Here is a 72,089-nt window from a genome sequence, read left to right on the forward strand (position 1 = left end):
GTATGCTCAAGGTTATTCACTATTTCTCTTAAAGCTGGTTTTGTCCTACAACTTGAATTTGTCCAAAGGTAGTCTGTGTGCATATTTTTCATAAATAAAGCGAATTATCATCTAGTTAAATATAGTAGTACAGGTTCCTTTAGACAACTAAAATTTTAAAATATTGAAGATCTTGAATGAATATACATATATATGGTTTGTTACCCTAAATCTACTGTTTTTTAGAGTAGAACTCCTAATAACATTTATCTATTGTAGGAATGATATATTCAAGAAAAAAAAATCAAAGATTAAATAGCTCTGTCTCAATAATTGTTTGAGATGATAAATTTATAGATATAATTGGATGGATAATTTTCTGAGCCTCAAGAAATATTTTGTTGTCTTGACGTGCATTAGATACCATCCTGAATATCAATGGTGTTTAGAAGCTGTTTAAGTTGCTGTTAAGCTTAAAATGTAAATTTATGCAGCAATTAGAGAATTATTTGTGTAGAAATGCAGCAAATTTGAGATAATATAAAACCGCTACAAGCTTTTAGACAGGGTGAGAACCTTACAGACTCATTATAAGCTGTCAGATAAAGTGTTGTGTTGTTATGGACACTCTCTTTTAATGCTGATGGGATGAGAAGCTATTTATTATCCTTGCTGAGTATATCAAGATCATCCTTTCTTAATCAGATTCCCTTCTGGTTATAATTAAAATTCGGTCTTTCCAAACTGTAAGCCACAATGTACTATCATATAAATTAGTTCATAAATTTAAGCTATAAAAGAAGGTATTTAATTCTCTTCTGTCACATAACACAGTTACCTAAATAACATTACATGCCCCAAAATGTCAGCTCCGTACTATTTGGATATGCCAACAAAGTGATGAGAAACACACACCTTAATATAAAATCTGGATAATTACGTGCTATAAGATGTTAGAAGTTTTTCTCTAAAATTAACTCTGTAATTATACAAGTAAATCTCCAACACAGGAAAAACCTTATCCCCACAAATATATTCTTCAAAGCGATGCTTCTTAAAGTCTGGTCTGCCGGGCACTGGAAGACTACAAACTAACATAGTCCATGACGAGATCAATACGTTATTTGAGAGTATGTGTTTAGGAACATAATTGCAATATGGCATTGCCATGACATCCAAGAATGTCATTTCTTTCCTGTGGATTCATTTTTATTTTATTTTTTTTTAAAGCCTTGGTCCCTTGGTGGGGGGAGGCAGGGACAGATCATTTGAGAACTGCAAGGATGCTGCTGCTGCTTCTCTTTTTCTTTTTCTCTTTCTTCTCCTTTCTTTTCTTTCTTCTTTTCTTTTTGTTTTTCTGAACAACCTAAAAGTAACTATCAAGTGGGCTCTGGCCACTTGGCTTCCGATGGATATCTATAGTTCACATTTATTAGTGATTTTATTCAACATTGAAATAAATTCTTTTTATGTAATGAGTCTAATAACATGCTTAATATTTCAGCTTGATTCCACACTGACTGCAACTCGTTCATAGTTCTAAAGTCACTTCTTCAAGCAGTTAGTGGTGCCTGGGATTGCTTCACATAAAACAGTGTAACTGATATTTTTTTTAAAGATTTTATCTATTTATTTGCGAGAGAGAGTAGGAGCGAGGGGGAAGAGCAGAGGGAGAGGGAGGAGCAGACTCCCCGCTTAGCAAGGAGCCTGATGCAGAACTCCATCCCAGGACCCTGGGATCATGACCTGAGCTGAAGGCAGACCCTTAATCAACTGAGCCACCCAGGCATCCCTTAACTGACATTTATAGATGAACTTGCCAAGGCTTAACTAAGGAAAAACATTCCTTATATACCGATGCTTCTCCAAACTCCTCTATAGCACAGAAGGTCATATGGTTGTTGCTTTGCTCAGAAAATGTCCATATTCGAGCACAACAAAATCGAACACCTTCACCTAGGCCACTGGTCCCCTTACCATCTTTCAGAAATTCAGCCTCTTACCAAAGCATTGGTATTACTGTTGAACGGTCCTATTAATTTTGACTTTAGACAGATTTGCTTCATCAGGAATCAGTTTTCCCTTTTTTCAGAAAAACTGATCATTGAAAAGTATATCTTGAGGAATTTGGTAATCCCAAAATTTATGAGAACCACTAAAACATATTTTTCTCACCACAGATGTAGAAAAATCTATCATGTACATAGTCTTAACCTGAAGATTTGTAAAGCAAGATGCTTTTTCCCGTTCCACCATGAAAATGTTATGAAATAAAGAAAGGAGTTGTACCACAATAAAATTTATTTTCATTAGACTATATATACATGCAAAAGAGGGTTTTCTCCTTAATTTTTAATATAATGGGATTGGAAGAGCCAAAAGTAACCAAATGCCTGCTGTATTTCCACAAAAATAAATCTTGGTTGTTTTTAACCTTGCCTTCTGCTTCTCCTTGAATAGACATCTTTTCCAAGGCATTTTCTTCTAGTATAGACCAGATTCCTCTGCTTTGAACACTTGCCCTGACCTATAATATTTCACCTGTAACATTTTTGTTTTAAATTCTCAAAAGAAACTGCTTCTGCAATAACATGGTTATCAAACGCGGACTCTTCTGTTAAGTTCACATTGTGTAAAAAAAAAAAAAAAAAAGACGAAGAACTACTTTTTAAAATTCTTGAACCTAGCATTGTAATGGTAAAGGTCAGTTCTATTGACATAATGGCGTCTTCACTGCTTCCTACTTCACGGGAATATTTATGCAGGCATCTTTCCCTCAAAATCTCACTTCCTTGCAGTGTGATTTATACCTTCATACCAGGTCAACCACCTTTCAATTTTTTACTGAAGTTGTATCTCTCACTTGGTAAGCAATTTCTTTCATTAGCTGGAGGAGTTATTGAAATGGTTTTATTAATTGCTTTTCCTTTGTGCTTCAAGTGGAAGCTGAAATTGTTCTCATATTTTAGCTCCAGGTAGTTTTGACATCCCCTATTTAATTTTTGCACCACTATTGGGTTACGCTAGCTTTATTTTAGTTTAGTTTTTAGATGTTATCATCTAAACACCCATATTCCATGACGGGAAGACTTGAGTCTACCTTAAATTTCCCCCCAGATTCTTGTCAGACACACATGAGGTATGTTCGTTTCTAAATGCCAACTTGATATAAAGTTAAAGTTTGAATAGGCTACTTCCACTTCTTCGGGTCATCCTGACATTTAGAAAATGTAGCTTGACCTTCACAGTCTTGTTTCTCAGAGAGGATATTCTTGCTGGTTCAAGGGTCAGCACAGGCTTCAGAGAATCATGAAAATTGAGTTTCAAAGTCACAACAGTAATGTTCAGGCATTGTTTCCCAAAGCACAGCACTGACACAAGTTCCCTCTTTCTTAAAGGTGGATTTCTCTTGGTAGATGATAGATAGATAGATAGATAGATAGATAGATAATAGATAGATAATAGAACATATATATAATATATGTTATTACTTTTATATTATATATTATAAAATATATCTGATATAAGATACATGTGTCTTTTTCTTATATACTACATACAATATTTTATATGTATAATATGTATATTTCTTTCTCTCTTCTTTCTTTTGCTTTTCAAACTTAGCTCTTCTCTCTTCCAGAAAAAGCCCTACCTCTGTGAACTCTTATGCTCATGTTCTGAGCTCTGATTTTAGCCCATATAACCCTCTTCCTAGATAAAAGGTAATTTTCTATTTCAGTGAATTCCATGCTTGACTCTGCCAGCAAACCCTCAGTGGGCCCATCCTGGTCCACTTTGACAGCTCTATATAACTTCAGATGTCAGGAAGCAAGGCTTGGGGAAAGATTTTTACCTCTAAGATTTTGCTGATATCCCTTCTGTGACCAGCTCTGCAAAGAAGAGCACTCAGAAATGTGGGGCAAATAAAAAGGATAGCAAGAGATGGTCTGGGGAGTGGGGGTCAGGGGGCCAGATTAAGAAAGTCCAAATAAGGGACACCTGGGCGGCTCAGTCATTAAGTGTCTGCCTTCAGCTCAGGTCATGATCCCAGAGTCCTGGGATAGAGCCCCACATTGGGCTCCCTGCTAGGCGGGAAGCCTGCTTCTCCCTCTCTCACTCCCCCTGCTTGTGTTCCCTCTTTCACTGTGTCTCTCTCTGTCAAATAAATAAATAAAATCTTTAAAAAAAAAAGAAAGACCAAATAATATATTTGGAATATATTTGGAAGATAATGATAACATAGGTTTGCCTGTAATAGGGATATATGCAGAGAGAATTTCAAAGAATAAGATAGACACCAGAGTGTGATGATTCTGAAATGTGGTAGAATAAATTGAACCTACTGTTACCATAGCCCTTGGTCAGAGGAGAGTCTTTGGGGTTAGAGAGAGCTGATTTGTCCATTGCTTCAATCATTGTGTGTTCACATGATGGAGCCTTAATGAAGATACAGTGGAGATGGATGTGTCCTTCATGAAAAATGTTTAGAGTTATTATTTTGCAGGATATAGGGTGAAAGCAATGCGTGTGTGTGTGTGTGTGTGCGCATGCACACATATGTAATTTGATGGAGTTACTAGAAAAAATATTCTTGTGGGGTTGTTTTTAAAGTTTTCATCAAATCTATAAAAATGCAAAACCACCTATATAGTCCCTAGCCATACCCTCCTTTCTTATCAACACCCATTCCACTCATAACCTCCCTGACCAACTCCATGTAAGCAGAGGCAAGAGAAACCGAGATCAGATATGCCTCCCCCAATTTATGGAATCTCTCCCCCAATTTATGGAATCACTCTAAGAAGTTGAGGAAACCATTGACATTTCAAGGGATCCTCAGGTTTTAGCATTTGTAAGATCCCAGAATCAATTAGGAGAAGGAAGAATGAGTTTGGGTGGTGGTGATGGTTAAGCAAGTGATTTTCATCCACTTACCTGCCCGATGGATGTGCAGCTTTGGGACAATTACAACTTTTCAACAAGTGTTGAATAAAATTTTATCAGGGTCCAGAGAGTGTTAGGATGAGACATACCTACATATGTCTATTCCAAAAACAGTCATTGGTAGAGGGAATAGGATTACAATTAAACATACCTATGAGGTCAGGTCAGCTTTCCTTGAGATACATGACTATGTGGATGAGGGGTGGATATCGGAATAACATCAGAATTTTAGAAAAAAAAGAGTTGGGGAGGGATATTAAATAAGAAAACATCAGGGCATGCTCCTGAGCCAATATGCTTATCCCTATTTTATAAATGAGAAAGCCAGGGTTGGATGGGTTGATTAAATTGGCAAAAGTCTCATAGGGTCCCATATAGAGTCAGAATACAAACTAGTTTTGTCAGACTGAAAAACCTCAACTAGCTTCATTGCCACTGAAAAGGATACTTTTATTTTTTTAAGATTTTATTTATTTACTTAAGAGAGAGAGAAAGAGCATGAGTTGGGGGAGGAGTAGAGGGAGAGGGACAAGCAGACCGTGCTGAGCACAGAGCCCAACACGGACTCAATCCCATGACCCCGAGATCATGACCTGAGCCAAAACCAAGAGGTGGACACTTAACTGACTGAGCCACCCAGGTGCCCCAGAATGCTTTTAAAGAGAATAGAGTATCTGACTAAAAAAAATTGTATTCCAATCCTGCATGTTGCCTTTGAAGAATGGAACTTTGTACCTGAAATTTGGAAGAAGGTAAAAAGACCTGGCATTTGCTATTTTCTTCATTGGAGAGACAGAGTAATAAAACTGATGGAATTATAATCTCAGAAACTACAGGTGATTTTAAAACAACTAGAGATGTATTAACTAAAAATCTAGTACCCAAATTCTAGGCAATAAGAGAAAATCTCTGGAAACTGGTTTGAAATTACCATCTTGCTCTTTCCTAAGTAAGAACACCTTTTATACAGTTTTTTAAATGGTCATGGTTCTTGGCCTACAGAAACGTATGGCAGTGTATAGCAAAAGGCAAAGTTTCTATAAAACCTTTCATTGGATGATTGTTTATTCTCCAAACTTGTGTTGTGTGGCTCTTCCCAGAGTACACAAGCTGAAACCATCTCTTCATTCACATATAGGGTCTTTATCTTAGCATCATTTTTCAAATTTGTTGTGTTAGAAGGAATGCTGTCTTAGTCCATTTGGGCTGCTATAGCAAAATCTTATAGACTGAATAGCGTATAAGCAACAAAAATTTATTTCTCACAGTTCTGGAGGCTGCAAAGTTCAAGACCAAGGCACTGGTGACTTGGAGTCTGGGGACAGCCCACTTCCTCATACACTGTCATTTTTCCACTGAAACTGCACATGGCTGAAGGGGCAGGGGAGCTTTCTTCAGACCCTTTCTTAAGAGCATTAATCCCATTCATGAGAACTGGCTCTCATGACCCCATCACCTGCCGAAGGCCCCATTTTCTAGCACCATCACTATGAGGGTTAAGATTTCAACTTATGAACTGGGGTTGGGGGAATACACAAATGTACAGACCATAGCTGATGACTTTTCCCATTAAAGCAACAAATGTTTGGGATTCAGTTTGTTTTCAACATCCCCATGAAGATAATCATGAACCAATAAGGCCTGGAGGGGAGCTAGATAACTTCAACTCCGAAGTTCTTGCAGTGTTGCAAGTGGCAGGGAAGAGGTCTGAGCACAATTTCCTCCAGGAGCCATAAATGGGAATTGCAAGGCACTGTATTGGTTTCTAGGAATATAGAAATAATTAGAGTGGACCTATTCATTTCTGAAGTTGTATAGAGACCTCGCATGGGTGAAACAATTGAATGATTGTAATGTGGTATGATATGAATGGTATAAGAGAATATAGGAGGAATACATAACTCAAGATTCAAAAGGAAATGTCTATGTGAAAACTTTTCGGGAAGAAAGGTTTGGATGGAGTTTAAAAGAAATCCGGATGATATAAAGGGAATGAGTATTCCAGCCAGTGTTAGAACTTGAGCATGAGTAAAGGGAATATCTGTGAGACATGGCAGGTAGCTTGGCATTTTGACATTTATTTTTTGGAACACAGATTGAGTTTGGAGGATCAGAGTTTGGAGAGATTGGCTGGGTCCACATTCCAAAGACTCCTCAGTGCCAAGTTAAGGAATTTGATACTATCTTTTTATAACTGGAGAACATGATCAAATTTACATTCTTGAAGACAATTTTAGTAACACTGCTAAGAATGATTTGTAGGGAGATTATGATCTAAGGCAGTGGGAAGCAAGTCTGAATTTATGCAGCTTTTTAAGTGAGAGATGATGAAGATCTGAATGAAATCAGCAAAGAGAGGAAATAAAGAGGAGAGTGTGATTAATTGGATATTGGATGTAAGGGAAGAGTCAAAGATATATTCAGTTTCCTGTTTTGGGAATGCCAGGTACCAATAATGAAAATATAGGAGGAAGATCGAGATAGGGTGGGGAGGGGGAAAATGATGAGTTTGGTTTGGTACATGTTGAATTTGAAGAATAAATTCATGTTTACCTGGAAAGACTCAGTAAGCTGTTGAAAGTATATAACTGGAGTTTCAAAGAGAGGTACCATTTGATGGAAGTTGAGAATTTTGAAAGGGTTTGATGAGTCAGGTAACATTGTAGTTTAAAACGGAATACAGTTTCAGCCGAACCAGACAGAACTTAAGAGTCAGGTAGATGAAGGGTCTGGAGAGTGCAAGATCACACAAAATCTACACAAAGTAGAAGGAAACAAATTGGGAGAGATTATTCTAAGACACTGTCAAAGACAGAGAGCACACAAATAAGGAAATTGATTTTATTCAGGTTATTGCAATAGGATGAGAACTCCAGATCTGAAGATCAGGGAGGCTTTGCACTGATCTTTATGTTTAAGGTTATGTATAATCTTAAAGGAGATTAGGGAGTGGTAGAATTAAAATTACAAAGTGCAATAACTCCAAGATCAAGGTAAAAAAGAAATTTTAAGAAAGAGTAGGTGTTTTTAAGTTAGATCAATTTAATGAAGACTGAGAAAAATCTTTTCTCCAATTAGAGAATCAATAGTGAGGTTGGAATGAGTAATTTGAGAAGAACAGTGAATATACAAGTTAGATTGCATATGATGTGTAATACTAGTGAATGTGAAAAATCAGACTCTTGTTTTCTCATAAATGTCTTCAATAAATTGTTGGTAGGGAATACATTAAGTAAGAAATGTACCAGAATCAAGAGAAGATGTTGCCATGTTTTGTAGGCAGAAGGGAAATAGTAGGTGGAAAAGAATAGATTCAAAATTTAAATTTTGCAATTATGTAACCCAGATTTTGATATGGATTAGAAAGATATATATGTGTATAGTATACACATATATATGTATAATATATACATACAGAAAGATATATATGTATAACATATCCATATATACATATGATATTATGTGTATAATATATACATATATATAATTATCTACAGATATGTTAAAATGCCAAAGGTATGATTGAGATAATGGAAAGATTTGGGGAAACAATCAGATTAATAGGCTATGCACCTAAAACACTAATAACCTCTTTTAAGGAGATTAATTGATGCATTTTCTTTATGGATCACAAACTAGGTTAGGATTTTGGTAAATGGAACCAACGTGGGAGCGTAATCTAAGTGATAAACCTTGAAAAGGCTGATCTCTGTGAGTCAGGGAGGACGTTTAATAGCTTAGGTAAAATGTTACAATGCACACGTTGTGCCTCAATCACAGAGGTCTTGCTCCCATCTAAAGTAATAACATTTAATTGTCCCTTCAATGCAGCCTGTGCAATACAATGTGCTCAGAAAAAAAAAAGGCCCCAAGTAATGGCCATGTAAATAGTGAAAGATCCCCCAGGGTTATAAATGATTAGTGGGAAAACCTTTGGCAAACACATTGAAATTGTGAGTGTCCCCAGAAGACTCAGTTTTCAAAGTGAACTTGGAGAAATTGCACATCTGTGGACACTCTTCTATGAGTAGAAAGCTATGACAGAAAAGAGTGCTATCTCGGCCCAGACATGGATATTTACATTAGCACCATATCATGCAATATACGCAGACATATAAATACACACCACAGATATTGTATAAATAAAGCTCTCAATTTTCAATTCCCTTCACACTTAATGACTGTGGAATTCTTAGCCAAAAATGGCCATTATAATCCCCACCTGATTTCCTTTGGATTCTTTTAATCTTATGTTGTCCAAATTCTATTATCCATCATGTTGTGTGTGTTTCACTTTGCTTTGTTTGCTTATTTGCTTTGCTTTGTTTTGCCACAGGTTTGTCTGGGCCAGGCTATCCCCTGATTGCATCAGGGTCTTATTAATATTGATAGAAAATCTAAGAATCTTGAAGAAAATATATAAGGCAAATTATTTTTTTCATGTTTGATGGAAAATATGCTCATGTCCACTTATTCATTGCTGTTAGGACTACAAATGGATCTTAAAGCTCTCAGAAAGGAATTTGGTGATAAAAACATTATTTATTTATTTATTTGAAAGAGACAGACAGACAGCGAGAGAGGGAACACAAGCAGGGGGAGTGGGAGAGGGAGAAGCAGGCTTCCCGCTGAGCAGGGAGCCCGATGCAGGGCTCAATCCCAGGACCCTAGGATCATGACCTGAGCTGAAGGCAGATGCTTAATGCCTGAGCCACCCAGGTGGCCCTAAAAACATAAAACCTTTAAGAAAGTCATCCTTTTTGACAATGGATTCTGAATCCATGTGTTTATCTTAAAGAAATTATTAGAAATTATGCAAGAAAAATGGTTTGTGTTTAAAGATATTTACTAAAGACATACAAATTAAAAAATATGCCTAATTTGTCACCATAGGGAAAGGAAGTCTATGTACTTGATTGAATGTACAGACATTCAAATAATGTGTACTATGAATTGAATAGCAAAATAAACTGTTAGTGTTAGGTGAAAAAAGAAGGAAAAATATTATACACACACATGACCATAAATATATTAAAAACAACAAAGTGACAGAAAAGAAATATAAGCAAATGTAAACTATAGATGTCTTCTTTGTAAGATTATGAACATTCTGCCCTTTCTCCTACATTTATGAATTTTCCATATTTTCCACAATATACATGTATTATTATATAAACAGTGTAATAAATAACAATAGCAATAAAAAGAGCCTCCCTCACTGAGCCCAGATGAGAGCACATGGAGAAAACTGAGAATTGCTGTTATTGACAAGCCATTGTTGGTCTAAGCATGCAAGGATCATTGTCCTTGAGGTAACTATCATTAGAATCATACTCTTGGGCTTCTGGGTTCCAAAAATCATTGATAAAATGCAGATATATTATGTTGGTCTATTAGTACATGAAGTCATTACTTCCTGTGAAGCTATCAGGGCTGCTATCAATGTCTAATTTGACTAATCTACATACAGGAATGCCCAGGAGAAATAGAGTCTAGGAAAGAGTGTTCTCAACAGATATGGGAGGAAAGAAATTTCTGAAGCATGAGACTTGATTTAGGAAATCCACTTAGGAAATCCATGCATCACATAAAGTCCTAGATACTGTCAGTTGTTAGATGCACTATTATTTAATATACCACCACAGAATTTAAAAAGTTGCCAATTAAACACAATGTTACCTGCAACTTGAGACTTGTATTTTTTACTCATTTTAAAAATTGGGACTTCATCAAGATAAAAAGCTTTTGCACAGCAAAAGAAACAGTCAACAAAACCAAAAGACAACCAACAGAATGGGAGAAGATATTTGCAAATGGCATATCAGATAAAGGGCTAGTATCCAAAATCTATAAAGAACTTATCAAACTCAACACCCAAAGAACAAATGATCCAATCAAGAAATGGGCAGAAGACATGAACAGACATTTTTCCAAAGAAGACATTCAAACGGCCAACAGACACATGAAAAAGTGTTCAACATTGCTCGGCATCAGGGAAACCCAAATCAAAACCTCAATGAGATACCACCTCACACCAGTCAGAATGGCTAAAATTAACAAGTCAGGAAATGACAGATGTTGGCGGGGATGTGGAGAAAGGGGAACCCTCCTACACTGTTGGTGGGAATGCAATCTGGTGCAACCACTCTGGAAAACAGTATGGAGGTTCCTCAAAAAGTTGAAAATAGAGCTACCATACAACCCAGCAATTGCACTACTGGGTATTTACCCCAAAGATACAAATGTAGGGATCCTAAGGGGTACGTGCACCCTTATGTTTATAGCAGCAATGTCCACAATAGCCAAACTGTGGAAAGAGCCAAGATGTCCATTGACAGATGAGTGGATAAAGATGTGGTGTATATATATATATATATATATATATATATATATATATATATACCTACCATACACACACAGACACACACACACACAGACACACGCACACACAATGGAATATTATGCAGCCATCAAAAGGAATGAAATCTTGCCATTTGCAACGACATGGATGGAACTGGAGGGTATTATGCTGAGTGAAATAAGTCAATCAGAGAAAGATGTGTATCATGTGATCTCAATGATATGAGGAATTCTTAATCTCAGGAAACAAACTGAGGGTTGCTGGAGTGGTGGGGGGTGGGAGGGATGGGGTGGCTGGGTGATAGACATTGGGGAGGGTATGTGCTATGGTGAGCACTATGAATTGTGTAAGACTGTTGAATCACAGACCTGTACCTCTGAAACAAATAATACATTATATGTTAAAAAAAAAAAGAAGAAGAAGAAGATAGCAGAAAAGGAAAAATGATGGGGGGGGGAATCGGAGGGGGAGACGAACCATGAGAGACTATGGACTCTGAGAAACAAACTGAGGGTTCTAGAGGGGAGGGGGTAGGGGGATGGGTTAGCCTGGTGATGGGTATTAAAGAGGGCACGTACTGAATGGAGCACTGGGTGTAATATGCAAACAATGAATCATGGAACACTACATTAAAAACTAATGATGTAATGTGTGGTGATTAACATAACATAATAAAAAAAAAAAGAATCCATGGCCAATCCAGCATCATCAAGATTTATACTTATTCTTTCTTCTAAGAGTTTAATAGTTTTAGCTCTTGTATTTGGGTCATTGATTCATTTTTAGTGAATTTTTATAGATGGTGTGAGGTTGCATATAAATTCATTCTTCTGCATATGAATATCCTGTCGTCTCAACACCATTTGTTGAAGAGATTATTCATTCCTCTTTGAATGATCTTAGCAACCTTGCCTAAAATCATTTGAGTTTATTTCTGGAATGAATGAATGAATGTAAATAAATAAATTTATTCTATTGGTTAAAAAAATTTTAAAAAATAAATCTATAGTGGGCCTTCTTACACATCAATTTTATTATACATCACTCTTGTGCATGTATAAAAAGGAAAATGGAAAGCAAAATGAACTGGCTAGAATGTTTCCAGCATGACTTTCTGAGTTCAACTCTTTTGAATAACTTTGCAACTCAGAACCATTTATGTCTATGTTTTTCACACAATATCATTAAATGAATTGGCAATGGAATTTTCTTCCAAACTTTCCAAGTTTTGATGCTGTCACTTTTTTAATCGTACCAGAAGGTGTCAATGTGAAACACATAAAGTCTTCTTGAAATGGTTCTAAAAAGGTTTGTGGACTGAAACTCCAAGACTCTCGTCTAATCAGGAGCCAAGTTCATGCATACGATAACCGCTAAGCCATGGCTGTTGACTATCCAACAGTGATTATAAGCCCCCACACGTGATAAAATACATCTTAATTTCACAGAAATTAAACTGTTTTTAAAGATGAATCTCGGAATCTTTGACTAGTGTGACAAACAATATTTTCATAGGCTAGTAAAGAATATGTGGACCCTGGCAAGTGAGAGCATGAGCAGATGCCAGTTTTGCAGGGGAGGCAGGTTTGTAAGGGAAGACAGAGATGTCCACTAATGGTCGTAACTACTTAACTTTCCCGAGTAGGCGGAGCTGGTATTACTATTTCCATTTTACAGTAGAGAAATAACACCCATTGTTTCAAATATAGTAAATAATGGGCAGAACTTGAATTTAAGTCTCCTGATTTCTGGCATAATCTATGCTACTCTGCCATCATACACATAATCACTAAAAGGAATACAAAACTAATTCACATATACATGTATGTTAATTAGATATACATACCCAATAAAAGGGATAGCTTATTGGATATACATACACAATAACAATTAAAAGGATAATACAGAACAACCGCATCTAACACAAGGGGTATGCAATTAATGAAACTTGATATTAATGTTTAATTAAATATTTTATAAAAATACATAAACCAGATCTAACCATATCTCTTTTGGTTACCCTAAAGACACAGGTGTTCAAAATGCAAAGCCAATGTATATATTTTACCTGCCTGAAAGATGTATAACTGCATAACTTCTCTCTACTTCTCTCTTCTTTAATCCTTCCCTCATTAGTTCTCTTTTTAATTTGATTCTTCTAAGTTTATTTCTTTCCTATTATTTTTTATTTCTTGCTCTCCTCTGTTTCTGGCTTGGTGGAGGGCTCTTTCTTCAGTCATTATGCTGTTCTACTGATTAAGCTCAAGGCTGAAAACTTCACTGATTCTTAAATTAGATGCTAAGTTCGCTTTTGAATTTTCTCTAGATATTCTCTTCTATGATCTGATATAATGATTTCCTGTTTGCATTTTAAGCATTTGCCTGAATTTGGATTTAAAACATATACTTTTATCTCTATCTAGACAATCATTACTTTGTTATCACTATCACTTACTAGTCTGAAATTTCTCTTAAAATATAATAAAATTAATGAAAACACCTTACAAATATATTTAAACAAGTCATTCATCCTACAGGTGTTAAGTCTTTTAGTAGTCACCTTTTAATTTCAAGAAGTACAATTTTATAAGGAAGCAGAAAGATTATTAAACTGCTTTGTGGCCAACAAGATTAACATAATAAGAATGGACTAAAACTAAAAATCGAATGGTGATGTTCTCTTCTTTGTTGATGCTGCTCTTCTTCCAAGAAGTTGGGAGAAAAAGAACATTTGTGTAGCTATTGGGAAGACTAATAAAGCATAGCTTGTTATTCATAATCAGGGTCCTTGTTGGCTTCCAGATCTATTTCAATAGCTTATACAATTCAGCAACCATGAGTGATGCTAGCAGAATATTTAATAAAGAAGGTCATATTCAGAATGCACTATATTTTCCTTCTTCCTGACAACACAAAGTGGATTATCCTGAGCAATTAAATATTTGCACAAAAGGAAGACAAGAATTCCTTTGTCAGAAAAGTTAGAGATTATGATAGTTTAAGCCTGCAATGGTGACATGTGTTATTTTTCTCTTGGCTGTAATTTGCTCAGGTGCTTTTATCAGGCAAGGGCATCTAAAATACATTGTAAATTGAAGGATTAGCAAAATGTGCAAACAATGAGATTGTGAACCCCATGAAGATGAGAAGTAAAAATGCATACCACTAGCATATAGAAAAAAAAATAAATGCAATAAGAAGACACAAATGATATATATTTTTATTTCTTGATATTCAGATTGTATTTAACATTTTGTCTAATAAGACTTAACACATGTAATTACTGTAATTACTGAATAAAAGATGAATTAAGAATCTAGTTTGAGAGACAGATAGACTTATTAAAAATAACCACCCTGAATCAATCTTTTTTTTTTTTTTAAAGATTTTATTTATTTATTTGACAGAGAGACACAGCGAGAGAGGGAACACAAGCAGGGAAACTGGGAGAGGGAGAAGCAGGCTTCCCGCCGAGCAGGGAGCCCAATGTGGGGCTTGATCCCAGGACCCTGGGATCATGACCTGAGCCGAAGGCAGACGCCCAACGACCGAGCCATCCAGGCGCCCCTGAATCAATCTTTCTGAAAATTTTATCATTTTTATTCTCAAGAATATGCAAAATTTGTAGATTTTAATTAAAAAAAAAAAAGAACTCCATAAAACCCTACTAGAACACTACCTTCATAGCTCTGATACAGAAGTAAAATGTGGTTTGCTAAGAAATGCAGTAGTCAGGGTAATTAGATTTTTTTTTAACTCCAGGATACATTGCATCTTGAAATCTTCTCTCTGAATTAGTATTTGAGCTTCTGCTGAATATAAATTATCCTGCTAGTCCTTTTTACAGTATATCAATTTATTTTCATCACAGCCGACTCTATCTGAACCCAGACCTGCAAGGACTAGTGATGATTTCAAAGATGTTTTCCAGAAAGGCTTTGTTAAAAACTGGCATCTCTTCTTTAGAACACTTCAACTTCCCTAGTGATGAAAATTAACAATACAGAAAACAAATTGAGTGTTTCCTGGGTTTACTTATCTAATCAGTCAAAAATATAAATATTATTTGTGAACACAGGCTGTACATTCTCTTTTTTTGTACACATCTTAATTTCATCATCTAATCAATCTTGCTTAGCTCTTTTATCCCTCTTAGAATAACCTGTTAAGACATCAAAAGAGGCAAGCATAAAGAATTCAACATTAAATACTAATTAAATAAAGGGACCTGGCTGAGTCAGTCGGTAGATCATGAAACTCTTGACTTCAGGGTCTAGAGTTCAAGCCTCATGTTGGGCATAGATCTCAATAATAATAATAAACTAATTAGGGGCGCCTGGGTGGCTCAGTCGGTTAAGCGTCTGATCCTGGGGATTGAGCCCCATGTAGGGCTCCCTGCTCAGTGGGAAGTCTGGTTCTCCCTCTCTCTTTGCCCCTCACCCCCTCATGCTCTCTCTCTCTTTTGCTCATTTTCTCTCTCAAATAAATAAATGAAATCTTAAAATATATATATAAATAATAATAATAATAATCTAATTAAATAAAGAAGCACAGCTCAATGTAAGCTCCCATTATTGACCTATATTTTGTATCTGGTACATCTAACTATTTGACATGTGATAATTATTATTTAATATAGCTATAAAATATAGCTTTAAAATTATTTAATAAATAATTATTATTTAGTATAGTTTTAAAGAATGTAGGCTACATTACTATAAGATTTAAAAATTGGTCATTTAGAATGATACATTAATTTATTAAAAGACACTGCTGAACAATTCAAGTTTTCTGTCCCCTAGCTTCTGAAGAAGACCATTCTAATTCTTTTCAGGGTTCCACACCAGTGAAAAGTCTGGTGACACTTGCCTACTAACTAAGCACTAAATTGCCTAGAGTCTCCCACATGATGCAGTTGCTCATGGATAGGGAATATTTTCCTGGTGATCCATGATACTGCTTTATTTCTGCTCATCCATGTTTTGCCCAGTTCCAGCAGAAACACTGAAAAAACTACGGAAGGTTAGAGACATATCCAGCCCTAAGGGGGAAATTAGGGATGGGCTGCAAGAATTTGGATAGCTTAATCCAACAAACTGACTGGTACACTTTTGACTCCACCATTAACAAGCTATGTGACCTCAGGCAAGCTATATATCCTCTTTAAGCTTTAGTTTCCTTGCCTGCCAGATAGAGGAAATAGTAATAGCCACCTCATATGTCATTGTTCTGAGGACCAAATGAGATAATGCATCTTAGACAGAGGAAGCACTCAATAAATGTCAGTGTTTGATGTTAATGTTTTCCCTCAATGAGTCTTAGAATGTTGAAATAATATTGTCTTTCACTTTATTACATATCCCTTATATACATGCTATATTTATTGCACTATACTCGGATATAGTTAACTTTTTGAGTCAATAGGCTAGGTAACATTCCTTTGTTGCTCATAAAGGAGGCATGTTCCTGAATCAATAAGAAGAAGAAAATAAGGGAGTTTAGAAAGGAATGCAGAACTGACAATGTGGCTCTTTATTAACTGGGAAAAGAAATCTCTACCTGCTTCTGGATCTCTCCCTTTTGGATTTGGTCTTTGAAGACTCCTTAGTCTGCTTCTAAGGAACAATGGCTAAACACATCCTCTGCTACATGGAGGGAATCAGGGAACCAGGGGGAGAGCTGAAAATGGATAAATTAATCTTAAACCAGATTATTTACCTTTCTATTGCTCACTGTGCTATTTTTCCATTATTCCCTAGCCTTAGTAAAACAATACGTAAGTATTCTAAAACAGAGCTAGACTATTCCATGAACAACCAAGTAAACCAGTGAGAGATCCCCAAAATGAAGGAGAAACATAGTAGTTAAGAGTGAAGCAAAATCCAGCCACCCTCCTAAATAAAGTCACTTTGTCCATTGCCAAACTTAAGAGTTTGGGATTTGATTTTATAGAAGTTTCCAATACATTTGGGGTAAACTATGAAAAGCCTAAGAGATGCTCACAGGCTGCATTCAAATCAAACGGGTGGTCAGAAGGAATCCTAAAGCTTTAGGTTCTAAGGAACCCCTGCTATCTAGAAAGATTCTAGTTCATCAGCTCTATCAAGGTTCTGAGGAGTGTCTTTTAACTTCCTGATGAGGGAATTTTTTTCATCAGAGGCCTTAGAGACACAAAAAATACCCAAGAAGCAAAAGAAGACTCCAACTGCAGTAAAAATATCCCAAAGCATTTTTGAGCATTTTGTTATTTCTAATACACATATTAAAGGATTTTTTACTAACACGTTGAAAGAAAATTTGTATAAAGCATAGAAAACACAAAAATATAGAATCTAAGATTTTAACCCCATGTTATATTTTAATGGTGTCAGCTTCAGCAATTGAACTGTGGCTCTCCTAATTTGCAAACAATGCATCTCTTGTTTCATTTATCAGAAGAGGTAGTATATGAGAACTGAGGTGAACATTTTTTAAACACTTGAAACAGCTTTCAGTTAAAGATGCCATCTATTTTAATTTTGCCCTCCTTTCTTAAACACACTTAAATGAACATAAAAATTTAAAAAACCAAACAAAATCCCATCTTCAGTGAAGCAAAAGAAGAAGCATATTCAATAAATACATCTTGGAAACCTGTGTTCTAAGAGCTCTTTATACATTCTAAGTGCCACAACGTGATTAAAATGTGCATAAACTCATTAGTCTTAAAAGTTCTAACCACTAATCCTTTGACTAGGGCAAAAAACAAAACAAAACTAGAAAGAGGAGGATGATCAATGGGAGAAAGAGAAAATGTTCTTGAAAAAAACTAAATTCGATGCAACAGAAAGAGAAAGAAAAGCTGAAAGAAAAAATCTTGCTGACATGAAATTTCTGGCTAAAGCATACCACCAGGCTGAGGGTCAAAGAATTGAGGACAATTGTGAGTTTACAAAACATAGTTTTCAGGCCCTGTTATTAGCCATGGAGACCTCATTAACATCTAAACCAAGATAAGACCTACCCCAGGGGAAAAAATGTATTTAAAAGATCTTCTGGCCCTACTCAGATTTGTTGCCAAAAATAACCTTTGAAATGAACTGCTGACCTATGCCCCTCCCCCACCCTGTATACACACACACATACTTCTTGAGCAAATAGCCTACCCCACTCAAATATAAGAAATAATCTGAAAGGAAAAAAGCATAACAAATGTTTTAAATGAAAGAAATCAACTTAAGCAAAATAAAGGTACAACAAATATTACAAGAGAAATTCCTAGAGGATACTATAAAAATGATCAAGCATAGTCACCAAAAATAAAGACAACATTTCTATGAAGAGAGAGAGCTCAAAATAGAGATACAATGGCTGTAAAACAAAAGGAGGGAATTGAAAATGAGCAGGCAGAGCTCAGCATGAAGTTGGAGAAAATAAAAAAATATTAGAGATATGAAAGTCATTAGAGCATTATGTATGAATTAAATATAAAAATACAGAAAATGATAGCTAGACTGGAGAAATCACACAAAATGAGATGAAAAAGGGCAAAGATATAAAAATGATTATTGAGAAGATCTTAAGAAGTTAGAAAAATGAAGAGCAAACATCAGCAAAATTCAGAATCCTGAGAAGAAAAATAGAACATAAATGAAATTTAAAGAGAAATGTTCAAAGACAATAAACTCTGGATCCTGCAGCTGCTAACTCTCCATGGGAATGTACAATCCAGAGGTTTTTAAACTAAAGACATGTTTTAATGATCAAGTCATAAAAAAGTATGAGATACTTAGGGGATCAAGATAAGAAATAGCAAACGTGAAAATCTCATGCACTTAACTATAACCTTTATACAAATATATGTAAAAATTGCCACAGAGACATACCCAGTAACTCACAAAAGATAAACAAATATGTTCGCTGCAAGCATGATCCATGTAATGATCAGAAACTGCTAGGCAGGCTAACAGGTATTTGTACGCTCATATTCATAGCAGTGTTATTCTCAATAGTCAAAAGTTAGAAGCAATCAAAGTATCCATTGACAAATTAATGGATAAAAAAATACATAAATACAATGGGTTGTTATTCAGTCTTAAAAAAAGAAAATTTTGACACATGCCACAACACAGATGAACCTTGAAAACATGATGCTACTGAATAAGCCAGTCATAAAAGGGCAAACACTATATGGTTCTACTTTATGAGGTACCTAGAATGGCCAAAATCATAGACATGGAAAATAGAATGGAAGTTGCCAGGGGCTGGAGGAAAGGGGGAAGTGGAAAGTTATTGTTCAATGGATAAAGAGTTTCAATTTTGCAAGGTAAAAAGACTTCTGGTGATGTTTGCACAATATGAGTGTATTTAATGGCACTGAACTGTACACTTAAAAGGGTCAAGATGGTCAATTTTCTGTCATGTGCATTTTACCACAATTAAAAAAAAATAAAATGAGTTATTAAGCCATGAAAAAACATAGGTGGATCTTAAATGCATATTGCTAAGTGAAAGAAGCCAACTACACACTCTATTATTTTAATTATGAATTCTGGGAAAAGAAAATCTATGGAGGGAGGCCTGGGTGGCTCTGTCGGTTAAGCCTCTGCTTTTGGCTCAGGTCATGATCCCAGGGTTCTGGGATCGAGCCCCGCAGGGAGCCTGCTTCTCCCCTCTCCCTCTGTCTGCAGCTCCCCCTCCTTGTATGCTCTCTCTCTATCAAATAAATAAATAAAATCTTAAAAAAAAAAAAAAAAATCTATGGAGATGATATAAAAAAAAAAATCCGTGGTTGCCAGGAGATTGGGTGAAGGGCAGCGTGGTTGAACTAGGTGAAGAACAGTGGATCTTTTAGGGCAATGAAACCATGGTGCTGCAGGAAGTTCTTCCCACTGGGAGGTTTTCCCTTCACCGCTGTTCTTCAGAGGCATCCATAAATCAGGTCTGTGTTTTTTCTTCTTCTGTTCATGAGTCATAGGTAACTCCCCGTCTGATCAAAATCATGAGTTAAGGCAGAATCCACAACATAGGGTAAGCAGCTACAATGGAAGTCCCAGCTCCCTACCCGTGCTATGTCCTCCTTCCTTCTGAGCCTGCTCCATCCCAGTCTTTTAGGTACCATTTCCATTTTACAGGAGAATGCTGCTGTGCACATCCAATTTTATGGTTGACTAGACTAGATAATACTCAGTTTATAGTGGGCAATTGGGGGTGCATAGTCACTTTGTGTACGGGTAGGAAAACAAGAGCTGATTTTCCACAAACAAAATGTGTTGTCAGAAGAGGATACGGCCTCTTCCTAAAAATCACTAGGAGTCTGACTCTTAGTCTAATGTGGAAGCTGGTTCTACAGGATCTACCACAGACGTTTGGGACTTCTGACTCATAATGCCCCAAGTGTAAGAGTAGCTTGTCCTATGTCTCATGCGGACCCCTTTCTTGCTCTGAGACATATAAAAACTACCAGCCTTTGGAATGCCCAGAAAATAGGGCAGAGTCACACAACAAATGATATACGTATTACATCTAAAATTCAGAGATGCCCATTTGCTATCGTATCTCTTTTTTTGTGGTAGGTGATTCAAAAACACCAAATTATCTTTCATTTCAGAAGGGCATCTCAACATGCCACAGACCCCGGGACCTTGCGAAACTTCCCAATGCTGGCATGGCCCCCATGGATTTTCACTGAGATTGTATCTCAATCTCTTGCAACACATGTCTTACTAAAGTATCTAGGATGTTTGCACTCTCCTGCTCATCAGTTCCAGTTGGCATAATCCCATAAATGCAATGAACCAGTGTGGCATCCCATTGAATATCAAGATGATCAAGATAGCACTTAAGCATAGTAAGGAAAAAGCCAGAGAACTGGCATCACCTTGAGGCAAGTCAACAAAAGAAGACATGTCTCTGCTATATGAAGGCAAAATGCTTCTGCTTCCCTTTCATGAGAGATATGAGGGAAAAGACAAAGCATTCAGGGATGAAGACATCAGATGTCAGGACTGATGCTGATTGGCTCCAGTAAAGATAGCACATCTGTAACCACAAACACTGGCATTACCACCTGATTAAGTCCGTTTAAGATACGGTCATTCTCCATGACTCCTGGTTTATATAAGCACAGGCCAAAATGGCGAGATTAATGGCTATGAGATTAGAAACACCAGTCCTGTGCAATCTCATCAATCCCTCCTGGGATGTGATATTTATTTTGTCAGGAGCAGAGACTGTTCCGGGAGCATCCACTTAGCAATTCGTATTATAATACTTGCTCACTCTATGCATAAGGGAAATGATATAAGTATTTTGCTAAGAAGTAAGTACATCTTTTCCAACAAAACAAACTCTGGACCTGGAAAACAATCAGAGACTGAGAGAACAGTCTTAATGGAAGCAGAGTAAGGAAAAACCAGAAACTGGGAACAAAGATGTGGGAGTAAGGACAAATACAATAGAGGTGAAAGGGAAACTTCTCTGAGCATACTTTTTTATACCTTTCAAAAATTGTAAACCATGTATATGTTTTACATTTTAAGAAATAAATGGAAAAAGAAAAATATATAACATTGAATGCAGAGAGAAAGAATTAAACTAATTGTACGCCAAAATAAGACTATAAGAACAGAAGGAAAAAAAACCTTAAATCAAGTAACTCATGAACAAATACTCTGAAGCATTCTAAGGATAAACAGAACTACCAAAAAAGGAACATCTTGGACTTAGCAGTTTTGGGGTGGAGTGGTATTTGTGTAACAGTTCCAAAATTATTACATGGGAACAGTAAGAGAAAGCATATATATGTATATATGTTTTAAAAGCAGCTTTGTCAAATACTATTATGATTCCACTCATAAGTGGAATCTAAAAATGTGAATACACAAACAACGAGCAGAATTAGACTCATAAGTACAGAGAATAAACTGATGGTTGCCAGAGGGGAGGGAGGTGGGGTGTTGGGCAAAATGGGTGAAGGCCTCCAGTTATGGAATCAGTAAGCCATGGGAGTAAAAGAGGATAAGGAATACAGTCAATGATATTGTAATAGTGATGTAATGGGACAGACAGTAGCTACACTTGCAGTGAACAAAGCATAATGTATTAACTTGTCAAAACACTAAGCTGTACACCTGAAACTAATGTAATATTGTGTGCCAACTATATTCAAATTTTATAAAAATAAATAAAAGAAAAATAAGAAAAAAAATAAAGCAGCTTTCTCCTTATGAAAGTAAAGAGACACAAATGTGGAATGGGATAGGTGAGTAAGAAACATGTATTGTCAAATTTGAATTGGAGATATCAGTATAAGACTGTGGTTAATAATAATAACAATAATGATAAAAGTGACAATATAGCTCTATTTGCTAAAAGGGCATGGAAGCAAGTTACCTAAGCAGCAATGGTCAGATGTAGGTTTCAGAACTAGGTTTCTGAGTGCCCTTCTACTCTAAAAGGAACAAAAAGACTCCTTGGAAAACTAGTTGGCCTCCCAAAATTATACCAAGGATCCACAAATAGACCCCGCAGTACTGCACATTTTCTCATTAATATTGGATGATAACATGTTCACAGGGACAATTCAATTTGCTAATTTTAGATAGCATGTTGGATATTGTCTACTGGTGATCAGAATTCATTTCTATTTGTCTCTGTTCTTTGTATTGCAAGGACTGGAACCTTGGAAAATATATTTCCAAATTGCCTTGGCGCAAGAATTCTGAAAATAACTGAGTTTTGTCCAGGGAGATGGACTGGAATGAGTTTTGAATAGGCGAGAAGATCTTTTTTGTCTTGTAGCAGTTGAAGCACGGGCTTTAGCGGAGGTAAATGTTCAGTAGACAGCTCAGCTCTGCATTCTGGGACTCCACTGGATTTGGGACTATGGAGTAGCTGTGATGCTGGATGTCACTAACCAATTCCTGAGCTTCAGACTGCAGGTCCAGGATGACAAGGAAATCTAGTTGTGCCCACCCGCCTTTTGCCAACTTCTTTATGCCAAACCTCCCAATATATTTGGGTAAGTACCACTTCCATTTATTAAATCCCTTTCCACTTGAAAAATCTAGAGTAGTTTATGTATTCTTACACTGAACTCTAACTGATATAAAGGATTTGCAATTATTTTTATTATTCTTTGGAGAATACTTTAAAACATTCAGAAGCTGTTCATGTAACTGGGACATCTGAAAACCTTTTCTGACCCAATCTTTCAAGTTCGTAATAATGAGTGTATTTCCTCTAAAGGAAGAATCATTGTTTATATTCATATAAACATCAGTTATCATAATAAAAAGTACCCACCCAAATGTTTCAAAGATCATGCTCATATTAGAAGGTAATTTTAAAAATATTCATGGTCTGGGAACATCAAAGTCTAGAAAATTCCTTTGGTAAACAACACACACCATTGTCATCACATGCGTCTCCATTGTCCTCCAGCTACTCTGGCTTACAGAACCCTATCCTACAGTGCTGTTACTACAACTCCTAAAACTGCCACCACCACCATACTGAAACCTGCTCTATCATATTTCTGAATGCTGGCAGGAACTTGAATGTGCCGTCTTCTATTAAACCCATGCTCACATGCGTCTTACACACATTCACTCTATTGACCCTTGAGGAATGAGGACTTCCCCACTTTTGTAATTCTAGTATATAAGACGGTATACAAAAGAAGACTGCTATAAATGAGCTTGACTCATCGATTCATTATTTAGTGTTTCCTCTATCTGGAAATCTATCCTTCCCTTCTTCCATTGACTGACCCTTATTTGTCCTCTACAATTCAGCAGAGACAGCAAGCCCTTAGAGTTCTTCCTCAGCCTCCTGCCAGCCATGGTATTACCGGTTTCTATCGTTCTTGCCCTTACCTCTCTGAAACCACTTCACATGCTTCTCTATTTTCCTGCATAATTCTTGATGTCCTTAAGGTATAAATATGGTCATAAGAGCAGTCAAAGGACATTATTTATGTCCCAATTCACTGTAGAGAAAAAGCTGTTTCCTTGAAATGCCCTAAAATTTACTTAAAAACAACTCAGTTGCTGGAGGAGAATAGATTAAGGAAAAAGTGAAATATGCCTGGCCATGAATTGTTGAAGGGGGTGATGGGTAGATAGGGGTTCATTATACTTTTTTCTGTGTTTGCATTTGTTGTTTCAAATTTTCCATGGCAAAAATTTCAGAGTTCACCCCAAACAATTCAAGGAGTTCTTAAAGGGTCTACTGCAATCTAGCCCCCTTGGCTACAGTATCTGCTGAATTGCCGTGGGGCCATGGGGCTGCCTCCTAATCCAGCTCATGCTCTAAGCGGTAGTGGGGCTGCTGATGCTTGCCTAGGATGTGGACACTGATAACACAGTGAGACATGCCTGCTAAGGCTGTTGATTCCTGGTGCCCTGGTATCCTGGCGTTGGGGATAATGACGGAGCCAAGGACGACAGGTACCATCTCTATAGATCCTTGTACATAATGTTAGCATAATGATTGGCTCCTGGTACTACAGAGATCCAATTGACATTTCAGCCACATAGCTTTCTTTGAATTTCACTTATTCTTTTATGGTAACCACCCCCCACCCAGAAGACATCCAAGTCTCTCGTAGGACACAGGAGAGGACGGTGACTGGTTTATGGGATCATCTGACACAGAGGTGCTCGACCATATTCAGAATAATACTGCCATGTCCTCTCTGACACTTATTCACTTTTCTTTACACCCAACTTGTGCTCCTCTGACTTGCATTCCTCCTATAAGTCAATCCTATTATTGGAAAATACACTTCTTAAAATTTCTATTTCTTCATTGACTAAAAATTATGCACAACACTGTCCCAGACACTATATGTGTTATTTAAAAACTCTACTATGTAATATTCAAAGGGAAGTACGTTGTTTATGTTTTAGTGCATTATAATGTAAAATACTGTTATTCCAGACAGTTGTGTTTAAACAGTATTTAGTCGGACTTTATCACAAATCATCTGGAAAAGCCTAGAGGGAAGAACTGGGATAATTACTATAAATCACATTTGGTGAGCTAGGTTTTGCTAGGGCTTAAACTAATCACTCATTGGGAGTTTGTACCTTTGGAAGGATCACTAACTCATTTAGGCCACCTAGGTACTATTTGCTGTTTTTATTACTCCCTAGTCCCTAAAGCTAAACAGGTAATAAAAAATCAACAAAGGCTTTCTTTCCTACTCATCTGCTATAAATGATTTTACCTTTGATTCTTTCCATTACCTCAGGCAAATATAGAATCTAAATGTGATAGTACTTAGATTTGTTTTTTGAATTTTTGAAATTTTAATTTTGATTTGTTCAAAACTGTCCACTGTAACTCAACATTTGTACCCAAGCTTAGAGACTTTTGGAAAGGGATTTTTCTTTTTTAATGAGTGAAAATTACACAGAGGTAGTAAAACAAGATTTGCTTTCTCCTTTGCGGTTTCAAACATCCGAGAGTTCAATTCCCCAAAGAATTACTTCAGTAGAACTCCAACTTTTATTCAAGTAATGTTATTTTATCTACTTTTCCCAATTACATTTTCTTAGTGTTTGTATTTTTTGCCATATTCGTATGGGCTCCTATTAGAGAGGCTTCATGAAATATACTAAACTTCATTTTTAGAGGTTTCTGTAAATAAGGTTACTGCATTAATCAGAAATGTGTCTATTATGTTCGGGTTTGAAGCAGCATCACCCAGTAGAAGTTTGCCAGATGTTGAAAATGACCTGTATCTGTGCTGTGCACTGTAGTAACCACCAATCATATGTGGCGACTGAGTTCTTGAAATGTAACTAGTGCAGCTGAGGAACTAAACTTTTCATTTTATGTAATTTTAATTGAAATAACCATGTGGCTAGTGGCTACCGTATTGGACAGAACAAGTGCAGAAGATAAAAGACCAAAACTTCAAATGGCAATAAAAGCAGTTCTAAAAGCCCAGCTCTGCTGCTAGCTTGCTGTGTGGCCCTAGAATAAGGATTTCATGACCCAAAGAAGAACAGGACTGGGCCACAGTGGGGCTTCCTAAGCGTTCTGCGCTCAGTTTCCTGGTAACAGCAGCAGCCCACACTTTTCACCTGGTTTCTTTCTTGGTCCTGGGATCTCCACCAGAAAATGTATATGGTTTATGAGGACAGAGCATACACTGAATGGAATATCGTCCTCGGTTGCTTCCAGGCTTACTTGTATTCCAATGAGTAAGCCAACTGAATGGTACTTGGGACCGTTGCCTTTCCCCTAACAAATAATGGAAAGATGGTACACAAAACTCAGACCTGTTAAAGAAAGTAACTTCTGCTTTTTTATCAAGAGAAAAACTTCAGCTTCATCATTGCCTTGACATAATTATATAGATTTGTCCACTGAATACTTAGCAAAGTAGATTTGTGCTTTGTCTTATTTTTTGGTCCTTTCATGTGTGTTTTTTTTTGTTTGTTTGTTTCTTTAATAATAGCAAGGTAAATTCTGACTGTTAACAAGACTTTGGGGGATTTACTAACTTTACACAACAACCTTTCATTAAAGCTGTCCTCACCATAATTGTCATGAAATGGTACTATTATCACCTCATGGCTGGGCCAGCTGTTGTGGAGACAAGACTGATTTTTCAAGTACATCAAACATGTGAAGCACAACTGAGATCCAAGGGCGAATGATATTAGAAAAGCAATTGTGCTGTACAAATTGTAGTGCTATATCGAGGGTATATATTTATTTTATAGCTGTTCGCATGTTTCTTAGAGCTTTTAAATTTGATAGCTACTTACGCACTGGGACAGTTTAGGGATATTAAGTATTTTTATATTTAAAAGTCTCCAAATGTTTACATCATAAACATTGCGCAATACTATGGTTATAACCATAAAATTAATTTGGTAATTAAATAGTCAAGTTGAACATAGTAATGTCAAGCACAAATTATAAATGTTCTTGTTAGCCTTCTAAATTGGTACTTCATTAAGCAACAAGGAAAATCTGGGCAAACTAGCATTGCATTGTAAAGCCAATAGAAATTTCTGACCTTTCCCTCCTTCCATTCTTGGCGTGGCCAGTTAAATCAACATGCCCCTTTTAAACACCTCAGTGTTTAAAAGAGAAAAGAATGTAAAGAAAACTTGAGGGAAATAATTACAGACCATGGAACTGAAAGAAGTAGGTTTGCAGCTACTGAGCATTTGCAAGCAGATTTTATTTAATTTTTCTCAGTAATTGTGTTTCTCAGATTAAAAAAAATTTTTTTCTTTGTCAGAAATATACACCGAATGTATAGAGCCAGTGTAGAGCACCTGATTTTCTAAGTGTGAGTTTATCTTCCCTTTCAGTGTTAAACATCTAGAATGTGCCAGGCGCGCCTGCCTTCTCTCTCCCCTACTAACTCATCCCCATCGGAGCCTTTGTTCTCATTCCTTGGCGATGTGCTTCTTCTCTGAGGTCACCTCTTACCCCATATAAGGGATAAATTATATCAGTCTGCTTTTTCCCTAACCTCTACTTAAAACTTAATCACTCTCTCCATCTTAAACACCTTCTTACGGTTTTTGTGATGCTGCACCATCCAGGGTCATGCTGTAATCTCTCTAATATAAAAAGAATAATGATTTGCAGATATGTAACTGCTGGGCTTGATCTCTTTCAAAGTCCTCCTTTCCTAAGGCTTTCTCTAAGGGAAGATGAGGGCAAGTCTTACTAAAAAACAAGTCTTTGGTCAGCTTTGGGGTAGCTTTAGGGTAGCAGGAAAGATGTTATTTCTGGACTTTTTTAGCAAGATGAGTCATAAGACCCTGGTTTTTGTAAGAGAAAGGATTTCTTAGTGCATTAGTTCTTGTTTCAGAAAACAAACACTTGGCCTGGATGGCGAGATCACTTATATAAGGCAGGTTAATGGGTCTCTTGGCAGAAAGAGGACGGAGGGATTGTGAGAGGAATGGAAACAAAGAGGAGTCTACCTGGAGGCCGCAGTGCCTAGTGGCTTCAATGAGCATCAAATCTAAGTCCCAGTACTTTGGCCCATGACCTTACACAAATTATTCCGACACTCATTTTCCTCATCATCAGCCTTATTATTATTATCCAGTGATGATGATGATGACTGATGATAATAACTACCTTTTTAAAGTCATCTTCTCATAAGGTGGTTGCCAAGATTAAATGCTAAAACAATCTAAACCAAAGCACTTAAAACCATGGCTGGTACACAGTAAATGCCTTGTTAGTGTTTGTCAAACACATTTGTGTCTACATGTCTCCGTTTCCTGGGCCTGGCTCCTGGGGCAGGAAGGTGTGTTAAATAAGAGACTTCCCACTGAAGACTCTGGGGAATTGCTTCAGAGGCTGCTCCCACGCCAACCTGAATCTGCAGGCTGCCACTTCAAGAGTAACCTTGACAATACAGTATGGTAGCCAGAGGGAGGACTGAGTTTAGTTTATTCTCTGGAGATGATTTTAGTCCCAGATATGGATGGCACCTTGGGGGGCAGGGTCACATACACTGAAAGCATGGCTATAGAATGAGCTGAGGTATTGGCTGGGCAGCTGACTCCAGCAAGGTCACTACCATGAAGGTAAAGTATTTCCTATCCGAGATCACAACCCAACCTCAGAGGGTCCACAGAACCAGCAAGAGCCAAGGAAGGTAGCAAGAAAGGTGGCAAGCTGGGTCTCGACCCTTCCAAGAAAGAGAATAGGCCACAAATTACATCAGCCCAAGGCTAATGTAGAGAGTAAAGCAGAGGGCTCTGAATTCGGGACTCTCATACATACACAGGGCATCGGTACTGGAGGAAGAACAGGGAAGTTAGTGATCATATTGAATATTGAATGCCAAGAGCTCCAGGCTCACTCTCCTATTAGGGTGTCAGAATCCTGTATGCAGAATCATCCAGGCATATATTGAAAAACGTTTTCTTGGGAAATATAACCAGGCCAAAATTAAATTGATTATATTGACATTGGTTATTACCCCAAAAAAAAAAAAAAAACTATTCAGAATATTATATAAGATCATGTTGCAAACAGCCCCCACCACATATATGCATAAGTATCACATAACATATCCAGTCAGTTTCTTGCATACTCTTAAACATGAAAAGACAACAAAGTGTGATCGAATACCTTAAGAAAACCTATAACATGTAAATTATCCCAAACAAAAATCATAATGCATCCTAGAGAGAAAAAGCATTCTCTTCAAAAGGAAGAATATTATAACTAACACACTCTCAGTGAGATAAGAGTTGATACTTTATGCATGGTACAGGACTGAGTGGTATAAAGAAAGAAACATTAAGAGAATAAGAAAAACCTTTTTCCATTTAAAAATATCATAGTAGAATTAAAAATCCTGCTAGGAAATTAGGAAGTTACAACTGAGGAAATCTCCCGGAAAGAAAAGCAAAAAAATCAGAGAGGTAGAAGAAAAAGAGGGACAAGTGGAATACTGTGAAAAGTTCTAGAAGGACAGAAAGAGAAAACCAAAGGGATGACTTTATCAGAGAAACTTGTGCAGGACTGATGGAACGTCAGTTGCCAGATTGAATCCCTAGCACAATGGTAGGAAAGAGACCTATATATTGTGAGTTTTCAAAACTTCATCAGAATCAAAAAGACAGTGGAACTTGAAATTATGAAGAAAATTCTATACCCAAAACACAATAGTCAAATAATACTTTCAAACATGCACGGTCCTGAAAACTTTATCTCCCATGTACCTTATCTTTAAAAGCCACTGAGGCTGTATTACACCAGAACTAGAACACAAACCAAGACAGAGGAAGACATGAGCTACAGAGAGAAAGTCAACAAAAAAGGATGTAGCAATGGATTTCCCAAGAGGATGGAGAAGGGAGAGCCCAAAACTGGCAGGTGCACATCCATGATACATAGGATGATGGGTCCAGATTAGAACACTGTGCCTCAAGAACCAGATCTGAGGAGGGTTCTTATCACCAAGATCCCCACTGCCACTGTATGTGCCATCTCTTTAACCTCAGAACAGAATGCCTCAGAGAACTTCACTCAGATTCGTATCTACACTCGCATTAATTTGACCTTGTGTTGAAGTCCTTCTTTTTTTTAATGTTCTGCTTCCTGGATCAGCTGATGACTCTCGTTTCTCCCTCAAAGGAAGCAGTCATTTTGATCTTTACGTAAGAGCAGGAGGTAGGCCATGGAGCTTAGAAGCCAGGGACTCCATACCACTTCTGGACTTTCAGCCACAGTCTAGGTCTGTCTGATGACCCAATTTCACCCAGTCTTGTTTCTTAGGACCGTTTCATGTCCTTACTCACTGACTTCCCCACTGACTGAGAGTTAAGAGTTTTGTTAAACTCTCAAAGCAGTTAAAGTCAAACTATGATCTAGAGGCTCTGTTCAGCTTATCTTCTCTTGGATCCTTCTTCTAACAGTGGTGATATTATCATTCCCTTTTGCCACCAGGTTTGTCTTTGCTACGGATTTTTCTAAATTAAACACTGTATTATTTAAGGATATGCACATAGGTAGAAACACTACCAAGGAAAGAAGGAGAAAGATGCGAATATTTTGGACAAGGACACATGAGTGTTCCTGAGATACTACAATGATCAGTGTCTTAACCCAGGTAGGAAAGATGTTAAGAGCATCATCGCTTTTCTTTTACTATTAATTTGTAAATTACATGCATAGAGTGTAATACATATCAAAAAATAAACAACAACAATAAAGAAATAAGGGGGGAAAAGGAAAAAAGGAAGAAAAGAAGGAAGGGAGGGGGAAGGAAGAGGAAAGAGGGAGAAGGAAGGAAGGAAGGAAGGAAGGAAGGAAGGAAGGAAGGAAGGAAGGAAGGAAAGAAAAAAGAAGAAATGATGACAGTGTGAACATGATTGTTCATCTTTTCCATTTTAGTGATATATATTCATTCACTATGGATTATTAACAAATAGATTTTTGATCAACCTCTGTAGTTTCTTTTTTATATAAATCCCAATTTTCCATTGATTCCACATCTTTCCAGCCTCTTGGAAATGTTACCCTGCTATGTTTTAGCTCTGTTATTGAAATTTATATCAACCTGACTGAATGCCGAGTAAAGGCATCTTTTAAGATTTTGGTGAAGAACATACTACACAATTTTGCTTTACAGTTTTATGTTTTCAAGGTTGTGGGTATATGGAGAGGGTTTATTAACTAGGGTTTCCATATACATGAATTTAATGTATCTACCCATTTAATCTTAAAATACTTTCCAACAGAGTATTTTATACTTGTTTCTGACAGAGAAAGAGAGAGAACGCTAGCCCTAGCCAGATTTACCACTGCATATATGTATACGGGATGCTTATAATTTATCTATATTAAAAGTAGTTGGAACCACATAGTGTTACTTAAGTTTTGTCCAGAACATTAAAACATTCCTTCTAAATGTCCTTAAAAATACTTAATACATCAGTAACTTCATTAGATTAAACATTTCATTTTTTAAGTGCACATGTCCATGGAAATGAATCATTAACAGTTCAGTATAAATTTTTACACCAGTTTATGTTCTTTCTAACATAAAGGCAGCAGAATTGTGGGCAGATCATCATTGTTTAATATTAACTGACACCCTAATATGTTCTATAGATTGTGCTAAGCTTTTGATCTATATGCTAATTAATTCTCAAAATAAACTTCAAAGGTTGGAATTACTTTTTTTTTTTATCTCTGAAATAAAATGAAGCCCAGAGACATTGTTACCTGTTCAATTCATAAGAATAAGTCAATAGCATAACATGGGTGTCTAAGCAGATCTGGTTGGGTTTGAAGTGTAAGTCCTTTTCAAGGGAAGCAGAGAAAGCTGAAGGAAAGAGTGTCTAGCATGATATGGCCCAGGATAGAGAGCCTTAACGAGGAGGTCAGATAGCATTAGAGTCCTATGCCAGGAAAAATTGGGGTAGAAAATAACAACAAAAAAGCCTTGAGAAGTAGGGAGGGTAGGAAAGCAACTTTTAAAACATCACACGTTTTTGTCTATAAGCATCCCTAGCTATCAAAATTGCAAAGTGGTTTAATATTTTTCCAAATACTAATCAATTCTGAACTAGCGTGCTTTTTAACCCAGAGTCTTCCTGGCATAGCCCAGCTTTGATGAGGTAGATTCACAAATTTGTCTCATTTTATGCCCACACATAGGCCCTCAACTCTTCCGCCTACCCATCCTCATGAAACTCATGAAATAAAATGAAAAATAACTTCATCATTTACATAAAGTAAATGTATTATGAAGAAAACTAGTCTCACCTGGTTGCCCCATGTCGTATCTCCTTAGGGATATGTGTCTTCTTACGCCCCAGTTTGATTGAACATGAGAAACTCTTTTTACCCTCCCCGCCAATTGAATGATCCAGTTGTGATTTCAAATTTGACTCTGCTTGCTTTTTGTGCCACCATTTGACTTTCATCCATGCCTTTCTCCACTGGCTCTGCTCTGTATTTGTAACTGCAGTCGGTTCAAAACTCTACAGGGATTTCAGTTGAGTCATTTGGGGCTTATACTTTTACACCTTCCTCGGTGAGTTCAGTGCTGCTCGATCTCTTGAAAGCCCCTCTAAGCCTTGTTTTTAGTTCACTAACATTTCTGTCAATTGAGCAGTCCCTATGTCAGTGACAGATGTGTGGAGCACATTAGCTCGAGGCCCATCTCTACGTGAGAAAATACCACTTTTTTTTTTTTAACAGTGCAACACAATGTCTAAAAAATAAGTCTGGTAACAAAAGTTGTTATGTGCTTTCATGTTGAACTATCCTTAAGTTCCTTAAAACAGTTTTCTAAAATATCACAAAATTCCCTCTATCCAGGGTGAAGCAGACTACAGAGATGGGGTCATGCAGTTACTTTCCACAAAAGGCTTTGTTTCTGAGAAACAGTGATATCTTTCAGCTGACTCTCTTCTTCATAGATATCCAGGACATTTGAGTCCTAGTACCACACATCCGTGATCCTGCAATGAATGCGTTATGAGCCTACAATAATCCGTTGCAAAGTATAAACCTACAATAATCAGTTGCAAAGTATAAAGCCCTCTAACATAAATTATTGGAGAAGACTTATTTAACCACTCTCTAAGTCTGAGATTCATGATCAGTAAAATAGTGATAGTTACAGACCCGATTTCAGACGGTTAATTGAGAAAATTTATGTAAAGCAGTGACCAGACTGTCTGGATTTTTTTTAAGTTTTCTATACGTTTAACAATTACTTAGTTTTTACCATTAGATCCATGAATGGATCTAATCCTGAACTAGTTTAACTAGTCCTGAATTAGTTTAAATTACAAAAAATAGGCATTTTTATGTTTCCAAAGAGTAATGGCAATAGAGAGAGACTAACCTAGGAAAATATTTGTAAGTGATAGGTTTTGGATAATACTGCAAAGAATCCAAAGATTTAACATTATAATGGGATGGTTCTATCGACAACTTCAGAAAATATATTTTTTTTAGTAGACACAACTGATTTCTGACATTCCACCCCCTTACTATTACTCTCTTAACTTCTATAGCATTGTGATAAAGGAGGGCAATACATGGAATCCAACTGCCTGAGTTCAAATCCTGACCTTGCCCTACACTGGCTGGGACTGTAGCCAAATTTCTTAGTCTTTTCCTGAGGTATGCTCATAGTTACTGGGGTGGGCAGAACTAAAAATACATATATATTTATATACCATATATCTATCGTTACATCTTGACAGCCATGAGTTTATACCAATACCATGAATTCCACTCCAAAACATAGGGTTCATTCAAACTTTTAGCATTTCATATTTGTACTCCCCTTCTCCAATGGTGAGAAGCTTTCCTCTCATTACCTTCAATATATTTACGTATTTATTCAGTGCTCCTCTGCATAGACAATCTCCAGACTCTAGCAGGTGGCCATGTCACACAGAAGCTTTTCTCTTGTGGACTGCACACCTGCCAGCCTATCATGCCTTTGCATTGAACCAACACAGTGGTTCTTAACTTCTTTTTACACCATGAACTCCTTCGAGAAGTTGATGCAAACTACCTTCCCTTTCCCTAGAAAATGCATATAAGCAAATCTGCACAAAAATGTCTACAACGTCAAGAGGTTCATGCCAGTCGCTTTATGACATAAAAAATTTACTTAATTTCTCTGATACTTGGGGCTTTTTTTTTAATGTGTACATCAATGGTGATAATAATAATCCTGAGGGGAAATGGCTTAAATAAGAAACTGTATCGACCATGATTAGAATACAATGAGCAACATATAAATGGTGGTTATTAGAATTATCTTCCACAATCCGTTCTTGATCTCCAATCAGCTGTACTTTCATGCCCTAATAGTTCATTATTTGCTGCCTGGATTCATTTACTAATATTTTTGAGTCTCATTTTCCTCTTCTATAAAATGGTGATGATGATATTTATCATTCAGGGAACTTGTAAGAATTAAAGATCATATTAAAATAAGTCATTGATATGTAAGGGTGTCTGGGTGGCAAAGTTGGTTAAGCATCCCACTCGGTTTCAGCTCAGGTCCTGATCTTGGTGTTGTGAGATGAAGCCCCACGTGGGGTTCCGCACTCAGCGCTCAGCACAGTCTGCTTGGGATTGTCTCTCCCTCACCCTCTGCCCCTCCCGTTCATGCTCTCTCTTTCTCTCAAATAAATAAATCTTAAAAAAAAAAATAAGTAATTAATATATAAAATATGTTCAAAAGTGGTAATAAGCATTGACATTTCTGTATTGTACTGGCATTTTTTTATCTTTTCAGATTTGTTTATTCCTTTTCTTGAGTGTTTTTCTCTAGCTATCTGGTAACTGATATCTCACCCGTCCTTCAACAGCCAGATCAATTGTACCTTATCCTCAATGCTTCCTTGATCATTCCATATGAATTTTACTCTTTATAGTTCCCCACGTTCCTTTCTCCTACATTCACCCTCTGGCAGATGTATCTGGACTTAATAATTCAAGGTACCTCCATTTATATGGGTTAGACGCAAGAATCATCTATTTCAATCGCCATATAATAGGTCTTACAAAAGATTAAGGCAGTGTCCACTTTTATAACCATCACGACCTACACAAAGATTCATGAGATAAATTTCATAGTAAATCTAATTCCTGAAAAGAGTTCATCTCTAGTAATGAAGTTACATATATGTTGCCTTTACATTGGAGGTGATGTGGGATGGAACAACGGTGGGCTTTGTCAAGAAGATTCAAATTCTGGAAATTATCACTTCCTCACCCTGGGAACTTGGATGATACACTTAATTTCCTTGAGGCTCATACTGCTATTTTGTAAACTGGGGATGCTATATTTTTCTGAAAGGGTGTTATTAAAGATTAAATCAAAATGTACATACAAAGAACTAGACAAATACAAGATAACAAGATATTCTAGTCCTCTGGTTTTGCCCATAATCTTTTCTTCTAATCCATTTATTGTTTTTTTCTTAACTATGTTAAAACTTAGAGCTAGACTAAATGTATTTTTTTAGGTAACATAATATCTAATCTACATGGTTTTATACATTTTTTAAATCCAAAATGAACTTTTGGGGTTCTAACTTTTAGAAGTAGAAATAGAATAATTTCTAAACAAATAAAATTAAAATATGCACATTTATTCAAATGGATTGCTTTTAATTTTTTAGAAAATTAATAGCCTAATAGTACATTTAATGTAACTTTTCTACCCACATATAAGAATTTAAAAATAAATTGAAAGCATTTTGCTTTTAGGATAATAATGGACTTTACTAGATTTTTTTTTTCTTACTGTGGTAAGACCACTTAGCCTGAGATCTACCCTCTGAACAAATTTTTAAGTGCAAAATACAGTACTTTAACAATAGGCACAGTGTTGTATGGCAGATCTCTAGAATTTACTTACCTTGTGCCACTGAAACTTTATACCCTTTGAACAGCAACTCCATCTCCTCCTCTCTCTCACCCTCGTAACCACCATTCTACTGTTTCTGTGAGTTGACTATTTTAGATTCCTCATATAAATGCAATCATGCAGTATTTGTCCTTCTGTGACTGGCTGATTTCATATAGCATGGTAACAGAGCATGTTTGTTTATTGATGCTTCATGATCAAAATCATCCTTAGTAAACCTGGAGTCAAATTCTCTAAGTTAGAATAGTGGTTTCAGCAGTTAGAAGTGTGACATTGTGCAAATTACTTAGCCACTCTGTGCCTCAGTTTTCTCATCTGTAAAATGGAGAAAATCATAACATCTACTTAATTTGTTGTTTGTGAGAATTAAGTTAATTTTTGCAGCCTTTCAAACTGTGCATGGTGCAGATTTTAATAAACACTGTATAAAGTTCAGCAAAATTTAAAAAGAGAAAATGAGTGGCACCTGGGTGGCTCAGTTGGTTAAGAGTCCTTACTTCAGCGCAGGTCCTGGAATCAAGCCCTGAGTTGGGCTCCCTGCTCAGCTCTCTCCCTCTCCCTCTGCTGTTCCCCCTGCTTGTGCTCTTGCTCTCAAATAAATAAATAAAAGCTTTAAAAATAAAAATAAAAATAATAAAAAGAGAAAATGAAAGACAATACTTCCTCATGATTAACGTATTGAAATGATACACTATAATATCCTACAACCGTTTAAATATCAAAACTGTGTCTCTACAAACAATAGTAGAAACATTCTAAGGATCTTCTGATCATATATTGAGCCAAATTACCAGTCTTATACTGACATACGGCAGAGTGACCAAAATGGCCAATTTGCCCCACCTCTACGTAGGTTTTTGTTACACGCTGTTGGCTTTAACACAGTTTAGCACAGTTCTCAGAACACATTGTCATGGGTATATGGTCACAGATTAAAATCTAAACCTCAAATCTAAAGTCAGTTCAGTCAAATCTATGATACTGGGACAGGGAAGTAAAATTGTCTAAATTTGCTGGGTGGCAAGCAGGCATCCATTTTAACTGAATCCTCTTATCTTTTCAATTGGTTGTCCTGGCATTTGTAGTGGCCTTAGGATAAACACTTAAGAAGTGAATACAATACTTATCTCCCTCACCGTTCAGACCGATGATCGTAGTTTGACAACCTAAGATGAAAGATCTATTCTGAGTGCAAATAGTTATTACTACGGGATGTGAGCTTTTTCAAAGATGAACCCAATGTGCAATTTTAGGGCCATAAACTGGCTTCAATTACTACCATTCTCATGTGAGTGTTTATATTTCAAAAGTATTTGGATCAGAAAAATATGATTTTTAAAAAATATCAAGGCCATTTGTGTTCCTTTGGATTACTTCTGAAGTTTAGATGCAGTGTTTATCAAAATTGTTTGTCTTGTAGAGCTAAGAGTGACATTTCTAGACTACTAGCTACATATTTACGAATGGTCTGTCAGATAATCAGGCCTATAAATAAGAACTGGAAGGAGCTTGGAACAGAATTGGATTCCTCTGGATAATTGGCTTATATGTCACCCAGGGAGAAGCAAGTACTCTGTCTAAAATAATGTTGACTGATGAGGCAGGACATGTCTCCCCACATATACCACGCATTTTCACAGAAAAAAAAAAAAAAGCCCAATGTCCAGAGACATTTTAAGTTTCATGACTATGTACTTTGGAATCAAATGGACCAGTTTCTTGAAACCTTAGCAAAAGGATGCAAAATGTCAAACATTCTTATAATCAATCCAGGTTCGTGTTTTGGAAACTGAACTTTCCAGGAAGTATAACAGATTATAAAATAAACGGTTCAAGTAGAAAAGGCTCAATTAAACATATTTATAAAATGTCTGTCTTTGAGCTAATTACATAGTACTATTCATGGTTAGCAGTAGGAAAACATGCCTCTGGTTTCTATAAGATGCCTCTGAACACCAAGGAAAATAATGAGTACATTAAGAAAGTGCTTTGGAAAGTGGTAAAGAATGTGTCAGTTAATCAGAATTATCTATAAAGTGACCTCAACATTCACCTTTATAAAAATCAACAATAAAGTTAAATATCATCATGAAATCAATTTTTGTTGCTGGTATATTGGTGAAAAGACACAATCACTCATACATACAGAAAAAAGGCAAAATGTTACATTAGAAAATAATGCCTAGTTGAGGGAATTTATCTCATTTGAGAAAATCTGCTGCTATATTTAAGAATTATTTCTCTTGTCCTTAGAATTACAAATAATCATAACTAAATTTAGTGTTAATTTCTATTAGTTGAGATGCTAATTTATTTATTTATTTATTTTAAAGATTTTTATTTATTTGAGAGAGAGAGAGAGAGAGAGCAGGGGCAAGGAGCAGAAGGAGAGGGAGAAGCAGACTCCCCGCTGAGCAGGGAGCTGATGCAGGATTCAATCCCAGGACGCTGGGATAATGACCTGAGCCGAAGGCAGACACTTAACCGACTGAGCCATCCAGGCGCCCCTGAGATGCTAATTTATAAACCACATTGATCATGGAATTTAAAGGAGAAAGCAGAATAAGCAGAGCTACAACAAGTACGATGATGGCATATAGCTATACTTCAGGGAGATATGTCATATTTAAATTCAGTTTGACAAACCTGCTTTCAGAACTGAGAGCTAGAAGAAATGTCCTTGTGTTTCTCTATCCCTGTCTTCTTCTGCCTTAGTCATCTTTTGGAAATACAGCTGCTCAGGAGAGATCACTGGCCAAGATTTCACTATTAGCAATTGGTTCTATGGGCTATTTCCTTTAAATTAACCATACACATTAAACCAACTTTTTAAAGGGTTTTTATGAGTTTAGAGAACTAACTATAAGAGTTGTAGTTGCATTTTTATATAGACTACTGTCACTCTAAAAATAACATGGTTCCTACAAATTCGATATTTAAAACTAACTCATTAGTTGTGGTTGATAGGCTCTATGTGGACTTGTCAATAAAGATTTTGGTTTATGAAAGTTAGAATATAGTCTGAGGGAGGGGTGCAGGTGGCATCATGCAAAGCACCTGAAACTTTGATAGTAAATACTCAGTCTTTCTGCCCTTAAGAACCAGAGGACGGAGTTCATGCCGACCACAGTCCCTGGAAAGGGGGTGTAGGAATCCCAGAAAACAGAAGGTAAGAGGGCAAAGTCCAACATTTTGTATATAAAATTTGCCAAAATATTTGGCTGACTATGAGACTATGCATGATCTAAAATTAAAGCATCCAGTTAAGGGTAAAAGACTTGAATTTTGATATGAGCTGCCTCCCAAAAGTCAGTATTTGCAGTTTAAATCCAACCACATTAACTGCTCAATAAAACTAAAATCAAGACTCTTCAGAGGATTACAACAACATTCTGAGCTTCTGCAACATCACAGTAACCCTGTTCATTATATAATCCAGGAAAATGTTACTCATTCTCAAAGGAAAATGCAATAAATGGAAACCAATACTAAGATGATCCAAATGTTGGAATTAGTAGACAAGAATTTAAGCATCTTTTAATTACTAAACTGCACAATATAAATGAAATTATGGCTCTAATGAATAAATAGATGGGAAATCTCAGCAGAGAAATAGAAAGTATACAAAGGAATTGGGTGGAAATTCCAGAACTGAAAATTGCAACCTCTGAAATAAGAAATTTCACTGGTTGTGTTTAACAGCAGAAAGGAGATGAAAAGAAAAAAAGAAATCCATAAATTTCAAAGTAGATCAATAAATATAGACTAGTATAGACATTATGTATTACTTTTTTCTTTTCTTTCTTTCTTAATTTTTGGCTTTTAATGAAGATTTTATTTTAATTCCAGTTAGTTAACATACAGCGTTATATTAGTTTCAAGTGTACGGCATAGTGATTCAACACGTCCATACATCACCCAGCGCTCATCACCACAAGGGCACTCCTTAATCCCCATCACCTGTTTCACCCATCTCCCCTACACCCCTCCCCTCTGATTACCATCAGTTTGTTTTCTATAATTTGAAGAGTCTGTTTCTTGATTTCTCTCTCTCTCTCTCTTTTTTTTCCCCTTTGCTCATTTGTTTTGTTTCTTAAATTCCACATATGAGTGAAATCATATGGTATTTGTCTTTCTCTGACTTATTTCACTTAGCATTATATTCTCTATCTCCATCCAAGATTTCATTCTTTTTTATGGCTAATATTCCATTATATATATATATATATACACACACATATATATATATACAGATATATATATATATACAGATATATATATAATGTGATTGATATATATATGTGTGTGTATATATACATATACACAATGTGATATATATATCACATCTTTATCCATTCATCAATCAATGGACACTTGGGCTTCTTCCATGTCTTGGTGATTGTAAATAATGCTGCTATAAACGTAGGGGTGCATGTATCCCTCTGAATTAGTGTTTCTGTATTCTTTGGGGTAAATACCCAGTAGTGCCATTGCTGGGTCATAGGGTAGTTCTATTTTTAACTTTTCAAGGAACCTCTATATTGTTTTCCAGAATGGCTGCACCAGGTTCCATTCCCACCAACAGTGCACGAGCATTCTTATTTTTTTCAAATAAATACACACAGCTTAAAAATTTTACTGACTTTGGATCCTATCTGAGAAAATGGTTTGATTATTATCTCCTATAGTATGATCTCTAAAATTGTAAGCCAAATTTTCTAAAAATGCCTTAACCAAACAAAACAAACAGCAAAAACAAATTTATCTGTGCTCTATATTGTGGTGAGTACTTAGTTCTACATGCTGACATTTTAACAACCTTAGCATCTATCAAATGTATTCCACAACTTATCTTTAGTTCCAAATCATGGATGCTCTTAATGTTAAATGTTTTTTTGTGGGCTGTTCAGACTCTGGTATATTCATTTTTAGTCTAAGTTCTTATTTGTCTATTATGCTTGCAGCCCAGGTGGCTCAGGCTATACTTCTCCTCAAATTCCACAAAGACTTATTTATATATCAAAAATGACAACTTTTTATATACCAAAAATGACAAAAATGACAATTTATAATGAAAGATATACTAGACTCCGGGAAATGGTCATTTTTCCTATGCTGTTTTATTTCCTAGTGTGACACTACTTGTAGAAAATAAGTGAAAATCAGAAGGTTTAAGAGTATTAGAATCAGAGCAAAAGTGTGGTCTTAAGGCAGATTTTCATGAAGCAAGCGCAGCCTAATAATGTTCCTTTCTTCAAAAAAATATAACTATAACTTCTTGGGATAAAAGGGTCACTTATTATCCTTAGCTTCTTTAGCATGATAATCTTTCCAATTTGTTTAATATTTACAATGGACTACTGATCTCAAGAAATTTGTACATGGACATTGCTGCTATAAACATCGGGGTGCACATACCCCTTCGGATCACTACATTTGTATCTTTGGGGTAAATACCCAGTAGTGCAATTGCTGGGTCATATGGTAGTTCTGTTTTCAACTTTTTGAGGAACCTCCATACTGTTTTCCAGAGTGGCTGCACCTGCTTGCATTCCCACCAACAGTGTAGGAGGGTTCCCCTTTCTCCGCATCCTCGCCAACATCTGTCGTTTCCTAACTTGTTAATTTTAGCCATTCTGACTGGTGTGAGGTGATATCTCATTGAGGGTTTGATTTGGATTTCCCTGATGCCGAGCGATGTTGAGCACTTTTTCATGTGTCTGTTGGCCATTTGGATGTCTTCTTTGGAAAAATGTCTATTCATGTCTTCTGCCCATTTCTTGATTGGATCATTTGTTCTTTAGGTGTTGAGTCTGATAAGTTCTTTATAGATTTTGGATACTAGCTCTTTATCTGATATGTCATTTGCAAATGTCTTCTCCCATTCTGTCGGTTGTCTTTTGGTTTTGTTGACTGTTTCTTTTGCTGTGCAAAAGCTTTTATCTTGATGAAGTCCCAATAGTTCATTTTTGCCCTTGCTTCCCTTGCCTTTGGCAATGTTTCTAGGAAGAAGTTGCTGTGGCTGAGGTCGAAGAGGTTGCTGCCTGTGTTCTTCTTTAGGATTTTGATGGACAATCATGGAACACTACATCAAAAACTAATGATGTAATGGATGGTGATTAACATAACATAATTTTTTTAAAAAGCTAAAAAACAAAAAAAAATGAAATTTGCACATGGAAATTCAAAAGAATATAAAATTGCATACAAAAGAACTAGGATCAGTAATCTAGTATCAGCACATACTCTCCCTCATAAAGTATGGGAGTGTTAATGGGGAAAGTTCTTTCTCCCCAGTTTCTACTCTTCTGGATTCAGCATTGATCAGTGATTTCTGATTTTCAAACTGTGTTTGATTTCTAAAAAACTTACTTTTTCAAACTTTCTTCAATGTAAAAGACTTAGGTCAATTTTGCGGCAGTCTAGCCCCTTGTAGTATGTATGTACATTTCCATCTGAAGTGTTTTCCCCTTATTTCATCTATTCTTTGAATCACATTTTAATAATAATAATGAGAAGAAGAACACTGGATCCTGTTATCCTTCTAATGTTCAACCTGATGTTCACCTTAGAGATCCAGGCTTATAATGACCACTCTTTGAGTCCTTCAGATTTAAAAATACTTTCATTTCTAAAGCTTCAACAGAACATTTTCTTGTGATTAGAACCAAGAAATCAGCAAAATCTAAAAGCACGTTTATCTTGTTTAATTTTGCTAGAGCTTTACTCTACATGACAGGCAAATTATCTACTTCCTTTTATTTTCGAACAAATGGAAACAAAGAACAGATATTACCCATTTGAGCAATAGTAGTTTTACATCACATTTTAACTCACAGTAACCCTAATGAATTCTTGTTATTGAAGTGATAGATGATCAATTTTTGAGTGAGAGAAGCAGTTCAAAACTAGTTCTTCTATTTTCAATTGCTTCCCTAAATCTCCATTAGAATCATTTAGACCTTTTTTCCCCCCTTCTCCTAGGAAGAAATGAGGTTTTTTTGCACAAAATAATAATGACATGCTTCATTCTAATAAAAGAAGTTTGCATTTTGGAAGCACAGGTATGATAATGATGGAGACTAAATTAAATATGCACTACCCATGTAAATAGCCAGCATTTCTTCTATAGTCTCCTAGTGCCATAAGCTGAGCATTCACAAAGACTAGATTTCTCATAGTGCTGACAAAGTGAGGCTGAGCAATAGAAACTAGGAAAGCTCTAACAGCAGTGGTGCTTTACACACCATGAGTACTTTAAGATTAAAAATGTGGTTATATCTCAGTGTGAGGTCAATGTTAATAACTAGTCCTATTCAAGGGAAGCTTCAGGAATTCTATAATTGAAAGTTGCCCAATTGTGCATGGACTAACCTAACTTTTGAGTAGCATAATTCATCTTAGTCAGTATTTCACTTAAATAACAAAGTTTCCAGAAAGCAGCAAGTGCCTTTACTTTATGTATTATCAACTTTGATGCCCTGAATGTGTTTCTGCTTTTGCAAATGATGGTACATGTAAATAGCACTCTGGCAGATTCTGATTACAAAATCAGGCAGGCAGAAAATTCATTTATGGTTAAAAGAACAGCAAATGTTATAATACTCGATCTTCAGCAAAACAATGATCATTTTACCTACAGCTAACTTATCCGTTGTCATGGCACACATTTTTACAAGTTAATTTTTTATGCTTCTTTTGATTGATTATTTTTTACCAGAGCAATGTTTTTTCAGCTATCTTCATTTATGTTCTGTTTTCTGATTATTGAGATTTTGTCTGTTAAACTAATTATATTGGAACACCAAGTTCACTTAAAAAATGAGAAATTACAAATTCCATAATTGCATATTTATATGAATGATATGAAAACCCCCAGCCATGATCCATGGGTGTATGTATTATAACAATTTCTTTTGACTTTGGACAGATATCCCAGAGGAAAAAAAATAATAAAACAGGGCCTCCTTCATTGTTTCTCACAGTGGGATTCAGCTTTATGTCTGCTTCTTTTCGATCTACTTGACAAAACATAAATCTGGACTCTAGACTCATTTAGGTGCAACTTGCAAATCTCCATCAAGGGGAAGTTAATAAATGTCTGCATTCATGGCATCATTTAATGTGTCCCCTTCAGTTATTTGAGATTATCCTGAAGCTAGTATTTGTCTGACAAACTTAAATTTATTAGATATGCATGTCCAGATTTTGCAATTTAATATCTTTTTTAAGTTCACTGAGATAGGTCGACTTAAATATACAGGCTATTGTCCAACATTGTCACATCATGTTCTTGAGCAAAAAATTTCTCATGAGCTATTGAAATGTAGCATGCAGGTTGAAATCTTGGCACGATTGTTCGCCTGCCCATCTGTCATCATTATTTTGCCCGTTCACCTTGTGATATGCCAAGATGAACTGGAAAGAGAAGCCAACAAAGGTCTGAATGAGGGATCTAGTCTTCAGGACACACAACCAAACTTATTTTTCCCCTGTAAAATGTTCCTAACAAAGACCAAATCGATGAGATCTTTTGAAAGGATTTTCCTAATGGCTGTCTTCCAAAAGTAAAAAATTGTAAGCAATAACAATTTGCTTGGATTTGTACTTTGGTGAGATTCATATCCCATAACCAGATTTACAACTTCTATTTTCAAGCCTTAGATTGTAGTATGCAATAATTTTTGCAACCAGTTATTTATTAGAATTATGAGCAGGGACAGCTTAGGTTAGTGTTTAGGAATATCCAGTTTAATAAGAGCATGAGTAGAGTCTGAAAGAAATATCTTAGCACAAGGACTTCATAGAAAGAAGGTGAAAGATCCATATAAAAGTGAGAAGGTACTGGAGAGAGTAAAAAAACCTAAGGTCCAGGGATGGAACCAAATTAGGGACCAAAAGTTAAATTCAGGGGCCTCATTTCAGAGCAGGATAGCAAGCTTGGCGTAACCTAGATGAATTTTGCCAAACTGTGTTTCCATTTTGGTGCCTTAAATGCACAATGTTAAATAATCTGACATTAGCACTCCCTGGAGGTAGGTAGTTATCAATAGAATCTCTTCAAACCTTATAAAATTCTAGAAACAACGCTGCTTCAGGCACTGATAATTATACTGACTAAGTAACTGGATAATCTGTAGAAAAATTCTCCTCCTTTTAGCATTTGTCCCAGTAGCTTGATACAATCTACATATTAAACTAATTTCTGAGTATATGTACAGTAGAAAGATGAAACGTTCACAACTTCCTCCCAGTTTTAGTATTTTTAAGGCCAATTCATAAAGCATTAAACTGTGAGAAAAACTTTCCAAGGGGTGGATACAAATTAACAAGATTCAGAATTTTTCTTGAACGTCAAGAGTCAAAATGATCATTTCACAAAGAAAAATTATATCCTTGTTGATATTCTCCATTATTTCCTATCCTGATGTATATGCTGAAACACTAAAATCTCCCCTTGCATTTACACAAAACATGTATCAAGATTGCTTATTCTCAGCAAGAAAGATAAACTAGAGACGGAGGTAAAGGCTTTTTCTCTAGTGACCTCTTAACTTTCAATTTAATGGCAGGCTCTAATTTCTTCTGCATATTGCACGAAAGTAGATGTTATGGACTGAATATCTGTGTCCTCCAAAAACTCATATGTTGGAATTTTAACCCCCAGTGAGATGATTTTAGGAGGTGAGGCTTTGGTGAGGTGATTAGGTCATGATGGTGGAGCCCTCGTGAATGAATTTAGCACTCATTAAAAAAAAAAAAATGAACAAACAAAAAACACCCAGAGAACTTCCTTGTCCTTTCCATCACATGAGGACGTAACATAAAGATGCCATCTATGAGCCAGGAAGCAGACCTTCACAAAACATCAATCTTGGATGTCCAAGCCTCCAAACTGTGAGAAATAAATTTCTGTTGTTTATAAGCCACTCAGTGTATGGTATTGTGTTAGAGAAGCCCAAATGGACTAAGACAGTAGATAGTTTCCATAAGGGGTCCCAAATTGTCTGTAAATAAAATTAATTCTTAATATGCTTTGTTTCTGTTATAATTTTATGCATTTTATCCTAGATATATAAAAAGCAGTATTTAGAGAAGGAACCCATAGTCTTTATGAGATTGCCAAAGGGATCTAAGATGCATAAAGTTAAGACAAGTTTTAAAGGCTAGAGAGAACACAAGCTCTATTGGAGAACACCAGAAACTTGGCAGTGAGGATGTCTACTGGATGCTAAAATAATAAGGCATATCAAGTGAAACAAGCAGTGAAATGACACTTGATTGCATTTTTCAGTCTGTTGTGTTGGCATCAACTGATACTGATCATTGATAACTAACACAGACTGCGTACTTCCTTTTTAGATCTGGGTCCTGTTACTGAATTCAGTTAGCAACACACCAAAAACAAAGTAAACAAACAAGCATAAAAGTAAAATGCCATCTAGGTCCAGGGTCACAATAAGATGCCAAAAATAATCTCTGAGTATCTAAATTGTCGGCTGACCATACCCTAAAATAGATCAATTGATAATTTTCAGATACTTGTTACAAATATGTTAAGTAGGGGAAATTAACTATGTATATTTACCCAACAAATGAATTTATGTGTGAGAGACGAATTCTAAGTTTCCTTCCATAAGTTATGTGAATGAGGTTCACAATTCTGTGTTTCATAGTTTATAGGTCTTTCATGCTTTATTTTATCTCTACTTTAAATTCCATCCTAAGAAATATTAGGCCACTATTTTAAGAAAGAGAGAATCTGTTTATGGTTTGATTTCTCTCAGGCTGCAATACATGCTTTCACACCTTTAAAAATATATCATTCTACTTCATTTTCTGAAGAGTTGGAATTTATGATTATCTTCTATTGCAGGCAATGACTTCAATTTACAAGAAGTGTAATGGAGATTCTTTTTTCATTTTTCAGAACAGAAAAGATTCAGCCTTATTGTGTAAGTTTTGATTCCCTAGAAAGCTTCACCAAGGTCAACAATCTTACATAAAAGTGAGATGTAGAGTCTATTAAGGTTTAAAACAAATATAAATAGGTTGCGTGATCATCATAAGAAGTAAACTATATTATTACAAAAAGCTCTATAGTGCATTAGTCAATTAATTGTCTTTCTAATGGTTAGTATCTCCTCAGTGTGCCATTTGTCATGACATTTATCCAATATGGTACTTTATGTGGATAATAATGAGGGAGATATAAAAATACACATCTAAACTTTCCATAGAGGTAACTATGTTGTCAAATTTACAGGTAATGAGAAAGTTTTCTAAGCTTTGAATACATTCTAACATGGACTGTAGAGGTGATTTTGTTTTTGTTTGCCAATTTTCTCCACAAACTATTTTTACAAGTGAAGTTTCACACACGAATCACAAAGACAATCCTGAGGATGTGTTTAGAAACATAAAATTTAAAAAAGCCAGTGTGAAATGATTGATTGCTGAATATGGGAAAATATTTTATTCTGTCTTAAAAGAAGTATATGTCTAATATTACAGGGGACAACATGTAACTGAAGTCAGTAGTCAGCAAAATTTCCTGTTATGTGATAACCCTGTGGCTTTGTGGATTTTTTTCCCAGAAATTAACCTTAACATATATGGTCACTTCCGTAAGTTCTTGGATACTGATGTGACCCCTCTACTCCAAGAATTTGAAAATAAGAAAAATCACGTTGGCCACTGAACATGGCAATATGGAAATAAAAGGTAATGACTCAGACTGTAGAAATCACTGTTTTGGGAGCATGGTTGTACTTAGGGTTCATATGACTAGTACACTGTCTATTTTTTCCAGTTGTGCAGGCCAAGGACCTTGCAGTCATCACTTCTTCTTCCTGTTATTTATATTTTACTTCCAATTCTCCAACAAATTCTGAAAGCCCTACAGTTGAAATCTGTCATCACCTCTATGGTCTCCATTCTTTTCCAAGGAGTGAATTTCTTTTGGTGAGATTGTTGCAATGGCCTCTTTACTGGTCTTCCTAGCTCTGCCTAGTGTCTCTTCAGCCTGTTGTCAACACAGCAACCGGAGTGATACTGTTAAAATGTGTGTTAGGTCAAGTGATCTTCATCTTGAACTCCCTCAAAGGCTCCTAAGTTATTCAGAGAAGTCAACAGCTTTAGAATGACTTAAATGGCCCAGTAGAATCTTGTGCTCTTCACACCCTACTTATGCCCCCATCACCAATTCTCATCTCATGTTCTGTTACTCATCTCTTTGCTCACTCTCTTCTGGCCACACTGACTCTTCATGTGTATTCACACACATATTCATAGAACTCAAAAGGCCAGGTCCTGTTTCAGGAATATAGCACTTTCCGTTCCCTTTGCCTGGAGGACTCTACACCATTGAGATTCTTGCCAGCCTTCCTCACTTTCTTTAGATCTTGATTCCATGCCCTCTTCTCAGTATAGGCTTCCCTAATTGCCCTATTTAAAATGACATCACTGGGGCTCCTGGGTGGCTGAGGCAGTTAAGCAGCTGCCTTCTCCACAGGATCCTGGGGAGTCTGTTTCTCCCTCTCCCTCTGCCTGTTCCCCCCACCCCTCCCATCATGCTCTCTCTCTCTCTCCTCTCCCTCTCAAATAAATAAATAAAATCTTTTGATAAATAAATAAATGAATAAAATAAAATGACATCACTGATTACCCTTGACCTCTTCTCCCCAACACCCCATTCACTTTCTTGATTTATTTGCACTTACCATCTAACCTACTACATAGTTTATTTATTCTGTTTATCTGTTTCTCCACATTAGAAAGATCTATCAGAATAGATATGGTTGTCTATTTTATTCACCGTGGTATCCTAGCACCAAGACAGTGCTTTGTACAAGGTAGAAATTCTACTCCTATTTTCTGAATGAATAAATAAAGGAATGAGTGAATCATAGAAGGAAGATATATAAAGCAACAGATATGCAAATTTCCTGAAGATACAGTATAGCTTCCATATCAAGACAAGCCCAAATTTAATAAATTCACATATGTGAAAAGAGAATATATCAGGGAGAAGGGGAATAGGGAGCAGCAATATGTAGACATAAAGCATCATGGACACAAAATTTATCAGTGTTCTCTGCCTTATTTGCAAAGGATTTCCAGCCTCACTGTGATTTGGTGAGCTCGATATGTCAGGTTATCTTAGTTTAATGCCATTAACATTAAATTCTCCTAATGAACTTCTTTGGCTCACACTTTCACCCATCAACCTCTGACTCCCCCTTAGGTTTGCTCACAGGTTAAAAATGATCACATGGAGTGGGACTTATGATTCAGATTTGACTTCCTATGTAATAAATACAGAGAGAGAATGCACTTATGTGGAATCTGATGAATAGGTTTAGAGATTAATAAGCCTGATTCTTCTTTTATTTATTCCTTCATTCAATAAACATCCCGATGTAGGATGGCCAACAATCCCAGTTTGTCCAGGACTGAGGAGGTTCTTGAGATGTGGGACCTTCTCTGTTAAAACTAAGAAAGTCCTGGGGAGACCAAGACAAGTTGGTCATCCCAGCTACTACATGTCAGACACTATAATAAATGCTAGGAATAAAAATATGTTGGCATTACATAGTTCCTTTTTCGAGTATTTGAGAAATATCTTTATCTCCTACATTTGCCAATAGGGAATTGATTTTTATTGTCTCAAGCCTATCAGTTAAATTTAACGAGTGTTTACCTACAATATCTACTCTCTATAAGCATTTTGGAACTAATAATCTATTTCCAATTGAAAAAAAATTTAGACTAATTAGGGAAACAGCACAATAAATGTATGGTAAATTTAATTTGATATAGTGAGGATTTATTGAGCATATATTTATTTGTCAGACATGATTTGGGTGCTAAGAATACATATGATAAATTTTTTAAATATGAGCAGGGCTTAGCAGTCTCTAATGGCTTCTGAGCTCCAGTTTAAATTGTCTGGGTCTTTTTCCAGGACATCTGCCCATCAGAACAGACTATCAAGGGAAAAAAAAATCTCATTAAATATGTAACTTATCCTTCATGCCTTTTGGGAGCTAGGAGAATCAACCATTATCTGTTTTTCCTAGCATCCAACTGAAGGGTCTAATTTCTCTAATTCTAGATGCAATCACAGAACTCTAATTGACTGCATCCATTTGTTTCAGAGAGCAAGAGAGAGTTACTTTTATTATAAACATTAAAGAGTTAAATCACCTACAGAGACAATCTCACACTATGGAAACCTACTCACACGCTGCAGTTCCGGCCAAACATCAGAAACTCTGGTTCTTTGTCTGTGTGTAGGTTTCTTTAGTCTCTGCTGCAGGTGATTTAAGAAGTTCTATTACTACCATGGGTCCTGTCTGGCCTTTGATGAAAATCATCTTTGTTCAGCAGCATTAGTTCCCCATTATCTTTTGGGAAGGCATGGGTCTAAACAAAAAAGAAAGACCATCACATGTCTTTATTTATCCCAGCACTTAAAGACTTGAAAATATCTTTCTCAGCAACAAATCTACAACAGCTTTTCTTTAGATCTAGAGAGAAACATACTTATGCAGTCTTCCGTTAGAAATTCTCCATCCCACACATTATTAGAGACAACCTGGTGATAAGTCTTCAAAGCTAATACACTAGTAGTTATCTCTTAAGTTTTCCCTCAGTCCTTTCTTCAAATACTGTTTCCAATTGTGACCGTCACTGTTCCCATGCGTCCCTGGAGAAGGTTTCAGTCAGCAAATTTAAGGGCTAGTCACCATGGTGATACTGGTACGTTACACAGCCTAATTTGAATCTCCAGTCGAAAATGGGGCAGAGAGATAGCAAGATAGAAAGCATTTTGAGAATTACGGAATTTAAATAACACTTATGCTCCAACGAACCCCCTTTAACAAACAAAACTGTCCAGAATGAAATTTTCATCGTCGCTCCACTGATCAGGGCTTTACACTGGATATCTCAAAGTTCTTAAACTCCATATGTCGAAAACAAAACTCATCATGGCCAATCCCTCAATGAGCTCTTTCCTGCTTCATTCCAATTAATGGAGTTACAAACCATTTATACCATGGGCCTAGGAGCTCTTACCAATTCCTCCATCTTCACCACTTTTGTGCAGTTACTCACCAGTGAGCTCCATCAGTCAATCCACAAAGACTGGGGAAACTATCCACTGAGACTATGTTTAAATTTACTGTCATTTCATTTTATCTATTAAACAAGCAACAAACAGTGCAAAGGTTATACACAAGTAAACTTAAACCCAAGTAAGTGGACTCAATTGCCTAATAGCCTCCTTAATTTCTCCCAGTGTTGTGGTAGGTGTGATGGTCAGGGCAGGCTACATGGAATAAAAAAAAAAAAAATGCATCAATTGAAGAAGCCCAGATTTGAGGGTTGTGTATATCTTGGAGTATTTGGCTGGGGTAGGGGCCATAACAATACTGAGGGTTCACCATTCTTTGGTATAAAGAAGTGTGCACGGGTCCCAGTCACATAATCCCGGGGTATTTTTCCTACTGCACCATCGGGTCTCGTGAGCTGTCAACTTCGAAGATGGGTCCATGATCCACCACCACACCAAGGCTGTCAACTCTACTTCAAAGAGCTCTGGCCTTATTGCCTCCTATCCCTTTCCACTGCCCCTGCTTCTGTTCAGGCTCTGAACACCTCTTACACTTGAGGCTCACCTCATTATAACCCATCATCTGCAGTCAGCCAGTTAGCTTTCAAAAAAGCAGGCACCTACACATCACTTGCAGGTTCAAAATACTTTATGACGCCTTCCCAAATAAAATCCGAACTCCTCACTGTGGTACAGAAGGCCTTTAGTGCCCTAGCCCTTGATTTTTTTCTCTGATTACTTCCCTGATTATTTCCCACCATTGCCCCACTCAACATCTCCTTTCCAGCAAAAGCTCATATTGCAGGTCTGTGGCTATGGCATGCTATGTCTCTCCATGCTTTCCTTTGTACACAGTATCCTCGCTCATGCCTTTGTTATTCAATGGTCATGTATTTATAGCCGATTCTATACCCAGCTGCTAGGTTCTGAGGATCCAATGTCAGGTAAGACATGCTTTTCTGCAAAAAATTTGGTATTTGGGAGAAATTCAAACATATAAATCAACAGGCATGATAGAAAGTGATAAATTTTTAGTAAGGTCATATAAAAATTATTATAGGAGCCCAAAGGAACATTCACTAAAGGGATGATGGGAGGAGGGTTGGCACCGAAGACTTCTTGATGTTTTTGTTAAATTTTTACAGAATTTTCACATTATACAGTTGCTGGGAGCTATCCTATTTATATTGCCACCCTCACTTCTAGGTTGATAGAAGCCCCATTTTCTGGTTTAGGGTGATTAGTGAATGGTTTGGATCTCTCAAAAGAGTTTCTGTTTTTGTTTTTCTCAGTTGGGATTTGGCAAAGCCTCAGAATACAAAGGAAAAAAAACTTGCAAGAAATGACCAATGGGTATCACAGGAAAACCTTTCATGATGGCAAAATAAAGTCATTAAAGATTCTCAGCTCTCACTACTGATAAGCTACACGTACTGATTTAGCTATCATGTGAAGGACAATAGTGTGGTGTCTTAGCCTGTCCAGGCTGCTATAACAGAATACCACAGACTTGGTGGCTTAGACAAAACAAATTTATGTCTCACAGTTCTGGAGGCTGAAAATCTGAAGGCAGGGTGACAGAATGGTCCAGTTCCAGTGAAGACCCTCTTTGGGGTTTCAGCCTACTGACTTCTTGCTGTGTCTTCACATGGTGGAAGGGGGAAGGGATCTTTGCGGGTTCTCTTTTATAAGAGCACTAATCTCATTCACAAGGGCTCCACTCCCATGACCTCAGCACTTCCCAAAGACCCCAACTCCTAAGACCATCACATTGGGCATTAGATTCCAACATAAAAATTTGTGGGGGGACACAAACCATGCAGACCATAGCATGTGGGGTAGAATGAAAGTATCTTTATATTAAGTACATAATCCTTCACGTGTTACCTTCCAGTCTTGACTCATCTTGGTTGTGTTCCAGCCTTCTCCAGCAATGTTGCCTTATCAGCTTTTACTCCCAACCACCCACCTGAACAACACCAACCAAATCGACCTGGGAGTGGTAATCTTTCTTTCAAAGTAGGCACCCCATGATAATGGATGGATGGATGGGTAGTATGCATTCATGAACTACCATTTATGGAATAATCTCTGTTCTACTTCCTTCTACTTTACCAGTCCTTATTATTCCTGGGGTAATGGATAATTGACTAAATGCAGAAAGGAAATCAATAGGGGAAATGTATATAAACTATTATTAAAACCTCTGTGTTTTGTATTCTTTTCTTCCCTGGTGAGTGTCTATGACTCCTTCAAGACCCAGGTCAATAATCTTTCTTCTATGAAGTCCTCCTGACTCCCTGCTGATTTGATCATTCCCTCCTCTATGATAAAACCATATTTGGTGTGCATTTATAATTGTAGTTGCCACACTATTATTTTTCTCAAGCCCCACTAGATTATGGGCACCTAAGGACTGCAGCTTATGTAACTATAGGTTTTCTAATCCTATAGTCATAATACCATAGGGTCATTTTGTTAGTCTGACATTGCTAGGGGAGATTTTGTTCCAGACGATAATCTCTGATATCTGAAATAATTAGAATCATGTTTATATTTCCAAATTATTACCACTCTATCTTTTTCTTTACCACTCTATCTTTTTAATCAGAGTATACTGAACTTAATTTTACCTGTCTTTTGGACCCATCTTCATTATTTAGAACTCTTGCTACAGACACATTTTGAGGTCTATTAAACTATGGAATCATGCTTTCTTGCATTTTTTTTTTTTACAAATATTTTAGTTGTTCTCTGTAGTATCAGGCAGCGAGGTCACGGGCACTGCCACCACTGCTGGGGGTGGGGGACAGGTTCCCAGGAGCTGCTCCTGAAACTGTCAAGGTCTTTGGCACCAGCTGGGGGCATCATGGCTGCTGCAGGGGGCACCAAGATTGTCAGGGTCCTGAGGCCACCACTGCTCCTGGAACCACTGAGGTTACCGGCGCCATTGCTGCCGCTGCTCTGTGGGTTGCATCCTTGCTCCCCCAGTTTCACCACCTCCATGAGGTCCAATCCGCCCACCCTCAGACATACAGATGTGTGGCTTTCTCTGGCATCTGCTGTAGTACGCAGAGAAACCTTTGTTGGGTCATGGATGTCCTAGTGGTTGTAAATTGAAGGAGAGAGTCAAGGGGAAAGACTCATGCTACCATGATGTTGATGTCACTCCTAAGACGACTGTCTGACAAGTAAATTACATGGCATCTTATTAAGACTTGCATTTTTGTTCTTCTAAGACTTGAGAAAGAACTAATAATTATTCTTCAGTCTCAAGTCTCCAAGTCTATTCTGGATGAGTGAAGTCCTTCAGAACAGTGAGGCCTGCAAATGGAGAGCATGCACATAAATGTGATAGTCAACAAGGAAGATAAAATAAAAAGTAATAGAGATAAACAAACAGTAAAAACTAGCCCCAAACTTTCCCACTGATAAAACTACTTAGAAAAAAATGTTAATTATTGGAACTTGAAGTGATAGATATAATCTGTTTAAAGCCTTACATCTTTGACCCAAATGTATTCAATTAATTTGCATCTAAAATAGTAACCTTTCAATGGTGGTGGTGGTGGTGGTGGTGTGGTGGTGTGTGTGTGTGTGCTCTCAAGTGGCAAGTACACATGTGTAATCAAGCAAACCTTCTGCTGCTTTGTTGAGATAGGAATCAGTGAAAAGGAACAGATATGGGAAATGCTAAGGGCAAGTAGCAAGCGTGTATGCCTACAAATTTAGCAGAATCCTTGCTGGAGAAAACAGTATAATTTTTCTTCAATTCATTAAACATTATTGGAAATTATCTTTTTACATCAGAAGAGACATTTGTTTCATGATCTGTTGAACAACTTCTATCAGAGATTTAAGCTTATTAAGTTTTCTTAATTCCTATTAAATTAATTCAAAATTTAAGCTGCAAAATGCTCAGATGTTTGTCCGTAGCTGTTTCCCAATACAAAACAAAATGCCAGTTTATTGTCTAGCAAACATATTCCAATTTTCATCAGAGCATAGTACACACAAAAATCATGACACGGCATAACAAAAATCACTGGCTATTTACAGAGTACTTTGAGCATTAGCTGATACGTTTTTGTGCCTGATATTGGCTATGTTGAATTTTCTTAATACGAACTGGTCTATGTGGAGATTTTCTCTAGAACTAAAAATTAAATCGTGTTTTACAAACTACCGACATGGCTTTTTCTCATTAGTACAATTAAGAATAAATCTATATGGTAGTTTAACTGTGATTCATAATTTAAGAGAATAGCAGATTGTTCAGGACTTAATATTTCATCACTATAATTTTATAGTTGCCATTTGTAACAAAGTAGAATTTCTATGAAAACTAAGTGCACATTTGTCAACACTTACATTAACAAATAAGCTAGCTGCCTAAATTTTACTGTAACACCTGAAGAAATTAAAAATCAGCAGGTATTTCAACAATAACCAAAAAATAATGTTACCCTACAACTAACCGTCACTAAGAGGGAAAGGGATTGCTTATGTTGTGATTTTTATTTATGTATAATTTCAGTAAATGTTATTCAACACTCTTTGATGTTATTTGCATGTCATTATGATTCCTATTTTTACTGGCTTTTTTTCTTTATTTTGATGGTATACTGACATCGTATAATAGAATCTGTTTATTTTGATATTCCATATGGCATTTGTTTGTTTTTGTTTGTTTTATCTAGAGCTTTTAAAGTACTTTTCAAAGTACAGTCCATGAACTAGAAGGATTAGCATGACCTGAAAGCTTCTTAGGGACATAGAATCTAAGGCCCACTGGATCAGAATCTATTCTTTAACAAGACCCCTGGGTGTTTTCTACACACGTTATAAAGAAGCACTATCCTAGAGCATAGAATTCCATGTGCATATTATCAGACTTTGTAACATGAACATTCAATACTGAGCCTGAGAACTGTTGCAACTGAATTTCTAAATTGAGAGAAAAGAATTATATCAAAATCGTGCTAACTTAAAAAGCTATGTTGATGTTGGCAAACTTACATCCCTTCAATATTTTTTTACAATAAATAACCAGAAGTGAACAAGAAAATGTTAAGGTTAGTGGGGTATCAAACTTCTTATTTCAAGTGTCACTTAGAGTATTTGGCAGAATCTTCATTCAATCAACAGAGCCAGGCACTGTGACTGTAAGAAAGCATAAATGTCATCGACACAGTCACTGTGCTCAGGTAGGTTATGTTCTGGTGGGAGATATGGATCAATAAGCAAGTATTTATAATAAATAAAATTTAAAATCACACCCAGTTTGAGTGTGCACAGTGAGATACGTTATTCTGAAATACTAATCATTTCTCCAACATTCCCCTCCACACTGTGTCAGGGAGAATTCAGATTACTGTATCAAGATTACATAAGGAAAGAAACAATAGAAAGAAGGTCGCTGTTATTGTTGTTCGTTATCTTCCAACTAAACTCTAGAGAACAAAAAATGAAAGTTAGTAAGGGAAGTAGATCATATAGATCACATCACCTCAACAGACTGCAAAGAGAATGGAGAAGGGTAAGGGCCTCCAACAGTCTTTCAGCCTCCATGCAGGAAAGAGTGAGAAGGTAAATGTGATATGTAATCAGAGAGACAGACATAAAAGGTCTGGACAGAGAGACAACAAAGAAAGAAGAGTGGTTGTTCAGTATAAGAATCTTGGAACACCACTCATACTCAACACCTGGCAGCTGAGCAGAAGCCAAAACCTGCAGAACAGCTGAGGAACTGATTTTCCAGTAGCTGGTTGGTTGAGGCCCCATCATCAATAGCTACCAGTAAGTGACCCTAAGTTTGGCTGAGGAGCATGCTGCCATTTTCCTTTTTAATGGTCCAACATCGCCATACCACCACAAACAAACAAATAACAACAAAATAAATAAAAGAGCCCTAGACCACGAAAGTGGTCATAGAAAAACCCTTGACCCGGTTCAAGGTGGGACTGGACAATGTATGTGTTTACTATGTGTCAGGTATGGGTACCATACTGCATTTTATACTCCCTCCAACCCTATAATGTAGGTGTTATTATTATTATTATTATTAGCCTTGTTGAAAAATGAAGTAACTGATGCTCAGAAAAATGAAGTAGCTCGCTAAAGAATACACAGAACTCAAATATAGAAAATGGCAGGCCCAGGATCTGTCTGATTCCATAACAGCACTTTTAACTTCCATGGTGTAGAAGTAAATCGTAAGAAACAGGTGCACATCATTACTGGGAAATTATTATGCAGAAGGCTTATCTAATTTTGACTTGGGAAGAGAGAAGAAACATGCTGGAAGAGCTGAAATCTGTGCTCAGTCTTCAAGATAAGGAGGCTACTAAGACAGAGACAGGATTTTCCAACAAATGGAATTAGAGCTGGAAGCATGAAGACAAGCTCCAACGTGGGACACAATGTGGCACATTGGGATGGGGGGGCAGAGTAGAGAGCAATGGGTAGGGGGAGGTGGAGTGAGGAGGCTGGGGACATTAGGGTTGGGAGTGGTCTTATAGTATGTTAACTACTGTGAACTTCACGCATTTCAGAAGAGATATGAACTGAAGACTTTTACCCAAGGAAATAAACCATACAAAAATTAACTGCTTCAAATAAAGTGATACACTTCAGAGCCATAATAATTAGTATATAATATTGGAGATGAATATGGTTGTAAACAAGACCTTCTGTATAGCCATTAGTATATCATTTACCCCCGAGTGGTTTCATTATTTACTGATCCCAAACCAACTGTCCTCCAAAGTAAATGTTTCCAAGGCTGTCCTAATACTTGGTACATTATAGGATATGTTGGTTGGACTGAATAAAAATACTAAATGTTCAACATATTTGAACAGACGTTTTTCAGAAAAGGAAACATAAATTGCCATTACCATATGAAAGTACGCTTAACCTCCCAGAACCCTGAGATCATGACCTGAACTGAAATCAAGAGGCAGATGCTTAACTGACTGAGCCACCCAGGTACCCCAATATATAATGAATTTAAAAAATAAATAAAGATACTGCACATATGAAAAAAGAATAAGTCACTACACAAAAGATAAAATGAGAGAACATGACAGAACTTTGGAAATATCTCCTTTCCTTGTTGTCTCTTTCTGTCTAGACCTCTTATCTCTGTCTCTCTGATTACATATCACACCCACCTTCTCACTCTTTCCCATTTGGAGGCTGAAAGACTGTTGAAACCCTTAACCTCATAAATGGCCATAACCATATGAAAATATGCTTAAGCTCTTGCTTCACAGTAAGAGAAATATAAATACAAGCTAAAAGTGAAGTACGGTACTCTTTTACCCTATCAGATGGTAAAAGTCAGAAAGTCATGCCTTGCTGTTGGCCAATTTGACAAAATCTGTCAATATTTAAAATTCATATATCCCTTGATATATGAATGTGTAAATGACACATATTTAAGAATCTCCGTTTCGTCTTGACTTTCCCTTTGCCATATGTTCAATCCCTTGCTTTCTGGATCCCTTTGTTTCTTCTTCTTCTTCTTCTTCTTCTTCTTCTTCTCCTTCTTCTTCTTCTTCTTCTTCTTCTTCTTCTTCTTCTTCTTCTTCTCCTTCTTCTTCTTCTTCTCCTTCTTCTTCTTCTTCTTCTTCTTTCTTCTTCTTTTTCTTCTTCTTCTTCTTCTTCTTCTTCTTCTTCTTCTTCTTCTTCTTCTTCTTCTTCTTCTTCATTTTCTCATCTTATAGCAAGCCTCCAGGATACTCCTAGGATAAATACAAGAATTTTTTTTTATTCCTTACATGTTTTAAATGTCTTTATTCTACTCTTGCAATTGTATTAATTTGGCTGGGTATAGAATTCTAAGTTGTGAATAATTGTCCTTTGTCTTTCAGTTTCCAGGGTTAAAATTAAAAAGTCTAAAACCTTGGAGATCTGTTTTTCTCTTCCAAAAACTTTCAGAATCTCTTCTCTTTTTTCTTTATCTTCTGGAGAAATTTCATAATGATGTGTCACTGTTTTCATTTCATTTTTGTATACTTCATATGTCTATATTCAGTGAGCCATTTCAATGTGAAAGCTTTAGTTCTGGAGAATGCTTTTGTTATTTCCTTAATAGTTTCTCCCCTCTGTGATCTCTGTGCTTATTCTCTGGACATTCTTTCCGTTGCATGTGAAACAACCAGGAATTATTTAAGTTCTATTCTTTCTCTCCTCTTTTTCTTATTACTAAAAATATCACATGGTTCTAACCATGTTGCATTTATTAGCTCACAAGAATACTATAAAGAATATTTACTAGGAGCGCTTGGGTGGCTTAGTCAGTTAAGTGACCAGCTCTTGATTTGGGCACAGGTAATGATCTCAGGACAAGGGATGGAGCCCTGCATTGGGCTCCGCACTCAGCGCAGAGTCTGCTGGAGATTCTTTCTCTCCCTCTCCCTCTGCCTCTCCTCCCACTCACTCTCTAAATAAATAAATAAATAAATCTTTTTTAAAAAAAAGAATATTTACTATTATCTCACTGTATGGATAAAGAAACTGAGGAAGAGAGATGGTAGATAATTAGCCTAAAATTGCACAGCTAGTATGTACCTGAGCTAGCTCTTAATCATTTTTCATCTTTGAGAAGAAATTGTTTCAACTCACCTTACAAATCTTCAGTTGATTTTTTTCTGTTATATTGTATTAATTTCCAAAATTCTATCTTGTTCTTTCATTTTATCTTTTGCGTAGTGACTTGTTCTTTTTTCATATATGCAGTATCTTTATTTATTTTTAAAATTCATTATAAGTGGGGCACCTGGCTGGCTCAGTCCGTTAAGCGTCGACTCTTGATTTCAGCCCAGGTCGTGATCTCGGGTCCTGGGATGGAGCCTCACATCAAGCTCCATACTCAGCGTGGAGTCTGCTTGGGATTCTCTCTTCCCTTCTCCCTCTGCCCTAACTCTTATTCATGCTCTCTCTATACCTCTCTCTAAAATAAATAAATAAAATCTTTAAAAAATTTCATTATAGATTTTGGAGTGTCTGACTCCTTTATACATTGTTTTTGTGAATATCATGTTCCCATTTTTTTTCTTTTTGTTTTTGTTTCTTTCTTTCACATTAAAGTTTTCTTCAACTGCTTAGTAATAACGAATGAAATACTACAGACAAAGTGGCAGTTCTGTGTATAATGACAACATTTGTTGACTGATGGGCCTCACTCTAAGGTGGTATAGTTCCCAGCTTTGGCTGCTGGGTGCTTTAAAACATACTGGTATTTCAGCCTCTCCCCAGATATTTTGATTTGATTGATTTGAGATGAGACACAGATGTTGGAATACTTAAAATTTCCCCCAGGAGATTCTAACATGCAGGCAAGGTTGAAAATGACTAATCTTGGAGGGACTCTTAATGTCATTTGGGGCTAGTTATTTTATTTGGGGGAGGAAGCTTTACAATCTCCTTGGATTGGGAGTTGAGGTAAGACAGAGGACAAGAATATCAATAAGATGTCCACATGCAAGCTATAAAGTTGGGGAAAGCAGTGAGATGGGCTTTTGCTATGTGAGTAAACTTACAAAATCTTATGCTTTTAATAGCAAGTCCCACCTCCACCCTCGAGTGTCCAGTGTCCTAAGTGCAGAAACCCTATAATTTCACCTCTCCAGAAAGTAAAACTCCAGTCTTCTGCCAATGGGAAAAATGGAGTCACTTGACTGTGGGAAGTTGGGGAGAAAATCTGGAAAGTTTGAAAATATTCCATGGGGGTGCCTGGGTGGCTCAGTCAGTTGAGCAGCCAACTCTTGGTTTTGGCTCAGGTCATGATCCCAGGGTCCTGGGATTGAGCCTTTTGATGGGCTCTGCCCTCAGCAGGGAGTCTGCTTGAGGATTCTCTCTCTCCCTCTTTCTCTGTCTCTCCCCCACTCGCTCACTCTCTCTCTCTAAAATAAATAAATAGATTAAAAAGCATACCGTGAATCCCAGTTTCACCTCGGGTATCCAGTCATTCACATTTTAGAATCTTTCCGGAATTTTGTACTTCAGCAGGGGAAATTTGCTCATTTCTAGGTTGCCCCCACCCCCTACAACACAAAGTTAACCTTCTCTTATTTGTTGAATCAGTTACCGTGCATCATCTGCTTTTCAGTTCCTAGAAGGTTGACCTCTTTTGTCAGCTAATCTGTCTTTGTCATTTTTTTGTCTTAGTGTATTTGTGCCTTTTTTCTTCTTTATTATAATTTTTGAAAGGTTTTAGATGAAATCTAAATGCTTAATTGTAAATCTCCCTCTTACTGGTTCTAAATCCAACAAGGGACGATTGATGAAGAAGGTGAACCTTGAAGCCACAAGATAACATCACAATATGGAAGAAGAGAGCAAGTAGTTTTGAGAAAATTTGTTGATATCTCATCTGTATTTAAGCCACAAGAAAAGATTTTAAGGAGCTATAGTTCCAATAAGACCAGCACATGTGGTTCCTCTATCATGCCCTGGGATAGTAGTTCTTCCAGTTTGACAATTGGTATACTATTTTATGAATAGTTTATTGAAAATATTTCTTTACATGTTTGCCCCAATGTCTTAGTAGACTGTGGATTTCTCAGTTTTGCTTAAAGTGCCTAATATAGCACATGATACCTAATGGATGGCCAATTAATTTTTCCAGAAAAAAGGAGGAAGGAAGGAGGAGAAAGAAGGAGAGAGTGAGGAGGGAAAGGTGATACCTGTTCTCAGTAACTTATTTGAGATCTAGAGACACCTGACCCAATGAGCCTGCAGGTTTGACTGGACCCACTGTTATTGCAGGTTTGCTATGTGCTAATCACTATGTATTACACTTTACATATATTCTCTTAAATTGCTTGATAACCCTAATAGATAGGAGATATCATTCCCAAGTGCAAGTTGAGAAAACTTAGGTTCTGAGAGGACAAATAAATTGTCCAAACTCACAATGTTAAAATGGGCTTGGGATTTACTAGTTTTTCTGACCCCCACAAGCCTATGCTGAGAACCCAATGCTATGCCAACTCATTAGTCAGGAATGAAACTCAATTCAATATAGTTGCTTTCCTTCGTAAGCAGAGTCATTCGGCACATGAAGAGTGTCACACAGCATGGAACTCAGCTTGTGGAAAGGAAGATTAACATCATTTGCAGGTCCATTTGTTCATTTGTTCTTTTTTAATGACCCTCACATACTGACCAGCTCTACTTAAATATAATAGCCCTGTAGAAACTGACTATATCTAACTCAAAATCCTTCTACTCCAATTTAAACCCATTTCTTCTTCTTTTATCCTCAAGAGAAAACATACCATGGGAAATATCTGATAATCTTTCTTTTAATAAGACTGCTGCACTTCTGAAAAATTGTAATGTATAGTGTCTCTTATATAGTAGCAAAAAAAAAAAAAAAAAATCTCGCTGCACTCAGCATTGACCAGCCTCTTATTATTTATGTATTCATTCTTTATTGGATTTATATAGTATCTTTCCCCTGAAGAGCCCAAGGTTCTCTTCGAGAACTTTGAAGCAGCAAATATTATTTCAACATAATGAGCCTGACTCTGTCTCCTACAGAAAGAAAGCAGAATATCATAAATTTAGCCAGAAAAGGATCACTAATCTGCAACAAGCCAGGCCCAATTTATAAATGTAAAGCACCCAAAGAGGGGGCATCGCCACTGGGAATAGGAGCAGAGCCAGAAGGGAGAGTTTTCCCTGAAAGGCATCCATGTAAAAAGGATCATCAGTTTTTCTTGCCCATGAAGCTCATCTCTTGCAATGTCCATGGGGAAGAGTGTGAATGGGGAGGTCCCATGGGTGGGAAGAAATAGCAATGGATGGGGGGAAGAAATGATGTGGGAAGGGCAGTTCCTCCAGGAAAGACAGCAGAGAGGAGGGTACCAGGGGATAGGGGCTTATAGCAGATCCTGACCTTGAAGTTATCCCTGCTGTTGTACATGATTTAAATACTGTCACCAAGGGCCATGGGGATAAACCTCCTTAGAGTGATACTTTTCAATGTATTTGTTTACACAAGCTTTATTTAAACATACTGTGATGGTAAAGAAATTAAATAGATCATATGGTTAAATTAAGATTATAAATTAAGAAAAACTCCCACCTGCGAAAAATTTCATTGTTAGTCTGTGTGTGGTCTAGCTAGAAGTTTCGGCAACCCAGACACAAAAGCATGGATTTTTCCTCCTTTTATTTTTTCTCTCTATTGTCCAGAGCATTGGAGTCTATTTTATGGGATTCATATGCTCTGAGTAGACAGACTACCTTATCAGACCCAAGATCTTGAGCCCTTTTTTCCTGATTCTCTGTTGCACCTGCTATGGTTATTTTGAAGCAGACAGATTAAGGAGCAGAACATCCAGTCAAAGAGACAATATCAGGGCACCTGGGTGGCTCAGTCATTAAGTGTCTGCCTTTGGCTCAGGTCATGATCCCAGGGTCCTGGGATCGAGCTCCACATTGGGCTCCCTGCTCCGCGGGAAGCCTGCCTCTCCCTCTCCCACTCCCCCTGCATGTGTTCCCTCTCTTGCTGTGTCTCTCTCTGTCAAATAAATAAAATCTTAAAAAAAAGAAAAAGACCGTATCAACTGATACTATACCAAAAAGAGACATCAAGGTGATATAACTCCCTAATAAGAAAATCTTTTCCCATAGTCTCAAGGAGAGTACTATCAGAGTTGGAGGGAATATTTTGTAGAGCTACTTGGAGAGAGACAATGAAGTGAAACCCCCAAGGAAATGCTTGAGTAATAAAAGACAGTCATGAAAAATCTTTCTGGGAAGAGTGAGTTTTGTCTTAGAAGGACAAAGCTTTTGCTTTAATAATTATCGTTGCTCAGAACTACAAAAAAAAGGGGAATTTCCCTTCCTACTTTTTTCTCAGCAGCACCATATGGGGGTTAAGAAATTAAGCTCTAGACTCATAGCAGACCTGATTTTGCTACCAGCCCTTCCTCCTTAGTTGTTGGATGACTTTACAAACTCAAACTCTCTGAGCCTCAGTCTTAGCAATAGGAAATGAGACTAGTAATAGTATGTGTTTTATAAAATGTTTGTCTCTTGATTCAATGAAATAATGCACAGTGGTTGATATAATGCATGATTACCTAGTCTATGAGCACTCTATGAACATTAGCCTTTATCAGCATCATCATTATTATATTACTATAGATTCAATTTTTATCTACCAACCAATAAAGACAAGAAATAACCACACTTGACCTCCTATGCATAAACTTTCTTCAATTTTTAAATTATTTTTCTTCTCAATACACTTTATTTTTCATAAGAATTCCTGTTTATTTGTTATTATTTGACTCCCTCACTGGAAAATCATCACCAAGTGGACAGGTCTGTATTGCTTATCCTATATCAGCAGCCAGAAACATTGCAAGTACTAATACAAGTCCAATGAATAGGGGGGATAGGCTTGGCACACAGTGCGTATTATGTAAATCTTCATTTTGATAGATATGAATATAAACAAATGTGTGGGTCCAAAGAGTGGTTAGAAACAACCCCATTTTTTGTGTCAATGGCTGCTCTTCTGTATGGGCCCTTTCTTTTCTTTTTTTGAATTTTTTAAATTTTTAATTTTATTTTGTATGGGCCCTTTCTTACACAGCAGGGAACACAGTGAGTGGCGGCTGCTTTGTTACTGATAGAGAACTGGCTAATGAATCACTACTGCTTAGCATAACAGAGAGGTGAGTAAATTTGAAGAGGGCCAGGTGATCAGCGGAGTGGTTTAAATGCTAGAAAATAGGATTTAGGATGAGAGGCTGAGGGAATTGGGGTTATTTAGCCTAGAGAAGAATTTGGGAGGATGTTATACAGCGGGCGAAGGCCAACTGTTCGCCATTTTTAAAGACTAATCCAGGGGCACCTGGGTGGCTCAGTCGTTAAGCGTCTGCCTTCGGCTCAGGTCATGATCCCAGGGTCCTGGGATCGAGTCCTGCATCGGGCTCCCTGCTCAGCGGGAAGCCTGCTTCTCCCTCTCCCACTCCCCGTGCTTGTGTTCCCTTTCTCGCTGTGTCTCTCTCTGTCAAATAAATAAATAAAATCTTAAAAAAAAAAAAAAAAGACTAATCCATGTCATGAAATGCAGGAGGTGATGTGTTAAATTCACCAAGGGACCGAGGATTCTTTAGACATACATTTATGTTACAGCTTTTGGGAGCTCTCAAATTTAAATTATACTAGACAATTATAGTTGAAAAAACTCACAATGGAAATAGCTATAATTAGTCAAAACACAAAATATACAAACAAACCTGATTACCTTAATTGTATGTGTAGCCTTCACTAAATAAATTTGTTGTACTCTTATTATTTCCAGGATAATTATTTAAACTCAGTAAAATTTTGATCCAGATAGGACTCATCACAGGATTTGCCCAGGAAATAAACTAATCTAGAATTTTATGGGTAAAAGAAATATGCAAGATAATTAATAGCATAAAATTTTATATAATCTTGATTCAGTAATAAAAGTACTAGGATTTGATGATCTGGAATAATCATCTAACTTTCATCTCACTTTATGTAATTTACTCTACAAAACATGTCAATTTTATCACATTATGAATGCATTAAAACAAATTACGATTTCTAAATGTATCATTTTATGAATCTCTTCATAAGGAATTATTTTGCAACTTAAAAAGTAATCTTCATATGAACAGTTCTGATGCTATATATTTAATGACTATTTTAGAGTTAACAGACCTGTACTAGAAATATATGTTCTAATTTTACTCAAAGGATGAACGCTTGCCTTAGTCACTTTTTTCATGGGACTTTCTTTCCTCACTGCTGGTTTAGAGTTTGCCTATAGAAAGTAATCAGATTTCGTTAGATATCTTTTGAAAATAATTACTTCCACGTGGTGGGTATGTACTGAATATAAGCACTATATGTGTTTCTATATCTCACAACAGCCCTTAAAGTCAGCAGGGCTGCAGTGATTTTCTAAATGAAGAAAATCTAGTGGGTGGCCTGGCTGGCATTCCGTCGGAAGACGTAGGACTCTAGAACATATGCCTACCACTTCCAAATGCGTTTATGAAAAATAATTGCACAAGCGAGTAACAGTGATCTGGGGAATTTTAAATAATACATTCTATAAATCTGGAATTCAAATTGTAGGCAACAGACTTCCAGTGCTGTTCGTTACAGCATAGTGGTTAAGACTCTGAGCTTTAGGGCTTAAAGGCTCGGTCAACTGCCTTTAAGCGACTGCCTTTGGTTCAGGTCATGATCCCAGAGTCCTGGGATCGAGCCCCAAGTCAGGTTCCCTGCTCAGCAGGGGAGTCCGCTTCTCCCTCTCCCTCTGCCCCTGCTTGTGTTCTCTCTTGCTCTCTCTTCCAAATAAATAAATAAAATATTAAAAATAAAAAAGACTATAAGCTTTAAAATTAGACAGCTTGGATTCAAAAGTTGACTCCAAATGTTTGCCATCTCTTCATGAGTTTCATTCACTCTCCCCCTCTGTGAGATGGATTTGATAAGAATTATACCTACTTCTTTTTTTAAAAAAAGATTTTATTGGGGTGATTGGGTGGCTCAGTCGTTAAGTGTCTGCCTTCGGCTCAGGTCATGATCCCAGGGTCCTGGGATCGAGTCCCGCATTGGGCTCCCTGCTCTGCAGGAAGCCTGCTTCTCCCTCTCCCACTCCCCCTGCTTGTGTTCCCTCTCTCGCTGTGTCTCTCTCTGTCAAATAAATAAATGAAATCTTTTTTTAAAAAAGTAGTTAATTAAAGTATGTTTAAAAAAAGATTTCATTTATTTATTTGAGAGAGAGAGAGCATGCGGGGGGGTGGGGGGGCACGGCAGAGGGCGAGGGAGAAGCAGACTCCCTGCTGAGTGGGGAACCCCACACGGCCCGACCCCAGAACCCTGAGATCATGACCTAAGCTGAAGGCAGACACTTAACCCACTGAGCCACCAAAGCGCCCCAAGTTATACCTACTTCTTAAAGCTGTTTTGAGGATGAAGTGAAATCCTGAATGTAAAACACTTATCACAATGCCAGGTATACAGTAGACACTCAATAAATGTTATGGAGGTGCTAAACTACATGTCTTATGCAGACATAGAAAGACCGATGTTCATTTTTACATAACAAAAGAATGAAATTCTGATTTTCAAACTAGCATATATGCCTTTAACATATTATTTCACTATTTCCCTTTTCTTGCCACTCTCATACTTCCCTTCCAGCTCCGTTGTTGGAATAGAAGATAGTAAAGTGGTTGCAGGATCCTGCATCTTTCACAAGTGTTTTAATTTGGTACGTTAGCTCTCTTGTGGATCGCTGCTGTTTAATAAGGCATTTTCAAAAAAAGCGTATCTTTTAAATTAAGTTGTTTACATTTCCAATGCAATATGGTAAAATTCGAGTACATTGCCATTATTCCACAGCCTTAGGTTTCATGCCGTCAGATTGCTCGAAAGATGTTTTTCCCCTTCCTAGCTTCCTAAGTGGTCTTAACAGATACCTGAGCACCATCTGTCGGCCAAAAGGAGTCATGAATTTAACATTTTTTTCCTAACAGTTCTCTCTAAACTACTGTCTTGTAAGTCGTCGTTCTAAAATTGACCCAAATACAGATAAAATTGAAACAGTTACATTGTCATTTTTTTTAAATGATTTTAACCTGGAAAGAATGAACTGAGAAGCTTCTTTAATTTCTCCCACAATAACTCGAAAAATAAAAGAGTTTAGCAAAGATGTAGTTTAACAACAAATTTTGTGGATCCAGAATCCTCCTAACCTTTCTGCTCCTAATAAACACCTCTCCAAAACTGTCAGATTGTTGTGCTGTTTGTGCCCAGATCTCATTGCAAGAACTATCCAGTACCCCTCCAGTGTTCCCAGATGATGCTCCACTAAGTAGGGAGGCTGCTCAGGCCAGATTTATTCAGTCCTGAGGGTGGGTGGATTCCAGCCCTCTGCCTTTCTCCACACTTGGTGGCATTCCCAAGCTTTATATCAGCCATTTTACTAGTGTGACACCATTTTTCTACTGTGACCTTGTGAAGGCCTTTGCTCTTACTATTCCCCTAACAATTTACTATTCTTAAATCAATATATTAAAAAATCTGAATTTATATTTATTCAACTTCTAAGAAGATTCTGAGTTGCACAAATTTAGTAAGGTCTCTGATTCGTGTCTTTGGGGAAGGAATAAAATGAGAAAAAATCTTGCTGTACTCTAACTTACATATATGTTTGCATTTAATGAAAATACTGAAGACAGGGCGCCTGGGTGGCTCAGTTGGTTAAGCGACTGCCTTCGGCTCAGGTCATGATCCTGGAGTCCCAGGATCGAGTCCCGCATCGGGCTCCCTGCTTGGCAGGGAGTCTGCTTCTCCCTCTGACCCTCCCCCTCTCATGCTCTCTCTCTCTCTCTCATTCTCTCTCTCAAATAAATAAATAAAATCTTTAAAAAAAAAAAAAAAGAAAATACTGAAGACAATTTGATAACTGGAAATGATTAAGAACTTTATTATTGTTAAATGCTAAAAAATTATGGATACTATGTGTGTACCATCATTTCTAGTGGTACAAAGTTTTCCCAAATCTTAGAATTTATGTATTCATTTTTAATGGGAAAAGGAGGCATGCCACATGCTAAATATAACTCTATCTCTCTCTCTCTCTCTATCTCTCTCTGCCTCTGTCTCTTTTGTTTTGTCTTATCATAATATGAAGAAGTTAAATTTTAGAAAATTTATTGATGAAAAAAGATATAGCTCAATCTATTTTTCTTAAGACTTTGTGTTTAATATAACGACAGTAATAAAACAGTACAAATCCAAAGAAGTAACAAATTCATCGTATTTCAGAAGGGTACATTCATTAGGAAAAAAACAATATCTTGATTAAAAGACATTTTATGTGATCATCTTAACAACTTGTCTTAGGTCGTTCTCTGGTTTCATTCTAAAATGGACATACGTGTGCAGCAAGTTTATCAGAGAGCGCTCTTGGTACCAAAACCCTTCTGGGCAAACCAGAGAAGGAAGCTTAGGTGGAGGGAAGATTGCCCTATGACGCAGTTCAACGGAAGTCTAAGCCAATCCCTTGGGGAGTTCCAGAGCAGAGATGGCTCCTCAGAGGTGTCCCAAATTTAGGCAAAGGACCTCCCAGGGAGAGGATATAACCTTATGCAAGGCATCTCATTTGACCAAGTGCAATTCCCAGGTTCTGTCGACAGTCAGGAGTACCAACAGCTGGTGAATGAACCTTCGAACCTGAAGGGGCCATCCGGGTGGCACACTTCAATGTCTACTGCCTCGCTATAGTTAAATAAGGGAAAATTCCCCATTGCTTATATTTTTAGTTTTTTGCCTTCCTCACTCATTTGATATATCCAGCCCATCCTTTAAATTTAATACCATTTAATGTAGACTTAAAGTGACGTCTAAGATAAAAATGTTAGACTTGTAGACTCTGAGCTCAGAGTGACTTACCAATTACCACTTCTTGAGCAGAACAATTGCTATATTTTTAAGTGAAAGAATAAATTCTTGTGGAACTATTTTCAATGCCAGTCTTTTAGCATGATGGTTCCCAAACCATGTGCCAAGAGACTCTGGGGCACTACAGCATACTCGCTGGAGAACCACGGAATATTTTTAAATTTCTAAGGAAACACAAGAATGTCAGACAGTATATGAAATACTACCTCAAAATAGTTCACAATTTTTACATTGGATCAAACTGTATTCCTTTTGATGATGAATTTTTGCAGAGCTGTAGCTTCTGGGTAAAAAACTCCTGGCATGACAACATCAATGTGAGTCAGAAATGAAGGTGGCAAGATCCAATCCAATTGTTAAAGCTTGAGAAATTGTGCAATACCCAAAAATGCACACATCCCTCTAACAAGTAATCGTGGTTAAACAAGAAATGTAAAATATGTTTTTCTTTCAATGTAAGTGTATTACTGTTTAAGATGGTTATGGAGTTGGTGGGACATAAATACATATTAACACCTGTGGGTGTTGTGAAAAAATCACTAAGCCATTAAAGGTGTCATGATCCAAGAGCATTTGGGAACCTCTCTTTTAGCATTTGATCACAGTTAAGAGAAGAATGTTCCAGGTAGAAGTTGCATGTGTAATCGTCCTGCAGGAAGGGAGTATCTGGCATATTTAGATCAGTGTGTCTGTCTAGTACAAGAAAACACTAGCATGCATGTGATAAATTGGCACAATAGGATGCGGCAGAGGTAGAGCAGGTTGGCTCTGAAGCACATTATAGACTTAACTATTAACTTCATAGTATTCCTTGAAGGCAGTAGCAAGGGTTTTAATACAGGGGAGGCACATAGTCAGAGTTGCATTCTAAAAAGATAATTCTAGCTTTGCTATCAATAAAAGTATAGTATTTTATAAGTATCTGAGACAATTTAATGGCCCAGGAAAGACAAAATGAGGACCTATACCAACACAAATTTAGAGTAGAAAGGTCAGATTGTAGATACGTAATTAAGAGAGACGGACTATCAATTGGATGTGAGAGAAATTCAGGAATGACTGCCTGACATTTGTCTTGTACAACATGAAGATCTGTCTATGCACCAAGAAAAGGAATGCAGTAGAGAAGCATACTTCCATACAAAAATGGTAAGTCTTCATTTGGCACATGGATCATTTAAGTAGAGCTGGCCAATAAAGCTACATACATGTGTCCAGAGCTCCACATAAGACCAAACAAGTGACATTTTTATGCCATTAAAGTGAAAGATGTTACTTTCCACTTTAGAAGTACAAGGAGAGGGGAAGGGAAGGGAAAGGAAGAGAAAAGGGTCATATCCCTGGGATTAAGTTCAGCTAAAAAAAAAAAAAAATCCAGAATAATGGAAGCATAATAGTGGGTGACTCCACAACATCATTAGGGACTCAAGCACCTAAGTTTTCTGCTCTACTTCTTGAAGATCAATTCAAGTTTCAAGATGGTTTTTGGAGCACTAATAATTTCATCAGGCAGAAAGAAGAGAGCAGGCTCACTCTCTTTTAAAGAGAAAGCTATAGCCCACATGACATTTCCTTCACATAACATTGACTAGAAGTGAGTCAGATGTGAGGTGGCTAATTAACCCAGGTTTGCCTGTGATTTTCCCAGTCTTATTACTGAATATCTCCTAACCTTGAAAACCCTTCAGTCCCAGGCAAACCGGGATGATTGGTCACTCTAGTCACGTGACCACATGTTGCAGCCAGAGAGATTAGAATGACTAGTTTTTAAGCTGTTGAACAATGAACTCAATTAAAAACAAGTTTTTCTACTGAGGAAGGAAAAATGGACATGTAACTAGTATACAGGAAATTTTTAATAGACATCAGTAAGCTATTAGCAATGTCTTCTGTAATGGGCAGTCATCCAGACTTTGGGCACATCAATACTTAAAGAGATGAATGGAGAAAGAGAAGATCACTCAGGAGATTGAAAAGGGACTGTTTAAGATGGAGAAAAACCATAACAAGTGAGAGCAATTATAAGAAAAGAATAAATTTCAAGAGGAAGTTTTTACCATATTCAAATGCTGCAGATAAAGTCTGAAAAGTATCCCCAGTTGAATTGTAGCCAGCCATGGGTTGGGGTTCAGGTGTTCTGGATACCTAAGAAGAGAAAAGTTATCAAAAACTGGGGGAAAAAAAGCACAGAAGATAAGGGGAAAGGCAAATGCAAACAAACCTCACTTACATCAAAACTTTATCAATATCAACATTAGATCTCAGGCTGATCCTGAGAACAGATGTGTTTAATTTTTTTTCCAGCTTTT

Source organism: Halichoerus grypus, chromosome 7 (assembly GCF_964656455.1).
Source record: "Halichoerus grypus chromosome 7, mHalGry1.hap1.1, whole genome shotgun sequence".
NCBI classification, from domain to species: domain Eukaryota; kingdom Metazoa; phylum Chordata; class Mammalia; order Carnivora; family Phocidae; genus Halichoerus; species Halichoerus grypus.